This window comes from Aspergillus brunneoviolaceus (genome assembly GCF_003184695.1).
Source record: "Aspergillus brunneoviolaceus CBS 621.78 unplaced genomic scaffold BO95scaffold_28, whole genome shotgun sequence".
Lineage (NCBI taxonomy): Eukaryota > Fungi > Ascomycota > Eurotiomycetes > Eurotiales > Aspergillaceae > Aspergillus > Aspergillus brunneoviolaceus.
Window position 1 is genome coordinate 293,996 of NW_020290758.1, and position 63,756 is coordinate 357,751.

Sequence of the window (63,756 nt, forward strand, 5' to 3'; positions counted from 1 at the left end):
AAATATTAATACCGAAAAATAAATATATAAAAAATTAAATAACTAAAAGTTAATAGAATATAAAAATAATTCTTAATAATATATTTATAGTTTAAAACTAAGTTAACTATAAAATAAATTAATAAATATTTCTTATAAAATATATAAATAGAAAAAAATTAATATTAATAAACAAGTTATAGATCTTAAATAAATTTAACTAAAAAAACAAATAGTTTAAAAATAATTAGTCGGTACTTTTTAAGATTTTAGATTTTAAAATTACTATATAAATAGTTCGGATTTAGGTTTAAAAAGATAATTAGACTTTTAAAAAAGAAATAAATATTTTTATTTAAAACAGATTTGTTAATACTTTAAGAAAATAAATATAGATAACTTTAAACAGATATAAAAATAGAAGTAATGTAAATAATATAATAAATATAAAATAAAATATTTATATTAAATTATTCTTAATTTAGACTTATCAATAATGTAAAGAATTATATAACTTAATATACTAATTCTAAGCTAGATATAGATATTAATATATTAATATTAGATATTATAAATAAATAGTCCGGAACTTTCTAATAATACTTAATAATATTAAGATTATAATAATTAGATATATATTTAAAAGTATCAATATAATAAATAATTAAACAGAAAGATAAAAGTATACTAAAATTAATAGATATAGATATAATATAATCGAAAATAATATAGTTAGTAAATAAATATAAAGTAAAATAATAAAAAAATAATTTTAAGAATAGTAAATATATATAGAGTTCGGTTTAACTAGTTAAATAATTAAAATAGGACTTAACAGACCTAATAATCTATAAATAAAAACAAAATAAATAAATTAAAAAATAAAAAATATAGCAACCGGCAGAACTATAAATATAAAATATAAAAAACAGACTATAAAATACTTAAAAATATAAAAATTAATAAAAATAAAAAATAAATATAAGAATAATAAAAAAGTAGTATATTTTTTTTTTAAAAAAATATACTAAAATATATGTAAATAGCTGCAGGATATGCTATTATATATTATAATCAAAATTTAATATAATTTATTAATATAATTATAATTATTTAAAATAATAAAAAATAGAAAGAATTAATAATCTTGAAGTTTCGCTGCTAAAACAGTAAGAAAAATGGCCATACAAATAAACAGCAGAATATTATTATAGATAAATAAACAAACGGTAACAATATATAACAGTTTAGATTATTTCTATTAATTCTACTGTTGTTTTTTGTTTTTAGTAGTTCTTTTATCTGCTGGTTTCTTATAAGAAATAGTAAACTAACTAATATAATCGACTTTATTATATTTATACTCATCAGCTGCAACTGTCATATAGTTTCTAATATTAAGTAACTTATTTAGTTATGAAATCTATACTTTCTATCATATATATATTGTAGTTAGCTATTACTGAACAGATTATTTCATAAAATATAAATAATATAATTATAAGATTAAAATTATTAGAATAATGTAATAAAATAAAATATTTCTTTGATTTCTGAAACAGCTTTTATTTTTTATAAATAATATAGTCAGCTTGTTTAATAATTACATAACTGATATGTCAAATCTGTTACATAAACTTCTTTCTGTAATAACTGCCAAGATTGAAAGGGCCGGTTGGGTCCATACAACTGGATTAATAGATGTGCAGTCAGAGCTGATCCATACAGTGAATTAGAACTGCAGGTAGTATTAGCTGAACAGCTAATCTTTTTATTAATTTCTATTGTTTCTTTCTTGTACTTCTGAATATCACATTTACTATATTTTCTGCCTTTAGTATTCTTTGGCTTCTCAACATTCTGTCTTGTTTTCCTTTTTATGATAAACTTACTTCATAGGCCTAGTTTGTACTTTGAGATCCAGTTCAAGAATCTTAATAAGAGTGATCAATATAATAAACTCCTATGAAGATAAATTATAAAATCAGAGGAATTAACACAGAAAGTTCTGCTGCTACCATAAATGACGGTCAGACAGGTGGACATCGAATAAACCACAGAATATGAGCATAGCTGAACAAATCTGACACAGACGGCAGAATCCTAATAGATAAACTATCTAAGACAAAGGCGGAGTTTGAAATACTCTGTAATCACTTTCCCCTTGACTGTACTAAACATTTTCCTGGCACACTTATCACCTCCACACGATTTTTTAAAAATTCTATAGCCCAACATACAGATATCCAAGATGCCTTCCCTGGAAGATCAGAATGTCTCCAGTGAATTTACCATGGTAAGTTTGTAAAACCTTCGTCACACTCCCCAGTTCAACATGAAGTCGAGATCCCCCAGGCAACCTCAGCTGCTAATGATACTAAATAGGCCTTTAAAGAAATAGCTAAGTGCGAGCATAGTACACATCACGCAGTTCTGCGGACACACAACTGATCGTTATTCAACCAGAGGCGAGGAAGCAGCGCTGGCCCTGGAGAAGCACCTGAGTGAACTCGAAACCAGAATTGATGAGCTTTTTCGCCAATGCAATAGTGGCAAGGCCGTGTCCTCCAGCGACACTGAACTTGGCCAGATGGAGACGCATCCGCAGCCGGCAGTTGGCAATCAATCCTCAAACAGACCCGCCAAATAAAATTGACCGTCCGCTGTCTTTTCCATGACCCCTTTCTCTGTTATAATTCCATCAATCAGTGTAGCTGGTGTGATATCAAATGCTGGGTTCCAAACGTTGATTCCCTCTGCAGCTATACGCACAGTCTCCAAATTTCCGCCCTTAGACGTATCGCCTTCACAGGGCCCCTTGATTTGAGTAACCTCATCGGCCGGCCGTTCTTCTATCACAATGTCATTTCCAGATTTGGTCGACAAATCGATAGTGGTGAGTGGCGCGGCAACGAGGAACTTCACACCATGATATCTTGCCAGGACAGCAAGTCCATACGTCCCTATTTTGTTGGCAGTATCACCATTGGCTGCGACTCTATCCGCACCGACGACGATCGCATTCACACCAGCCTTGGAATTTGCAAGTAGTGCGGCGGACATAGAGTCTGTTATCAGCGTGGAGGGAATACAATCATGAACTAGTTCGAATGCCGTGAGCCGAGAACCTTGGTTGTAAGGTCTTGTTTCAGTGCAGTACGCATGCCGCAGACTATTCATTGATGCTAAGCTGCGGATGACTCCCAGGGCCGTTCCGTAACCGGATGTCGCTAGAGACCTGGATGAATGTTAGAAATTCAAATCCCGATTCTCCTCGATGGTGGACTCACCCTGTATTGCAATGAGTCAAAACAGTGGCCTCTGACTGCCCCGGAACCACCGCATTCGACATGATCCATTTAGCGCCATTTTCCCCAATCTGCTTGTTGTCTTGAACATCCTTTACCAACATCGCCTCCGAGGCTTTTATAAAGGAGACAGCAACCCCGTGACCTGTCGCCCCAGCCTGGCTAGCACTCTGAGACACCACGAGCTCGAGCTTTCGCGCAGCATCACCTAGGTTGACAGCCGTGGGCCTGCTGCTCACCAGGTATTGCAGCTTCTCTATAATGAAAAGACGAACTTCGTCTGCATCTGAAGATAACCCCTCATTTGAAATCAGTAGGTGAAGCTCAGACGCAAGGGCAAGTGCTGCTACTATGGCGATAGCCGGCGCACCGCGGACTTGCATAGTCTTAATAGCATGCCAAGCTTGTTCACTCGTCTTGACATCAATATACTTTTCCACGTAGGGAAGTTGCAATTGGTCGAGAATTGCGAGGACACCGTCTCGATATTTGATGGCTTGCAAAGTCATGTTTGCGATATCCACCTCAGAAAAGGATCAATGGACCGTCCCGTAATTTCGAAGTGCTAGAAACGCTACCAATGGAGACAAAGAAAAGACAGAGGTGTTGGCTGGACTGTATTGCTCTGATATTTAACCGGTGGGGAAGTCCTTCTCGTTTGTTTGGAGGCGTTGCTAGGTACAGGCGGTCTAATTGGTGGGGAGAATGTGGCAAGTGGAATTTCAAGCCTCTGAGCCGAGCACACTAGGTCGTACTACTCACTACCTACTCAGGTAGGACTATCACCTGTTCCAGGCAGCATAACACCTGGCCCAGGCAGCATAACACCTGGCCCAGGCAGCATAACACCCTTCAAGGTTCAATTTTCTTTCTATGGAAGTTTTTACATGTTATATTCTTGTAGAGAAGAATAAGTAACTTAGCCCCTACCACGTCTCCACCTATTTCTAGTGACCCTTTCTATTTGATGAAGATGTGCACCAGAGACCGTGTCAGTTGATCATGTTTTGTCTCTGGCCTAAGTCTCTGAACTTGATTTGCTAATCTCCATAGGGCACTGTACCAGGGAGAGGTGTGAGATTTACCCAGTCCGCACAGAACTTGCACTGGCCTTCAAGCTCGAACCCAATTCTCCATAATTCAATTCATTACCACGGCAATGCTTTCCTTCATGGTTCCCTCTACCGCAAGGGTCGAGTAAGGCGATGGTCCCTCAGAATTTGTTGAATTGGTAAAGAACTCGCAAATCTCCTTCGGAGGATCGAGGTGATATTAACGGTTTAATTCGTCAATCTGCGGATATGTACAGCACTACTCCATGTGGATCAGGATAAGCATGTATAAGACCACTAGCTCATGGATATGATTCAAACGAACCATTATTGCCGCGGATGAAAGCATCACCATAGCTCCGTGTTAATCGGCCATTGACAAACTCTTCAGATTTCTCCAAAGCTATGTTCATGTAGCCATCTACAGACTGCAGTTCACCTAGGAGATTGTATGTCAGCTTGCAATGGTTCAGAAGTTGAAAATATCGGTAAGTTGTTCCATCTTTGCCACACCCATCCTCGCAAGCTGGGATTCCAGTTGGGATATGAGCAGGTAGTCGAACAAAGTAGCTCGGGAAGGTACCTTTATAAACAACACCGGAGTTCAATTTAATAGTCACTGGAGCACCGATTATTTCGCCAAGGAAAGCCGAGGGATCTTTCCCTTCAGAAGGTGCACCATTCTCCATCTTGACAGAACTGAATTTGGATAAGTTGGTGATCCTAGATTCAGCAACTTTCAGAAGTCTGAGAGTCGGCCCCGCTGGCGAAAGTTGTTCTCGATTTGTCAGGGAACTTCTAGCCCCGGAAGCCAGCACTAGTCTCCAGAGTTAAGGCACGTGTTCTCTAATCAAACGGCGGATTGTAATCCACCACCTACCACAATAGAATGCTGAAAAGTCGCCTTTAGGATATCACCGCTTCTCTTTTAAGACCATCGTGTCTACTTCCATTCCGAGGTCTCTGCCCAGTCACCCAGAATCTGCATTCATTACAAGTCTAGAATTTACGGTTGTCAATTCAGAGCCCTTTCGATGCGATCCTTTTTCAATAAGCCATCTTGGGCAAGCAGGGGAGAGGAAACTCAGGACCTCAAGTTTTATCAACATGCTAGTCAAGTGTACAATGATATAATTTCCACGAATCAACATGCGCGACGTGCCAACCAAATTCAAGAAACTGAAATCAAACGGCGACGTACTCCCATTGAGAATCATGGTGGTGACACATTACCGCTGGGGACCTGCAAAATCTCTGACGAATCTCTCAGTCATCAACTGCCATCCAATGGCAACACTTTCAATCGCAGATCTGTACATGGAAGCGAAGATCAGCTCAGCAGCCAAGCTCCAGATGCTTTATCGCACGGACCAGGAGTGACAGATCCCAGTGGTATTGACCACCTGATACCTGGGTTGGCGTCAAAATCTCGGGATGAGATTGTTACTTCTGGCACATCGGCTGTAAAGAACCCTAGTGGAGGCAAGAGAACTTGCATTGATAACTCTCAACCCTCGATTAGGCTGAGCCCTACTAAACCCCACTTGACACCCAGCAAGAAGCTTACATCGTCCAAAGATACGATAGTCCAGATCCTCATCACCTCGAAAATCAGTAACACCAAGCCGCTCATAGTTCGCCGAAAAATGCATCAGCCACTGAAAGATGTGCGCCTTGCATGGTTAAATCGTCAAGACCTACCGAAGGGGCTCGAGTCTTCTATCTTCCTGACTTGGAAAGGGAAACGCCTTTTCGATGTCACCACATGTCGCAGTCTGGGAATTGGACCCAAGTGTCGCCATGCGCATGGGCCTGTTGCCTGTGATTCATTACGAAGTGACAGCTCTGACCTGCAAATTCACATGGAAGCCGCTACTGATAATCCTCTTGATCCCGACAACAGTCGGTCGTTGTCTTCTGCCAAGCTAGCGCCAGGTGTAAACTTGGACAGCGGCGAGCTATCTCTGAAAAATATCGTTTTAAAGGCCCCGGGGCTAGATGATCTTAGATTGAGGGTGAGTCTTCAAATGCAGGTCTCGCAGCTGATTCGCCTATTCCGTGATGCGAGACAGATTTCGCTGGAGCATGAGGTTTACCTTGTATTTGATGGTGAACGCTTAGACCTTGGATGTGCTCTTGAAGATTATGATCTTGCAAATGATGATCTCCTGGATGTAATAGTCAAGTAACAAATTTCGGTGACCAAAACCTAATACTCTTGTGACGTTTGCACATTCCTTGTACCGGCAATATAGTATAGCACGTGATGAACATAACCAAGTTCAGAGAAATTGGAGAAGAACATAGTCAAATCTAGGTGGAAGGATTCTCTTCTCTGTATTTCATTAAGTCTACTCAGGTAAATTTTAGGGCGAGAGATGGTCCAGCAATTCATGTATACTGTTGAGGAACAAGGTTGAAATCACAAGGGTGAAGCAAATTTCACCCACATGTACGGTATATAGAACACCCTATTACACAGGAAACCGATAACGTAACCTAAAAACAGCCCATTCCGTTTTTGCCGCTCACCCAACCAACAGCTAAGCCACTGCAAGACAATCCCAGCTATACATTCATATCGAGGAGTCGCTCAACCATCCTCAACAGCAATGAAGTTACTTACTGCTAATTTTCTGACATGTGCTGTCAAAGGCTGCAAAGCAGCCGCGTCGTCCTACCCACTGCATTTCAAGGATGCTGAACTCGAACTGCAAGAGGTCGACTTTCAGCCGGAATTCATACACAATATTATCCCACGAATTGATTGGGAAGGTCTACGCGTAATGGCCAATGAGGTAAGTGTGCAGCTACTATCCACAAGAAAAGTTTATTCAGGCCACTCATTCAATTGACTTAGCTGGGTTTCCCTAAGATTCCTGATTCGAAGCCTGAAGGCGATGCACTCAATGATGAGCAAACAATGAGAGATCTTCACAGACTGCTATTAGAGACGCATGTTGTGGAAGGAAGACTATGCTGTGGCAACTGCGGTCATGAGTATATGATCAAGGAAGGAATTGCTAATTTCCTTTTGCCCAGCCATCTCGGTAAGACGAAAAATTCCATCGTGGAAATCCGGGTCTATGCTGACGGCTTTCCGCTATAGTGTAATTCTTCTTTCATGATTCTTCATGCGCTGGTGCTATGATCAGACTGTTGTTTGATACCCCGTCTGTATTTGACTGAGCTCTTTCCTTGCTGCTTCGCCGAAGAAAAACCCGCCCTAGCCCTTTCTTCAATAGATTATGGTTGTTAACATATGCCGTCTGGGATGGCATTTGCTTCACAGCTGGTGGGATTGAACAAGGCATTAACTACATGTCGAGCATAGACGCCATCATGATGGGCACGGCACTACATCCTCGATAAGAGCTCTCGGCCTTGCAATGTACCAGATTGTTTGACCCCCATCATATTAAAGCTACTTTGTTGTCTGTATGAAAACGCCACTATACGGCAGCTTGGATATGGAGTTGACCACAAATTGCAACTGTGAGAATAGCTCGCATACAGGGGTTTAAAGCTTCGATCGATCTTACTCTTAGTTGAGAAAACCTTTGCAACCACTGGAACCGCAAAGACAGGGGATCCTGTCATCGCTGTCCCACTCCCTTTCAAACTTGTAGTCATATGTAAGCTCTTCATCTTTAATCGATGTGTCAGCATGTCAAATAAATCAGGGAATGATGATACAAAGCGTACCTCTTTCAATGTCCCTCAGGGCATATATGACAATCCTTTTACTTCCATCCACTTTGATGATCTTCGCAGTACAATTGGGTGTACAGCTGTGGTTAATAAATCTCGCAATGCCTCCTCGTTTTGTCGCGTCGATGACTGTGTTCTCGTCGATACGGAATAAATAACTGCTGCCGATGCCACTCTTCAAATATCGTCTCTCTCTCATGTCAGCAACTTGCTGGCGGACCTTCTCACCCACGTACTCGATGATCATATCATTAGCCGAAATGTTCTCTTCTGCATATAGTCCCCAATTATGGATTGCAGATCGAGCGAAACGAACAGGTTTCTTTCGCTTTTTCAGCTGATTGAAACGAAGAACATCACCGTCGCCGCTTTGAGTTGGGAGGGCTTGTTTTTGTGCGTTGATATCTGCGATGAGTCGGCGATTATTGACTCTTGTTGATCTGGATGTGGATTTAGACATCGTCTTGGCTGCAGCAATTCTCGCGGCTTCGACAGCAACACTGTGAGGGTCGTTTTTCGCTTTTGCCTCTCGCTCTTCGCGGGCCCGTTGAACCTTGATGCGGTGCGGTAAATATTTGGACTTTTCCGACTCCAGAATCCTCTTCCTCCCCTCGGTTCTTGCAGCTCCCGTGATGTTTGAGACATAGTAGCCTAGGATACTGGTTGCTTCGCGCACAGGTCCTACTTCTCCAGGGCGATTCAGGGCTTTGATTTCTTTTTGTCTCCATGCCCAAGCAGTGAGACTTCCAACGTTCGATACTGGTAGTCCTTCCAGCACATCACGGAGGAAACGCAAGTCCTCCCCATCCTTAATCAGACTCTGCCACCCATCGAGATCTAGCACAATAGCTTCATCATCCTCGACCGTTGGGCGGGGCTCGTCATTGGAAACCTTCCATCCTATTTCAGTCTTTGACACTTCTTTCTGGACTTCGTTGTCATTTAGGGCAATGGGGGTGAAGCCACAACCATGATCATCATCCTGAGTGTCAGCCTCAACAGCCAGTCGAGACCGCAAAAGCTTCGCAGGATCGACTGCCCGCTTCGGGATTTCACTAATGTGCCCACTATCTGAATCTTTGTCACTCGCGAGAGGGGAATTCTCATCTGCAATATGCTTCTCAATGACCTCCAAGTCGATGGATGATTCCATGTGCAATCGTCCCTCACTGAGACCTGCGGCTTGATCGACTTGAAAGAGGCCTCCATCTTCTTTCTTTCTCTTTCGCGCGATGACTTTGTCGTTTTCTCTTTTTCGCTTGCGAGATGCCGGGGAGAGTTTGTGCTGTTCAGGGTACGAAGCATCGTGCGAGGCATCAGTGACCGATTCAACCAAGATATCGACATTTTCTTTTCGAGGTGGACTGTACAGATGTTCGTCATTGCCGACTTTTTGCTCGGCAGATGCACCGTAGGCCTCCGGAGCGAGTTCATCAACATCCTCTGAATCCGAACACTCTGAGCTCAACCGGCTTGGGGCACGACTGTCCGGATCATCGGTGTCTCTTGTGAAAGGCGTCCTCTGCTCGTCATCTGAATCATCCACGTGGTGTAATTGTTGTAGACGGTGATAGAGAGGTCGAACCTCTTTCCTCCGCAAAGGTTGTTTACGCCTCTCGTCCAAGAAAGCAGCGTCTGTGTGGTTGAGGCGGTGAGCTTTCCTTATACGTGGAAGCGCAAGGATACTCAGATTTGAGGGACCGAAAGGGTGGCGGGCTGTGGACAGGTCCGAACGTGAATCTGGTGTCCCAGCTGGGCTATTTATGCCAATTTGAAACAGAGGTCTCTTTGCCCCTGCCGGATCACGAATTCCCAGTTGTCTTCTTTTTGCTGCATGTCGATCTGGGTCGAGGTAGTCATACAAAGTTGGTGCAGCAATCCGAGACTTCACGTCTTCGAGCAATTTGTCTTTCAGGTCCCGAACTATGATGGCTACCACTTCCTTGCAGGGATCCAAATCGTTTGCTCTTTGGCTTTTCTCTTCCTCGATGTCCAATTCAGCTTCTCTCTTGATTCTGTCCAACCTGGCTCGTTCTCGCTGCTCTGCCTGCAATCGTTGTGGACTGGGGCTGCGCTCATAGCCTGGGTTTCCATAAGGTTGACTCTCCATATTCATGATGTAGGTAAACAACGGTTTCATGTGGCACATCTTGTAGCAACGTTCTGTTTCTTCTTCGCCTCGCCTGGAATTCTCGAAAATGATGTAATACCCTGTCTTATCACATCGAATATCTTTCCAATCGAATACTTTCAACCTTTTTTTCAGGTGAGGAACCGTTGTACTAAGGACCGGAACATAGCAATGCGCAATGAAGATATATGGGTCTCGCTTGATCTGACTCAAAATGGGAATTTCCTCGACCAAGGACGGCACAACTGACTTGAAGAAGCTAGCCCTTGGTCCTTCAGGGATCACGGGCATCACCCTTGTCACGGACCTTCCCGATGGGCCTTTTGGCGCTGTCGGGGGGGGCTCATTCTGATTGACGGAGGGGCCAGCCGTTGTATCTTCTGCAACAGAAAGACAGTTCTTATATCCCATCCTCTGGGAGTCAATCGCTCTTGACACTATCTTCTCCGAGACAACCCCGTCCCGGTCCAATTCGACTCGAATTCTCCGGGTTCCGATACGCTGTTCCTTCTTGCACTCGCAGTACGCTCGTCTTGCGGCATTCATTGCGAGTAGTGGGCCACCTCCGCGGAATGAGACACTATCTTTATACTTGACGGAGCAAATCCCGAGAAATCTGCCGGTGATTGGATCAGTACGGTTATTTATCTCCGCGATGTCTCCGAAGCTGGAGAAAAGAGCATTAATTGGCGCGATTGGGGTCAAAGGGTCAAACCCAGTGACCACTATCTGGACCGGGGGCCCAGGCCCGATTGTTGTAGAAGCATCGTACACCCATTGTCGCAAAGTATATGGGGCTGGACGGAATTTTGTTTTCTGCTTGCAGCCGGCACCACGCGCATAATTTACTATGACCAGTCGAGGATCCGGCGGTCTATCATCCTGTCCATGGGACATGATCTCCACATAGCGCGCCTTTTTGCGTTTGTCTTTTGATGTCCGCTTTTCGTTCTCGGGGTCTAAGGCTATTTTCCAGCCTCTAAAGGTTCCGGTCGAGCGCCCCTGTGACTCCGGTGTTGGCGGAGTTTGTAGCAAGGCGATGGCTGGCTTTGGTTCACCGGTCCTAGGATTTCTAGAAAGAACCCCAGCTGTTGCCGTTTCTCTGGCTCGACCAGGGCTGGCCTTCTGGGTGGGTGAGGGCTCTGCATTTGTAAGCGGCGTAAGCGTATCCAGGCGTCCTTCGCTGCCACTTGTTGCGCCGGGAGGTGCTGCGGAAGCGTGAGGCGTGGTAAGACTCTTGCTTGTCGCACTTGAGGATCCATCTGCGGCCGTATCGGAAAATGCAGGTCTCGTTTCCCTAGGTAGATCATTCCCTGAACCTGAGCTTGCCGTGCTCACACCCGAATCAGAGACATTCTGAGCCTCTGTCGAACATGCGAGTCTTTCGTGGTCTGTATCTTCATTCGAACGAACCTTGTTGTGGGTCTTGTCCTTGGTGACTTTGCGTTTCTGCTGTAGAACTGACGGAGCGGTGGGAAAGAAGTCTGCAAAACCTGCTGAAGTGCGCGACATGATGAGAAATGGCTACCAGCCAGAATCAAGATAAATGCGAGTACCAAGCCGCATCCTTGATATTGGTCCCGTGTCTAATGGGCATGTATTGCCAGGAAACTCTCCTGGAACGAAAGGCGGTAACGAGAGCAGTCAAATTCGCAACCCTTGGGAAGAGCGGACGGGCTACGTATAATGAGATGGAAAATGACTTGGACGCTGGAGGTGATAGATGGCCCAAAACAAATCCGTATGAAATGCAATAATAGTAGAGAGAGAAAAAAAAAGCGGGTGGCACGCTGAATGGCCTGAAAAAAGGTAGGTAGGAGGGAGGATATTTTAATCAGTCACAGATAAAATGATGTACTGTACCCATACCGACGCGACGACCTTGGCAACGCGCCGGGTAAAATTGACCACAGAAGCGGCGGGGTGTAAGTAAGTTACTCCGTTTGTTAGGGTGAAAAGTACAGTAACTATAAGTTACATACGAACAAGATAACTTCCATAGTATCAATCGCCGCAAATTTTCTCCCTTTATCGCCTTGCTTTATGATCATCCTGTCATAAGATCGGCGCGCGACTCTTCCCAATATCCTTTTTCTATGACCAGTCCATCTGCCATGTATGAGTATCAATATTCCCAACAAGCGGTCGCACACATCGCTTGCATTTGTAAGGTACTTCATTGTGCAAGAGCTTATACCTACCGCGGGCTTTGACAATTGGTAGGGCACGCTGCACTCGAGCGGAGATTTTCTCCTCGATAAGTAGGGGAGAATAACCTGCTGAGAATCGTAAAAGTTATGCACTAGTGTTGTTTAGAGTATGTTTCTCGCATTATTCTGGAGATTAAATCATATACAGTCGGTATTCTGAGACATCCGACTAGCGGAGTGTTGTGTGTTTATGCCATGATCATTGCAGATAAGCAAGTACTCAGGAGACAATCCCGATGCTTATTTTGTAACAGCAGTGGACTTATCACCAGTTCAAGATAATGCTCTTGCAGGTATGTAGAGTAGTCTCGAGTACTGTGGGCCCAGGTTGAGTAGGGAATGCTGGAGATACCGGATACGTAGCTGGTTTATAATATGCTAATATTGACATGAAATATTTTTGGAATTTATATTTCGGTTTACCGTTGGCACACGTTACCCTCGGCATCCATGCCCATTAAGTTGGCAGTGCATATATAAGAGTATATAGTATGTTATTGGCGTTAGGATGCTATCATAGTCCTTAGTACGGAAGACACGATTTTACCAGCAAAATGAACTGAAGACAAGCGAGTCAAATACAGTATACCAGCTTAAGGGTGGTTAATGTCTCGCCACCCAGCCCGAGTCAGTCTGCGAAATATGACCGCCCCCACCAATCCTTCGAGAATGACATCGTGACCCCGCCATTATGAGAGGGGTCTTCATCCCTGCTTGTAGATGTCTAGTTACTTAGCTAGTTAATTAATAACTAGTTAATAACTTATTGGTGCTTAGTCAAGCGCGTTGGCATGAACCCTAGTTAATATCAATTCGCAAGCCCAAGTTTATGCCGTATATACAGTATCAATGATTAAACATGCCTCCTGTTGTCCTCAGTATTATATACCCACAGTCATAGCCTTCTGCACCGTATCAAGGATGTGATGCTGAGGTGTGTCCGCCCTGCGAAAACCTGGTACCGTATGATGGTCTGAGATGTGATGACAGGACATGGTGTGAACCCGATGTTGATTACCATTGTTGGACGAAGTCGACATGTGATGCTTGCCAGCGCCTTTGTGGCAATCGTTTGGAGCTATCTCATCATCAGAGGTGGAAGAGAAGGAAAGGATTGGCTGATCAGCCTACCGGCCTGGCCAGCTAAAGTACAACTTGTTAGGAAAATTGCTTGGTGATTAAAGGTCAAAATATAGAAATCATAGCTTCAATTACTATATACAAGTATAAAGAGCATGTCTATAAATTGGGTTCCTTAAGCAAAATATGTCATCTAACAATTGTGGTTTGTCCAGCAATTCTTAAGTTATTTCACTAGGTTGTCTGTTGGTTCAGCGCAGTTAAAACTCCACCAGTTCAGTAGATGCTTGTTGTTATGATTTATTTCAAAAATTGACATATACTAAATGTCTTCAGCTGTGTAGTGACCATAATCGGTGGCTCTGAGTTAACTCAGCCCTGAAGCCCCAGTCAAACTTCAGCACCAGTGATTTGGAGAGGCAATATGAGTACCTGTACATAGTTTCCTGATAGAGAATCGGTTATACTCAGTAGACTGCATATGGAGCCTCGTTATTTTTTCAGAGCCTTGTGCCGTCACAGAAACAGAAAGGATCCTCTGATCGACCCACCGGTGCACCGCCTGGTACTGTGCCACCGACAATCCGGTCAAGTTCAAATGACTACTACTCCAGGTGTGTGTCTGCCGGGAGGAAAGGAAAGGGGGACGTGGGGATGGATGTCTTGGCCAACGGAGTTTCAGCCTACCGCGGCTACATCTTGAGTACCGGTACGTAACTTATAGATAAACATACTAACTACTCCGTACTAGCAGTAGGAGAAGATAGAAGAAACTTCGAATGGGAGACCATGCCCTATTGTGCCCCCGGGGGGGCACCCCTTCCCCTTTCTTCATTTGAGCTTGTAAAACTGCCTATAAAACCTTCGTCTGGGTGGTAAAGACCCATATGCTTTTGATACGACACTACTCGAGTACTATATTAGGGGCTGCATTTCTGTAAGCAGAAGGCTTTGCATACAGTTAAAATAGGTATTCCCAAAGAGACTCAGCTTAGCCAAGCAACCATACAATTGTCTACCTCTTGGTGTGGTGATATTGACCTTTATTGGATTGAAAGGGCGAAATAAGTTAAGTTACAAGGTCTTACTTAGTCAGTTGGTAAGCTAACTAGCGACTTACCTACCACGGCGCAAATCGGCACTAAGACGCCTGTGGCCTATTATTAGAAAGCTATGTTTAGAGGACTGTGGCGGCGTGGCCCTCTAAATAGCCCAGTACTTGAAACTATGTGATGAACTTTTAGCTGTACGGTACTACCGATAGACTGCTTCTACTCAGTATACGTGATACTCCGACCATAGCCATGTGTTCGAAACCTTGACCTGCTCAGTTTAGTCGGTCAAAAACTGGGTACTTGATTTTCATCATTTCGAACGGTGGAGTAGAGCAACTAGGAGAGTACCTGTAATACGTAGTAGATACAGTCTGGTTTCATATTGTTCGGCAATCCTCCATGCCTACATATATAGTACCGCGGGGAAGATGCCAACATTACCCAGCGGTTGTCCAGAGCTGAGTCACGGGTGAAACATACCAATAGACCGTGTGAGGCGCAGAGAGTGGGTTTATTGGCTGCCACCTCATTTGATAAATGGTTGTGCCCTGGAGTGCCTGTAGCAGCTTCCCTGGTCTGTGTGCTAATTGTGGGTCAATCTTACCACATAAAACATAGCAGCTCCCCCTCCTTCCGACCTTCGTTGTTTGTTGCTCCCTTCAGTTACTACTAATACCCTTCCACTTCTACCTACTCTGTTTATCCCTTGCCTTTCCGAATCTTCCTTTCTCACTACCCTGATAATAGCCGTCTCTCCCACCAACAAGATCCTGATTCTATCTCAACCAAAAGATACTGGCAGTGTATGTTGGAACCGCTTTGAAACACCTCCCCCGCACGCCCCTATCTGTCGCTTGCGCCTCAAAGAATCACCGCTCGGTCTAACATGCTCTCCCACAGTTGGCATCCATCGACGAAACTTTAAGCAAAGTCTGAGTCGAGTGCATTTCCAATCGAAAGACAATATCGCCTAGATCTTTATCACGTTGTGTTCGGACCCCAACCATGTGGTATGTTCTGCTTTCCTGATAGTGCGGGCCGAGCTGCTCTGACTTGAATGTACTGCTTAGTGGCATTTTCGGATACATTAACTACCTCGTTGAGAGGGACCGCAAATATATCCTTGATACTTTGCTCAATGGTCAGTTTCCCTGTACCTGCTGGATCTAGTATCGTGCCATCCTAACGCTGCGTAGGTCTATCGAGACTTGAATACCGTGGATACGACTCTGCCGGACTTGCAATTGATGGTGACAAGAAGAATGAAGTCTGTGCTTTTAAAGAGGTTGGCAAGGTTGCAAAGTTGAAAGAGCTTATCGAAGAGTCGAAACCCGACCTTACTAAGACCTTTGAATCTCATGCTGGTATCTCTCATACACGCTGGGCCACCCACGGAACACCATCTCGTCAGAACTGCCACCCACATAGGTATGTCAAACGTCTCCGGCTGCCTTCTGGTTCTTTGGCTAAAGCATACGACTGTCCTCCCGAGTGTATAGGTCCGACTTGAACTGGGAGTTCGCTGTCGTTCACAATGGTATCATCACCAACTACAAGGAGCTTAAAGCTCTACTGGAGAGTAAAGGCTTCCGGTTTGAAACAGAGACAGACACTGAGTGTATCGCCAAGCTCACGAAATATCTTTACGACCAACAGCCAGACATCGAGTTTACAGTACTGGCCAAGGCTGTTGTTAAGGAGCTTGAGGGTGCCTTTGGTCTTCTCATCAAATCCGTGCACTACCCTCATGAAGTCATCGCTGCCCGTAAAGGGTCTCCCTTGGTCATCGGTGTCCGCACATCCAAGAAAATGAAGGTTGATTTCGTGGACGTCGAGTTCTCCGAAGACGGTGCCCTTCCGGCTGAGCAGGCTTCTCAAAACGTAGCCATCAAAAAGTCCGCCACCGGGCTCCTCGCTCCCCCTGACAAGTCCCTCCTGCATCGTTCTCAGTCTCGTGCTTTCCTGTCTGACGATGGTGTCCCCCAGCCGGCAGAATTTTTCCTGTCTTCCGACCCATCGGCGATTGTCGAACATACGAAGAAGGTCCTTTACCTTGAGGATGATGATATAGCTCATATCCACGAGGGCCAGCTCAACATTCACCGTCTGACCAAAGATGATGGAACCTCCAATGTCCGCGCCATTCAGACAATCGAACTCGAGTTGCAGGAGATCATGAAAGGAAAATTCGACCATTTCATGCAAAAGGAGATTTTTGAGCAACCAGAATCCGTGGTCAACACCATGAGAGGTCGACTGGATGTTGCGAACAAGCAGGTCACGCTCGGCGGGCTTCGACAGTACATTTCTACCATTCGGCGGTGCAGAAGAATCATCTTCGTTGCTTGCGGAACGAGCTACCATTCGTGTATGGCTGTGCGTGGAGTTTTCGAAGAGCTTACTGAGATTCCTATCTCCGTTGAGCTTGCCTCCGATTTTCTAGACAGACAGGCGCCTATTTTCCGCGATGACACGTGTGTCTTTGTTTCCCAATCTGGAGAGACTGCGGATTCACTTATGGCACTTCGGTATTGTCTCGAAAGAGGTGCCTTGACTGTCGGTATTGTGAATGTTGTGGGTTCCTCTATCTCGCTCTTGACCCATTGCGGTGTTCACATCAATGCGGGTCCTGAGATCGGCGTTGCTTCAACCAAGGCTTATACCTCACAATTCGTGGCCATGGTCATGTTTGCCCTTTCGTTGAGCGAAGACCGCGCTTCCAAGCAAAAGAGACGCGAAGAGATCATGGAGGGACTTTCCAAGATCTCCGACCAGTTCAGAGAGATCCTGAAACTTAACGAGCCTATCAAGCAAATGTGCGAAAAGTTTTTCAAGGACCAGAAGAGTTTGCTTCTGCTTGGTAGAGGTGGCCAATTTCCTACGGCCCTTGAAGGTATGCTTTGTGACTTTGGGGATCGCTATATGGTGCTTACTAATTTCTTTCAGGCGCGTTGAAAATCAAGGAAATCTCCTACCTCCACTGCGAAGCTGTCATGTCGGGTGAATTGAAGCACGGTGTTCTTGCTTTAGTCGACGAGAACCTGCCAATCATCATGATTCTCACCAGAGACAACATCTTCATCAAGTCTTTGAATGCTTACCAGCAAGGTAAGTACAACCGCCTTCCCGCACCTGAAATTCTTTGGCATATGGGCCCTTCAGGATAGACTGACCATATGATAGTTATCGCCCGTGGAGGTCGCCCTATCGTCATCTGCAACCACGATGATCCGGAGTTTTCTTCAGCTCAGACGGAGAAGATTGAAGTCCCTAAGACAGTCGACTGTCTCCAAGGGCTTATCAATGTCATCCCCCTTCAGCTAATCGCTTATTGGCTTGCGGTCACAGAGGGTTTGAATGTTGATTTCCCTCGGAACCTGGCCAAATCGGTGACCGTCGAGTAGTTTGACTATGTGGTCTTACCAGTACACAGCAGATAGGGGGCCGTGTTGTTCTATTTTCTACCATAGCCTTCATACAAATGACTACCATTTTTTTAACGACAAAAGATGCCAGCCCTGGAATGAAGTATTCGTCTATTTTCGAGAATGATCATTTTTGCGTAGCTTGCCTTGAGATACATGCGAGCAATGAGCTCATTGCCACTATAAAAGCCCTCCGGATTAGCCAGGATTGCTTGATACACGTATATATCAAAGCTTGCAAACCTACGTAGTAACACTATGGAGTGGCTTAGCGGGGCCGGTGCGGACCCCACTTCCGGATCCCAACCGCAAACGGCCAACTGCCAGTTCGCTGTAAACTCTACACCTCGTACAAATAGTCTGAAAAATCCAACAGAGTAACCAGATTGCAGATTACAATCCTCAGTTCAACACAAAAATGACTACAGTTAAAGGTCCAGGAGCCGCACAGGTACACAACGGTGAGGACTACCCCACTTCAGCATTTTGCACATGCCTTGTTGCTTGACACTGATCCCTGTAGGCTCGGGGCTCAGAATTGCAATTGTTCACGCGCGGTGGAACATGGAGATAATCGGCCCTCTTGTTGACGGGGCCAAACGAAGCCTCCTCTCAGCCGGAGTTCTGGAGGAGAATATATCATTGCATACCGTCCCAGGCAGCTATGAGTTGCCCTATGCAGCGCAGCGGTAAGCGAGCGCGAAGGAAAGCCAACTGTTTTTTCGGTAGTAGTTCCTCTAATGCTGTACTCCTAGGATATATGCCGCCTCGCAGATTCAAGCTGCCAGAAGCTCGGCGTCTGCTCAGGCCATCAGCGCCACGGACTTGCTTTCTTCTTCGTCTGCAGACCTTGCAAACCAATCTACTCAGCCTCCATCTACTGATACGCCCCAGCCATTCGATGCCATAATTGCGATAGGTGTTTTGATCAAAGGGGAAACCATGCATTTCGAATACATTGCCGATGCTGTGACTCACGGACTGATGCGCGTCCAGCTAGAGACGGGCGTGCCTGTCATATTTGGCGTACTTACTGTACTGAACGAGGAACAAGGCCTGGAAAGAGCCGGATTGGGTAAAAAGGGCATGCATAACCATGGTGAAGATTGGGGCAATGCAGCCGTAGAACTCGGAGCAAAGAGAAGAGACTGGGCTGAAGGCAGAAACATTTAGGGTGGATCAAGCGGCTGACAAGGTATATGGCCCGAATTGGGAAGATACTCTTCTTGTTCTTAATCGAGGGTTACAATCGATGAAAATCTTAGCAGATGAAGCCTTATTTACTAGATCGATGTCAAGGAAGGGCCATCCCATTTATCATGATAGGTTGAGGTATTGAAGAGAAGCCGTATATTCTCGCGGAAATCGCCAGCTCATCTATTGATTAGAACCTGAAAACTTCACTCTTGCATGCGTTCGTTGTCGATGGCGTCGCCCTTCGCCGCATCATCTTCATCGTCATCTCCCTCGAGAGCCGCTTTTGCCGCCCGCTCAGCTTCTTCAAGCAGCTCCTTCGGTACCTCTTCGTGTCTTCCTTGCGTTGGACCATCTAGTGAACTAATCCAAGTCATTTCGAGTTCAAAGTCCTTGTCCTTACTGTCTTCATGAGCGACGTAGACAATGCGAGCTGCCTCTTTCACGCCATCAATGAGACTGAGATTGCCGGCACTCAGGTCCAATTTCTCCAGCTCAGCCTTCGCCGCCTGTCTGCCCTTTCCAGTTGCGGCGCCATAGTAACCCTTTCACATTATCAGCATGTATCATCAACTCAAAGCCGTGCAAGCCGGGTGGTCTTACCCAATACAGACCACTCGGTTCGATCATGTATAAGCCTGGACCTCCGGCTTTTGCACCCTCAACCTTCCCACCAGAACCTGCTTTGGGTCCGCTTCCAACTTGACCGTCAACCGCAAGCTCCGCTTCAGAGTCCCAGCCTCCGATGATAGCGGTCACTCCAAAGGGCCTCACGCTCGAATAGAGCGTGTAAGCCTGTACGTAGCTGCCGAGCCGGTTCGATAGAGCGGAGACCGGTATAGGTCCCTTGTAGACATTTCTCCACGAAGAAGCCTCGTCTCGAGCTCTCGAGACGAAATGCCGACCGTCGGGAACTAATCCTGCCGAGACCTACATCAACACCAGCACACATGTTAGCATAAGCAAGTTTAGCAATGAGCAATACGCCTTTATCTAGGCACGAGGTGAACACCATACAATGCCGACATGGCGATCAACTGTTGCTATCCTCTTGTTCGCACCAGGCTTCAGAAGTTTGCTGCTGATAATCTTCTCCACCGCCAGTACAACACCGTCTTTGCATCTGATGCCAACGGCCGTTCCCCCATTCTCGACGGCTTTGACCGCATATTCTACCTGTAGGAGATAGTTAATGACTTGCCTAGCCCCCTGAATTACTTGCACAGGACTTTACCTGGAAGTTACGGCCATCGGGCGAAAACACCGAGTTTGAAAGATCATAACCAGTACCAATAGATGTCTAGATTATGAAGGTGTCAGTATCGTAGGAGCAGGGTTGTCAGGAGCAAGCAGACAGCCTAAACGAACCATGGCGATTGTGAACAGTCACAGAACTGGTGCGAATCGGGATACAAGGATGTGGAGGAAGTGTCAGGTGTAGGTGGATGGCTACTGGGTATAGAGTGTTATGAGTTCGGGACAATAGATCTGGAAGGTCGTGAAGAAAGGTATGGTGACTTCAAGCAAGTCGGCTGACGCGCGTAGTTCGTTACCTATGCCTAAGGTAGTAGACTGGAAGGAGCAGCCTGGCCTTAGCTCAGGTCGCACGGACCACTCGCTGCTTTAGGAGTCTGCGAGTCACGTGGTAGGGTATCAAGTAAGATGACGTTGTTCCAAGCCTGAATCCATCTGGATAAAACTGTTTCCAAGTGCCGGACAGCCAGTAACCATCCAGGATGGCATGGTAATAGGTACTAGTAAAAATCTTTACTTTCTAGCACCCACTTGTATACTTGCGCTTGTACAGTACCTTCACTATATTCAGCCGTGAACTCTCGGTAAATTACCTGATCCTCTTATTTCATGTGCCCAACGAGAACCATGATCGTTTGGGCACTGGGCAGCATGTGCTCTCACTGCCCGCTTTGCACCCAGTGCCTTAAATATGTATCAATCCACTACTCCTGGTCAATCACTGCGGCTGTCTCTCAGAAGAAGTGACTTTGCTCAAAGGACAATCACGTTCTCTCCTTCCCTCCTATTCATGTATGCATAACTGGGATCCCACTCAAACCAGTTGCTTGATCTTCATTCACCGGGGCATTCTCGCACTTGAATCTTTTTCCCTGGACCAATAACTCTGCCATGGAGTCTATATTTCCTCCTCAGTGTCTCTTCTGCAGCCAGGGGACGAAGGGTTCCGAAACACTCGCCCCATTGATCGAACTTTCATGCTGTAGTCAGGTAGAGAGTCCAACACTGCTTCGAACTCAGCTCCTGACCAAAAGGGCTTGTAGTGCCGACTGTCGGCATCCGCAAGTAACATGCAACTCCAGCAAGAACTCGCTGCGCTTTTCGAGAGGAGTATAACACTCAAAATATCAACACCCATTGCCAGCGACCAATCACTATGCTCTGTTCCTGTTCCCCCCGACCCAGAGTTATATAGTATCAGGAAGAACCCGGCCAGCACTATGAACCTGCACCCCACAGCAAGTGACACACTGAGGTATCACAACATTGATCCATCAACACTTTTGCCAAGACAATGGAAGCTCTACGAAGGAGCAATGCCAGAACAACGGTCACGCCTAATCCAGATGTGGCAATTGTCACCGGAGCACCGATACCACAGCGACCAGGGTAAGACCGAGGCTACCTGCATGTCTGATCCCTGGAGCACATCGCATGAGACTCGCACGGTTGATGATCTCGATATGTATGATTTAGACCAGGGCGTTGACCACAGCGTCAGCCAGTATGCCGAGCCATACATGATCAATGGCTATAGGGCTGTCGCTCAGAATGACAAAGAACTCTCCAACAGAAGAGACGGGAGTGCAGCAAGCGAGCCCACGGCAGGATCAACATACAGGCTTGCAAATGATCCTGTTTATCGCTCCCAGGGCCAGAGATGGTGGGAGTATGAGCATTCGGCATCACCCAAGTACTATGATTGAGAATGTGTACCGACGATTGCTCCCTGGGGGTGTGAATCCATCACAGCTACGGATTATTGCTCACAATGTATCGGAAACCCAACCACTGTCACGTCAATATGCCTGTGCACTCCTCTTTAGGGGCTCCAATATTTTCGAATGCGCAGTTGGGAGGCCATGAAAAAATGACAGCGCAGCATAGATATAGAATACCACATAAATCACAGGCCCATAACACAAACTCACTGGGCATGGTGTCTCTATGGTAATGTCATGTTTATATAACCTGAGCTGTGTATTGTTCATACGAAATTGATGCAGACCAGAAGAAGGAAGTTTTATTTTCTGACTAGTGCCATCCCACTGAACGAGTCGGGAAAATGGAGCAGAGGTCTATGCATATGCTAGAGCAAAATTTATATACTGTTTCTCCATCCTGCTGGATCACCCTGATATCTTGACCCAAGGGTTGCCAAATGTCGTTCAACCCTCCGCCCCTTTCCTACTGGCACACAACTTCCTGGCTGCGAGAGTCATGGATAGGGTCATGATCTGAAGGAAGGGAGGAGGAAAAGAAGGAAAGAACTTGACGCAACTACCACCACACAAGGAATGGACGGCACCGGAGAATCAAGTTAGCGAGTGACTCAGCCAATGCCACGTTCTTAGATCGTAGAGATTGCTGCTGGTTGGTATAACGTAAGCCCCATGGTCGTAGCAGGAATGCCGTCAAGAAATTGCATATGTAGCATAAATCGGACCGAGCTCCAGAGAGAAGCGAAGTAGTAGCAAAAATAGAACCGAGAGAGGAAAGAAACGTGTAGATGCCTTCCAGGCCCTGGAAGGGCAGAAGCCGTGGCCGGGAAAAAGGCCACTTCGACATGCCACGCTCGGGCACACTACTCGTCATCGAGTGCTGCCATGGCCTCCGCAAGAGCATCAGCGGAGCGTTTGACCTCGTCAACAGCCTCGGCGGCTCGCTTGATCTTCTGGCATGGTTGGCCAGGCAAGTAGCACCATTTCTGCAACTTGGCTGGAGAAGCCTCTGCCATGGCCTCGGCCAAGGCATCAGCTGAGCGTTTGACTTCTCCGGTTACATCGGCCGCACGCTTCATCATGGCACAAGGCTGGCCAGGGAGATAGCACCACTTTTGCACACTGACAGCTTGCACAGTAGTGGCAGCAAGAGTGGCAAGCATCAAGGATAGGAGCTTCATGGTGGCGGTTGAAAATAGCAGAGGCAAAGAATGGTATTTTGTTGTATATGTTTTTGAATGGACAAATATGACAGATTTGCTTGTTTTCTGGCACCGTAGAGACCATGAAAATATGGAAAGGGAGGCATCTTATATATGGGTGGCTTAAGCATAAAAGCACAACGAAAGGTGCTGCCATGGTCGTTGAATAGGTGTTTCAATAGAATGGGCTTCTATTGATGAAACTGGTGGACCCGCAGAATATGTTGGCGAAGACAAGAATGATAGCCCTATTGCGAGCAAAAAGGAAAAAGAACAGAAAGGAAGCATCAATCATGGATTATCAAAGAAAAGCCAATGGCATGGGCTAGAATGTATCCTGTCTGCTGTCAAGTAAGCAAGAGGTTGGCAGCCTGATATTTTTTGGCGGAAACATGAATCTGGTACTAGAGAGGATTCGTATGGTAATGGCCAGCAGAGACTGTGAGTATAGTGAAGAACTAAGCGTGGCATCGCATATTGCCTTGTGGTTCTCGATATTCCGTTGCTCCAGTCGCTCGATCGGGGCCTGAATAGAGATGAGGTTCAAAGGTGTGTTGAAGAGAACAAGACAATGATTGGCTAATCTTTTCCCAATTCAGCCCTCAATAAGTTAGATTCGATTCAGCGGGAAGAAAAGTTCACATTCAAAGATGCAGTCATTCAGATCCTAGAGAGATGTTGAAGGGTCAGATGTACAATACCACGAACTGCGTCCATCTAGTATCCGGCGCCGGTATACAAACGCGTTGGTCCAAGAAATGATAGAGCATTTATCAGCGCTGCGGGACGAACGACACCGGCTACTTTGGCTACTTTGGCAGTCAGCTCCGAAGTACTATAAAGTAGGAGACGGTCAAAATTACCTACTTGGCACATTCTCGTTGTATTGAGGAGAGATGCTCAATCTGATTACGTAGCCTGTCAATTAGTTCAGGGTTAGCAGCTCCAGCCAGGCACTAGGCAAGAGATAAGATCGGCCCGTGCTGTTGTCAGGGAAAAAGGAAAGGTCATGGTGGATGCCGAGACGATCCGCCCGTTTTTTCCGGCGTCTCGTGCATCTCTCCTCCCTCGCCTCGCTCTTTTCTTGCCGTCCTCCGTCTCTTTCTCCTTCCCGTCCTTTTTGCCAAAACCAGTGCTTTCAGCGCCTCTCCTCTCCTTGCCCTCCTTTCTGCTCACCTCTGCTCCGCCAAGATGTTCTCTCTCCGGACAGCGCAGCCTGCGCAGGTAAGTCAATGAAGAAAGACCATAAATCCTTGCTTTCTTTCTGCATCAGTTGTTCAATTGATTCCTTCGCACCCTTGCCTATTGGGCCGCACATCATTGCCTGCCGACCCAGCTCTTCAAACAAAGACTTTGGGAATAGAGGCTTCAGCCGGCTTTCTACAGATGGATCTTGTTCTTCTTTGACTCTTCTGTTACGTTCTTACCCGTTAACAAGCTCAATAAATCGTCTCTCCCATTCGCCTTGCTACACTCGCCTATTAACGCCTCTATGACAGTCTCTCCTTCGTCGCGCTGCGGTGCCCACCCTTGCCCGCTCCTCTATTTCCGTTAGATGTGTGTCAACTCCTTCCAAGCCATCGTCACGGTTTGCCAACAATTATCTGTGACTAACCTTCCGCCGCAAGCCTTTGCTAGCGTTCAGTCGGACATTTTCAAGCCGACCAAATATGGCGGCAAGTACACCGTCACACTAATTCCAGGTACTTTGACCCCGATCTTTTCCAAGTCATCGCTTCCTATACCTGGCTCCGGCCATCTTATTGCTTCTCTCGTCACGACCCTGTGTCAAATACTGACCTGCAATCAATTATCATTACAGGCGACGGAATTGGCGCTGAAGTTGCCGAGTCGGTGAAAACAATCTTCAAGGCCGACAATGTTCCCATTGAGTGGGAGCAAGTGGATGTTAGTGGTGTGGACACTGGCAATAAGCACTCGGAGGAGCTCTTCAAGGAGTCCATCGCGTCCCTGCGACGGAACAAGCTGGGTCTCAAGGGTATCTTGTTCACCCCCGTTGAGCGCTCCGGTCACCAGTCATTCAACGTTGCTCTTCGTCAGGAGCTCGATATCTTCGCTTCGGTTGTCCTCATCAAGAATATTCCCGGTTACAAGACCCGCCACGAGAACGTTGATCTGTGCATCATCCGTGAGAATACCGAGGGTGAATACTCTGGCCTTGAACACCAGTCCGTTCAAGGTGTGGTGGAGTCATTGAAGATTATCACTCGTGCCAAGTCTGAGCGCATTGCCAAGTTCGCCTTTGGTTTCGCTCTTGCCAATAACAGGAAGAAGGTCACCTGCATCCACAAGGCTAACATCATGAAACTTGCGGATGGTCTATTCCGTAGCACCTTCCACAAGGTTGCTGAGAACTACCCAACTCTGGAGGTCAACGACATGATTGTTGATAACGCCTCCATGCAGGCTGTCTCGCGCCCCCAGCAGTTTGATGTGATGGTCATGCCTAATCTGTACGGTGGTATTCTCTCTAACATTGGTGCTGCCCTCGTTGGTGGTCCTGGTGTGGTTCCTGGCTGCAACATGGGTCGTGACGTCGCTGTGTTTGAGCCCGGATGTCGCCATGTCGGCCTTGATATTAAGGGCAAAGATCAAGCGAACCCCAGCGCTATGATTCTGTCCGGATCTATGCTTCTTCGCCACCTTGGCCTAGATGACCATGCGAACAGGATCTCGAAGGCGGTGTATGACGTGATTGGTGAAGGGTAAATTCGTTTCTCCCAGGGTCATTGCGGACTTTTGACTAACGCTTCGTCCATCAGGAAAACAAGAACCCGTGACATGGGCGGTCAGGCCACCACCCACGAGTTTACCAGAGCTGTTCTCGACAAGATGGAGGCTGCTCTGTAAAGAACTTTCTCTTTGAACTTGCTACTATTATGATGATGAGAGCTTGTATAGGCCTGTTCACTGTTAATCTATTCCTTATCTGGTAGACTATGCTCACTCCTGGTACTGTCGCTATATGTTCTATCATCCACATGTACACCACCATATTGTCCTGCACAATACAAAGTCCTTCGACAAGATCGTAAAGCAAAGCACAGAGGACGAATGTGACGCAAGTAAACAGCGACCCATGAAAGATGACCAGGTGTCTACTAACCTGCATATTTGAACCCTCGACAGCAATCTTCTAATTTTGAGCTATAATCCACTGGCAGAGGAACAAATGCCCAACAAGTATGCGTAAACTCGAGGTCTCGGTGAATTCAAACCGCGCACTTGAAAGGAGCTGGTGAGAAGACCTGGAGGAAGTCCAACAAAGCAAATTCCACTGCATCACATGCAGTGCAAAAGCCAGGCAGATGTTGTTACGCACCGTTTCCGTGCGCCGAGACGGCTTTGATATGAGCTGCTACTTTGACAGACTCGGTGCAACTAGCCGATGTGGTTGGTTATGCCGTTCTTGATGCCACAATTTGCAGAAAAAATCTGTTTGTAACAATAAAAGATTTGATGTCCTTCGCGGAAACCTCAGGAAGGCCACGGAAAATGAGATCAAAATGCAGGGCGCCGTTTTCTGCCGGTGTATTTCGAATTTGCTTTGACCACCTTGCCCTTCCGGGTCATTTGTTCCTTCTTACGCATAATCCAAGCCTTGTCGCCTTTCCGAGAGGGCAGTGCTCGCCCCTTTTCCGTGGCGCTTCTTCTGGCATCAAGGACGTCGACATCGCTCATGCCATTCACAATCCCGGTAATGTCACCCTGCAGCCCGCCGCCACCAACAGTGAGAACGAGGTACAACTTGCTGTTCTTCGTTCCAGGATCGTCTTCTAAAATACCTGCTCCGAAGCCGGCCTTCATCGCGGCTCCACTGATCATGCTTCGCTGAGCATCATTCTTTGGGTAGAATTGACAGACTGCGCGGCCCCCGCGTCGAAGACTAGCATAGAGGCCCTCGAAAAATCTCCGTAAGCGGCCCTCAGCGCTGACATCGCTCGATTCTGCATTGCACAGCCACTGAATTGCACTGATGCTGATCGCTGCATCTAGTGATCCGGCGCGCAATGGAACGCCTTGTCCGAGGTCTGATAGAAAAAGGTCTACGGCCTCATCGTCTTTCTCTAGACTAAGCTGTAGCATGGATGCCGAGACGTCAAGGCCGATGACTTGATGACCGGCCTGCGAGACGATTTGACTTGATAGACCAGACCCACAGCCAGCGTCTAAAATAAGGGACGGGGTCCGTAAATCGAGCAGCTCAAGTGCTCTATGGCTCATCTCTGCTTGCACCTTTTTTACGCGGCTTGAGGTATTATAACGACCAGCTTCGCGATCCCCATAATATAGATCCGGGGGTCTATAATAGTCACTGATGTTAGTATCAGGTAGAGGGAGACAGTGCTGCAGCACATACAGGATGTCTTCAGGGCGCGACATGACGATCACAAGTATATTCTCTGTGGTAGAGCCGGCTGTGAACTGATAGACTGGGGATTGTATCTTGCTGCCGATGGGGAGAAAAGTAGAATCGCTGGAAAAATATTCCCAAGAAGTAGACAAAAATTGGGGGTTGAAGTCAGTTCTCTGTCCGCGGCACAGAAGAAAAAAATTGGAAACTCCCTGGCCGCCTGCGGGCCCGCACCTGCCGCCCGAATTCATGTAGCAAGTGCATGGAACTCCGCAACGACACGCTTGCAGTATATCTATGCCAACCGCTTTCTTCCTCCTTTTCATCTTCTTGACGGAGGTAGCTGATATTGACTTTCTCTATATGACCGCGAGGGCTTTCAAAGTCATTCTATCATCTTTATCCTCAGTCCAGGAGACCAAGCCGCTTGCTGTTGTGATCTGACCAACTGTTCGAATCCTCTCGAGAGAACAAACAGACTCCACGTCTCAGCCTGCGCCCACTGCGGCGCCACCCAACACAGATCATGTGGATTTTCCCGCTTGTAGGGTACTTGGGGGTGATCGTAGGATTCGCTTTCCTCACCCTAGCAATAGGTACGTGCAAAGTACGACAAATGGGAACGATGCTGATGCTGTTCGCCATAAACCCCTTGGTTCCGGAGAGTCAGAAGTTTGGCTCCAGTACTAACTCACTCTAGCTTCGGGGCTATATTACCTGTCAGAGCTCGTGGAGGAACACACCGTCCTTGCCCGTCGGTTACTATCCCGGCTGATATACAGTATAATCCTCGTTCAGATGCTCCTTGTCGTGTTTGATCGGTTTCCTCTCGGCCTCTCAGCCCTTAGTATCGGCTCCCACCTTGTATATGCCAGCAACCTGCGCCGCTTCCCAGTCGTGAGATTATCCGATCCCCTCTTCATCTTGTCGTGTGTTCTCGTGGGTTTGAATCATTGGCTCTGGTTTCGTCACTTCTCACAGCCATTGCCCTCGACGCGAAGCCCAACAAGCTGGCGACACCCATATCAAGTCACCGTTGAGGATATGCCAACTTTCACTGAAGTGGCATCCTACTTTGGACTATGTGTTTGGTCAGTCCCTTTTGCGCTTTTCGTCAGCCTAAGTGCTGGGGAAAACGTTTTGCCTAGCATGGGTTCCGGGTATGTGACAGGGGAGCACGTTCCTGGCTCTGCATTCACTAGCCGCGCTTTGTCGTCAGATAGCAGGTCTAAGAATAAGGGGATGGCGAAAGCATTGGTGGATGGCTTCCGGGATTGGGTGAGTGAGAATGGGGAATTGATGGGATTTTGGAAAGGTGAACGGTCGAAGAGATTCTAGGTCTCTGATACATGTCTTCATGCCCAACATCCACATGCAATATAAATTGCACCTTGAGATATGGCACAAGCCGTTTCATCTAAGTTCATCAAACGATAGAAGTGATCATACAATCTCTTGAATAGAGGCTATCATCCGCCCATCGGCTTTCAATAGAAAGGAGTATGTCTAGATAAGGCTAAAAAAAGGAACGGGCTTGCAGTCTTCAAAAGTGACACGGGGATATATTCTGCTGCAATGAGAGGACATGTCGGACAAGAGAAGGAGAAGCTGAGGAAGGGAAGCTGCGATGCATTCGAAATGTGTAAGCACGACGGACAGAAACCAAAAGATTTTCAATCGTAAAGCTGCGTGGGGTATATGGTCTCTGAACTTTGCTCTGTCGAATCTGAAGAATTGAGCAGATCGGTAAGATGTGCCATCCAAGTCAGTAGCAACAATCCATGAAGCTCTTTGTTGGCTGGCTTCTAGGAAAAATACAAAAAGCCATTCTCATATTATCATTATTATTAAACGTTTCGTTTCCGTGCCTATCAAGTGGTGTCAGGCTGAACATACGGGGCCATTTTGTATATGTTCGACCCCAAAGCTGGCCTTTAGAACAGAGACATGCTAGATTGATACCATGGAGAGAACCGAAAATCCAATGCCAAGCAACCAGCAAATGACAAAGCGGGAAATTCAAGGAAGAGGACGGAGGAAAGGCGTAAGGAGACGAGCCATGTAGCATCACGCATGAGAAAGGTACCGAAGAGTATATAGACAGTGACCAGTCACGGACTGGGTGAGTGGGGTAGAATAGGCAGTGGAAATGGGCAGCATGCAGAGCCTGTCTCGCCGCGAGGCTGATCCCAACGCTCGGTAATTCCAGGTTTCGATTATCAGAATTAGTCATCTTGCACTGGAGGTGAAAAGGTATGATTGTTGATATCCATAAACAGTAGAGAGCTTTCTCTCCTTTTGGACTTGGTAGACCGCGTGTTGTCAATATTCGGCGACAACATCTTGTTAGCGAGAGGTATGATTGACTGGCTCGATTGGGACAGCTCGGACCTAGCATTACTACTGGATACCTCGTAGCTCTGCTGTGTGAAGCTAGACACACATTCTGATTGCATAGAAGCGTCCTGTGTAAAACCCGTTTGCTCCTGGTTCCCTGTCTTACCATGTTTGTGTATAGCAGTATCTGGCAGCATCTGATGGTAAGGGAAACGGGACTCTTCTGGAATGGTGGCATAGTCATCACGAGACTCCAGTGATTCGTCACCAGAAACTGGTGGCTTATTGAAGATCTCTTCATAGTCAGTGAGAAAAGTGGAGAAGACTGGCGCTGGTATATTGAGGGTGGGCGCGAACACAATGCCGACATTTCTGATCGTCATCTTATTGATGTCGGAATTGTTCACGATGATCATCAGGAACTGGGCCAATGCACGTAGCAAGGCAAGGTTCGGCTTGGGTAGTCGGTGGACAAGGGCGTTGAACGCTGCGATCTTCTGTTTCTTCTCTTGAAGTTCTAGATATATATCATGAGCAACGATCTCGAAGCTATAAGTTCCATAAATACTCACCGAGGACTCGCAGGAAATCCAAGTGTAATTCACGGGTCAGAACGGTCGTGGGAAGCTCCCGGAGGTATTGTTTGAAAAGAGATGCAACAGCATGCACATCATGGTACTCATCATCGGCCAGGAAATCCAAGTCGCCCTCATTATTGAAACGTTCCTTTAGGGCTTTCACAACGACATTGGAACCACTTAGACGGAAGATCCCCTCTTCTGACTCTGCACCCTTTGCTTTCAGATACTCTATGCAGCGATAAACCACAGCTGGTAATTCAACATCAAGGCCCTGAGGCGCGCAAAATTCCACGGCCTCGGCCAGGGCCAGACCGAAAACGGGCCTAACAGAGTCTCTTTTCTCGAATGAATTAAGCATTTGAGATGTTGAGCCATCATAGGCTGCCTGAAGCTGTGAGGCTAGATCCATCGATGATCTCGTGCGAAATCCCCATATGCTCCGTTTCTTCTCTTTGACACTTGTTGCGGTCTTGTTGCCCCAGGCCCCTGCGTCTTGTATCACAGCTCCGTTGGTAGGACCAGATATAATTTTCGCCGAGGATTGACCATAATCCTGACTGGCATCTTGACTGTCGGTCGATGACCCTGAAAAGACTAAAGGGGATTTAAGGGCTTGCTTGTCCATGGAGGGTCCAATAACTGGAGGTTCGGCAGGAACAGCATCATCATAACTAAATCCCTGGACAATATCGAGACCTTCCACATCCGAGTTCTCGAGACTCTTATTTTGCTTTTTGTAGCTTGTATTGGCAAACAGCCTAGACTTTGCAGGCGCGTTCACAGCGGACTTCCCCACAGGCGTTTGGGCTTTTAAGGGCGTGCTATAAGTCCCATCTTTGTCCTCGCTTCGTGCGTCAACATACTCCAGGAGCGCGTCAACCCACGTATCCCTTTCTTCATCGCTCTCGGCGCACAAAACGTGACGAACAAGAGCCGTGGAATCTTTCTTCTTCGGCTCAAGTATGAGGAAGGCATGCCGGTACTGATTATCGGTGTCTTCCTCAACGCGAGAAGGAGAATCCGGCTGGTTACTTGAATTTTGAGACTGCTTGCCAATCTGGGCGTTGTAGATCCTAATGGTTCCCAAATGAGGGCCACCTGGCGACTCGAAGTACTTAAGTTCAGGGCCGTGCAGAACAAAGTATCTAGCTTTCCATCCACCAAAATTCTTTCCCCTCTTTGTCAAATAACCCTCTTTGCGGGGTTTGCCGTCCGGGCCTCGTCGAATCTCAATGCCACCTAGATTGTTCCCTTTGAGCAGGCTGGTCTCGTCGTCTCGAGCTTCTATGGCATCGGAAGTAAGGAATTGACATATAATCAATGCTGCCTTCTCATCCATTGGTGTATCGAGAAGTGTTTCAAAATAGGAGTTGAGCGCGGCACGTCTCGCATCGACTTTGGCAGGTGAGTGTCCGCTAAATATTGACCTATCTGGTAACCTGCCTCCCCAGAAGCCCAGCTGCCTTAAGTGTTGATCAAGAAGAGGAAGAGCTGCGATAACCTTTTCAACGCGCCAGAGCTCTTCATTGCCAGACCTAGAAAACACACCCAAAGTAAAGACTGGCTCCTCTTCCAATGGCTTCGGAGCCAGGTAACTGTTTCGGGAGGGCCGCAGGCGTGAGGAAGAGACTTTCACATGAACCAGGGGCAGTGCGTTAGGAGGTAACAAGAGGTCTGGATAGTTTCCTGAGACAAGGCCTTGGTAAACTCCATTGCCTCTCCAAGGAGACTGAGATGCATCCGTCCTAACAGCTCCATCGATTGAGGGTAATTGTTGGCCGAGAGAGTCGACAAGAGCTGAACCATAGACAGCGCTATCATCTGTTGTATAAGGGCCTGCAGCGGATAGAGTTGGGTGGCTGGCAACGCGAGGAGACAGCGCTAATCCAGAGAGTGTGCTCTCCGAAGACTTGGGCAACGAAACAAGAGACGGGGGGATCTCTCTAGGTAAACGCGGCAAAGGGGATCCAAGAGGGCGATCTTCAGGCCTTGGGCTTAATGGTAGCCCAGGACTCTTTGGGATGGCGATTGTAGGGTGACCTTTAAGTAACCTTGAACATGCCACTGGATGGCTCGAGTGACGGGAATCTGCATGATTGACAGGTTGTAATTTTTGTTGATCTGACGGTGGGCTGTGTGCTGTCTTAACCAAGCTTTTATGAGTCGTATCCTTGTCTGCTGCACAAAGCGCCTCACGATTCTGGTCATCTTCGTCTCTCGTCCGTCTCCTGCCGCGGGTTGCCGGGAACTCCTCCACTGCCAAAATGTCCTCATACTCGGAGCCGGAATCGGAGTCTTCTACATTGTAAGAGGGTATATGATCTGCTTGTCCGAGGTTGAGTGGCGCTGGAGGAGGCTTCCGAGATGGTTGAGAAATTCTTCGTGACCTGTCGCTGCTAGGTCTACGATCATGCCCAACCGAGCCAGTGCTTGCAAGGTAGTCTTGGTTGATTGTGGACAACCCTTGACGGAGGTCAGAGGATGATTGATAGCCGTGAGTTACAATCCTTCGATCCGTATGCTGTTCAGGGGGTGCGACCGGCTCGAAAGTAGTTTGCTTGTCAATCGCAAGAACATCGTGCAAGCGACTGTTGCTATGATGACCATCGAGACCTGCATCATCTACTAGGGCTGCCCGATCCTCCCATTGAGCCTCTTTAGATTTTTCTTGGCCGGACTTGGCGGCTCCATCAATCGCCTGCCGTGATGACATAAAATCGCTGGTCGGATTCGGTAGCGGCGGTGGCAGACTTTGTAATTCCTTGACCTTCTTTCTGTATCGCTCCTTTTCCTTCGTAGCGCGTTCAAGATCTTTATTTAGTCCCAATATGAGCGTGCGCTGCTTGTCCACCAGCCTCCAGAGCTGAGAATTTTGTGATGCTGCATGATGCTTTTCTTTCAGAAGGTGTATGATAACAGCTTCAGCCGATCCCGCAGTAGTTATCAAATTTCCAATATCAGCCTGACTCAAAGAATTCGCGTCAAAAGAAGATTTGTTGGTCTGTGAAGCAGATGACAGGGAGGATATCGCAGAGTCGATCGATGAAGTGCGCGGCATTGTACGTTGACCCGGTCGCCTCTCTGACATCGACTGTAAAGAGGTAACTGGCGACATTGAGGGAGGCGTCATCGGAGTATTTGGCTCGGTTGATCCTTGCATCTTGTGCGACTGGTTTTTGTTCGATTGTCCGTTCATGTCCATATCATACTGTTTTGAGTCATCCCCGACCACTCTCGCCGCTGCTTCGGAAAGGTTGAACGCTCTTGAGCCGCTATCGAAGCGAGAAGCCGGAGATGCTGCATGAGCACGGCAGGCAAGATAAGAGGCACTTTCGGACGGGGCGACGTTTCGGAAGGATCAAGCCAACCTTGAGAGATGACGGGTAATGAGCAGCGAACGGTTCCAGAGCACTCGTCTGAATGCTTGATACCGGTAGGAAATCGCGAAATAAGGATTGGAGCAGCCTCGGAGTGAAAGTTCCGTGGACCGATATCTGAGTTTGGTTCTAGATAGTCGCGGAGACAATTTCGGTCTTTTGATGATGATTGAAAGTAGGGGAAAGGGGATGGAACGGACTGCAATTAGTGGGTGTTGTGACTGTTGTCACAGCCTTGCCGCCGGCATTGGTTCTTGGGTGGGGAAGGAAAGACCAGGAGAGGAAATAGGGGGAGGGACCTGAATAAGCACGAAGGCAGTCAACTTAGGTTTTCAAGGTTACGTTGCTAGTCGAAATTGCCCTTCATCATATAACGGTTCAGACTCGACTAACCATAAGTACCCACATAGTACTACGTACATAGTCTTCGGGCCAAGTACAGTATGTACCTATTTAGTCAGGACCTGTGGATGTTGAGAAAGGAAAATAATCGTGTCCAATGGGCGCTATAAGCATGATTGGACCCGGGCTAGACCTCCCGCTGGGTCAATCCACAGGTACCTAGGCCCGGGTGCCCGTCTACTTGGGCCTTGGCTGCTCTTATCGTAGAACTAGCAAACTAGTCTTGTCTTTTGAATACCTTATGTTCGTACACGGAGCTTATCCTCCGCTTTCGAATCTATCCTGTAGGTCATAAAGGAGCACTCGGTTGATGACTTACTGGGCGCTTTGTGTACTTGTACAAAACCATAGAGTATGGTGGTTGCAGAGGAGAGAAAGAGAGGGGGAGAGGGAGAGAGATTTCTATTCTCGAGAGATTGAGTGAGTTTTTAGTTTGAGATCTGTGTTGGTAATGACCCCTTCCAAGAGGTTCGAACAGAAATTGCAACGTTGAAAGAACGCCCCATGTATGAAACCTTTGATCTAGATTGAACGCCTTTGTAGCAGTATCCCACTGCACCAATGATAACGCCAACTAACCCTTGCAAAATACAGTCTCAGGCTATATTTCCTGCCATGCCCATGAAGATGGCCTGGGCGGCTAGCTGAAGTGACCAGAAGCCTACTTTCTTGAAACGACGCTTCCGAGCTTGTTCATCCACAACATCTCGAGCAAAAGCATCGTAGACCTGATTGATATTAGCATAGTATTTTGATCCGCTGTGATGTGAACTTACTGCCGCCGAAAGGTCGTCCATCAAGCCGCTATCAAACGTCGTCCAACTGCCATCGAAATCACCGACCCGCTTGACAAGGCGACAATTTACAGGAATGAACGTTCGCCTTGAATTGATGTATGCAACAATGGGGCGGATTAGTGCATTGTTGATGTACGACAAATCCCGTGTGAACAGGGGGACCACTGCCCTAACATTGTTCAAGTGGAGACGTAGATCAGTAACCAGGAAACGCTTATCATGCTCAGAGGCGATATCGCTAGGTAAGGACTTGGACAATGCCGGGTCGTGGTGATTGTTCGAAGTGACGGTGGCCTCTAGCCGATCATAGAAGTCGGCCATAACCTTAGCAAGGCTTTCGTCGTTTTCGGCCGGAAACATGATATCGGCAACGATATCGACTGTACCCTCGTGTATCCAGGAGAAAGGTCCCTGGACACCACGGTTTAAATGGTCAATGTTGAGCCCGTCCACACGTATCCTGCTATGCTTTTTCCACGAGCTTGATTTGCCGTCCTCAGTGACACTGTCAAGCTGTGCACCGGCAAAGCCGTGTGTTTGACGAGGATGGATTGTAAAGAGTGAATTGTCAAATGATCCAGACATCATGTTGGCCGACATAAAGTCATATAGGAGCCACTGCTTTCTCAGTTGAGGCAAGTCGCAAGAGAAGATACTAACAGGGAAGGGCCTGAAACCGTCCGGCTGATAGACTGTCACCAACACGTCGCTCATTCTGAATGAGTCAATCTCAAAGTCCCCGGGGTGGTGTTCATGCCGGTACGATTTGGGGTCCAGGTCATCATCCGACCAATGAACATAACGGCGGTCAATGACTCCTCTGATGCCTCTTACCTCAACATCGCGAAGCAGCCCCTTGCCGTTTATCCATTTGGTGAACGATAGGGTAACATTGACGGTTTCGATTGACACGTCGAATTGCGTATAATTCGTATCTTCCTCGTCCGACGGAGTTCGCTGATCGGGAAGCTCATGACTGGGTTCTCCTCCGAGAGCTGCAGCTGCGGCTACGGCCGCAGCGGTCTTCGACGATCCTTTGGTGACATTTCCTGTCCCCTGGCCTGGTCGCCTTGAGACGAAAACGTTCTTGAACGTGATCACGCCATCTCTCCATTTAGGAACAATAGCAGATTCAAACACAACCTTCACCCCAGATGACTTGGTTAGATAGTTACCTATCCACCCTGCTAATGTTTCTGTGCATATTTAGTGATGAAAAGATAACGGCAAAGGTACTGAGTGACAGACCTTGAGCAAAAACCGTGTTGATTGCGATAATAAGCAACGAAAAAAAAGTTGTTGTGCCCAATACAACCCAGACTACATGCCCTAGAAGCACCCAAGAGAAAAGAGCTGTGATCTCATCCAAGTTGAAAGGCCGAACGCTTCGTATTGAAAACCACTTAAACCGCACCTTAAGTCTGGACCAAAAGCCATTTGCCGCAGCCAGCAATTCTTCCTTTGAGGGTCGATGCAAATGAGGCATGTGCGGCAAGCGGTTGATTAAATGGCGATTAGCATATAGCTTTTGGTGTGGATCATTCGAAGGTTGCATGTAGTCGCGGCCTTGCGTGACCTCATGTTTGTCGCCTCTTTCGCCTCTGGGCATAGGTTGATTTATGCGAGTAGCACGACTAGGTTCACAGTCATCTTTCCGGGGCTTCGTCTGATGGCTCTCATCATTGTGTGTATGTAGTCTGCACTTTGACGCATTCTGAAAGGATATCAAAAATGATTTGCGGTCAAGGTGATGTGAGAATCTCTTTGGAGATTTAGTACATGTTGTACGAGTCTCCACTGCAGTTGAGCTTGGCGAAACTCCGAGCACAAGACAACCCCCCCAAGCAAAGCGTCTCGTAGCCCTGTTGGAGATCTGGTAGGGGTGATATGGTTTCTTTGCGGACGGGCATTGAGAGAAAAGCCTCGAAGAGAGACTGCCTGGATTCAGCGGTGTGCGACTGGCTTGCGATCCATGCCCGAGAAGCGGGTTTAGGATGGCGTACAGCCTGCGTGTGAAATAGCCAGACATTATCTACTTCCTCACATAATGGAAAATGAATGTTTTGCTAGAGGCGCAAGCCAGCAATCAGTAAGTGAATTGATAAATCCGAGGCGGAATGAATATGCACCAGTTCGCAAAGGCAGGAATTTGCCCATTGGGTCTTTGATACTGTCTCCGGAGACACTAGTAACATTGAGGAAATACAAGAGTATTGCGGGTCACGTGCATTTGCATATTCTGCTTATGTTATGCCATTTTCCAGCAGTCCGATAGGCGAGATTTTGTAATATGAATAGATGTGCATTAAGTCATACTGATCGATACTGCCAAGACTCGTATGGCTCTGAGTTCCTGTTTCCCCGAATTTTCTTCAGTCACATCACACATCACTAATTTGGTTTATTCGACTCGCTCTCACTTCACCGGGTTAAACCAAATCACAATGCCTGCACCCACAGCTATCAGGCAACCTGCCGCTGCCTCAGCGGCGTCAGTCGCACCTGCGGCAGGTCAGTCATTATCTTGCCGACCAATGTCGCTTTACAATGCTAACAGCTTTTCCAGACCTAGATGAGGAGATCTTGATCGATGCCCAGCCCTCAGCTGATGGGGCCGCACCGGCGTTTAACTTTGCATCTGATCCAGCCCACGACGCTGATGTACATATTGATGAAGAGGGCCGGCCTGTTTTTACCCCGGCGAAAGACGTCCACCGCGTGCACCGAGTCGAAACCCGAAAAGTCCCCGTTCCACCGCATAGAATGACTCCACTGAAAGCTAGCTGGCCACGAGTCTACACTCCGCTTGTTGAACATCTCAAATTGCAAGTGAGGATGAACATTAAGAATCGAGCAGTCGAACTTCGTACATCTCGATTTACGACTGATACAGAGGCCCTGCAAAAAGGTGAAGATTTCGTCAAGGCCTTCACGCTAGGGTTTGATGTCGATGATGCTATTGCACTGTTGAGATTAGACGATTTATACATCCGCTCTTTTGAGATCCGCGATATCAAAACTCTCAATGGAGAGCACCTCAGCCGTGCAATTGGACGCTGCGCTGGCAAAGATGGCCGAACCAAATTTGCAATAGAGAATGCCACCCGTACAAGAATCGTCATTGCAGACCAAAAAATCCACTTGCTAGGCGGCATCAAGAACGTCGAAGCTGCTCAGCAGGCCATTGTCAACCTGATCATGGGTAGCCCACCAGTAAGTACTCACATCCTTTCAGCACACAGCACCTGCTTACTTGTAAACAGGGAAAAGTGTATGGCAACCTTCGTAAAGTGGCTTCACGTATGAAGGAGCGCTTCTGATCACCTATACATGACTCTCCTTTGTTTTTATTCCATCTTGTTCTGTCCTATGACATGGTTTTGGCGTTGTGGAAAAGGTGATATCTGATTCAATAAATTCAATGAGACGATGACACAGCCTTAACTTGAAAATAGCCTTTATTCAGTAATAATTCCAATACTCAGGATGCCGTCCACTTTTGCTATCCTTCGTAAGTCATATTGGAACCAGAAGACACGCTTCTATTTAGTCCTTCTTCAGAGGATAGTAGATCTCCTCTATACCTCCGCTAGTGATGACCATCATCTGTAGACCATCACCAACTTCAATGTGCCTCTCAACGGCACTTGTGAATGCATCCCGTACGAGCTGCTCAACTGTATCTCTTGACAGTGGGTCTGCTTTCTTGGGCTCCAGAGCATGGCCTTCGCCACTGCCAGGGATGTATTGATTTTTGAAATTGACCTGGTTGTCCAAGAATGGCATGATCAAGCTCGCTGCAGACCCAGCTGCTCTGCATTGTTCTCTCTCGTACGACCCTACTGGATCGTAGCTGTACAATGCACCTCTGCCATCCTCATCCAAGCCTGCTAGAATAGCATGCACGTAGTAGGGAAAGAACCGTTTCTGATAAAGTATCGTCGAGAGGCGCTGAGCACAAGCTCCGACAGACATTGACTTCCCATGCTGATACTTGTACATCTTTACCACAGCGTCTAGTCTTTCTTTGAGTGCTTGGCCATCCGCGGCGAAGCCCACGACCGACAGAAGAATGTGAGCACCCTCGCCAGTTTCATCATCACCTCCAATTTTGAAAACTTTCGGAACGTATCGAGAGTTGATGTTGTAGCCTGCAACGGAGCGAGTGTCACCAGCAAGGATAGCGAAGTCGGAGCCAGTGATGCCCAAGGTCGAACCGCCGTTGTCAGTGTACCTAGCTCTGTGTTAATTTTCGGTGATCGTAAGTCTATAGAAGAGGGCCTTACGGGTAGAATGAATGCTCTTTGGTCGGAACACCTGTTGACTGAGTGAAGGAATATCCGATGGCTTCACCGTGAGGTTGACTGAGCAAAGTCGCCATTGCTCGTAAGGAACAAAAAGTTGTTGAGAGGACGGAAGATAAAGGGGAGTTGAAGGTAATGCTATGCAAATTAGAAAGATTATATGTATTCTTGTAGCACTTTCAATTACCGTCACGGCAAGCGGTCGATTCGGAAAGAAGGTTGGATGATGAAGGAATAGCTGAGCTTGGGCTGCTGACGCGATTGAGCTGCCTTGTGCTTATCTAAGAATTGTATCGTCCGTTCACCCTCCGTCATTATCTAATCTCATGATAACGCCCTACACAGGCAGTCCATCTCTACCAGCCTGTATGTTTAATTGTGTTTTTACATGATTGCTCTAGTAGCTCAGAGCTACAGGCCCTTAAAAGAGTGTTACATGCGAAGAGATGTTGGGGCTTGCGGCCTATGGGAGCAGCAGTGAAGATGAAGCTGACCCCAATCCAATTTCCACCAAGACTAAGGTAAAAAGAAAAAGCATCTTCCGTATGCGAATATTCACTGATGTACCTGGCTAGCAAGGAAAAAAGGAATGTCTTGCTCGGACCCCACAGGCAACTCAAAATCCAGGTGATTATGCGAACTTCTCCGTCATTCTAGGACTCTTTATGGTCTAATAAAATATGCTTGAAGCAGTACCTGAGAAAGAAACAATATTAGAGCGTGTTTCCATGCCAGATTCTGACAGACCTATCTTCGGTCCATCGCATGAGAGCCCTTACGATGCACAAAAATTCGCACCGAATCACTATATGACACTGTCGGCATCTCGTACTATAATTCATGATTTAACACTTCCCCCTGTCCCGAATTTAGACATCCCTCCATCACCTCCAAGCTCGCCTGACCGCTCCGCAGATGCAAAGTTTGCCCATTTCTTGTCTTTGAAGAAACAGGGTGTCCACTTTAACGAAAAGCTTTCGGGTTCTGCGTCCTTGAGAAATCCCAGTTTGTTGAAAGCGATGATGAACCATGCAGGAATTGATAATCAGGAACAATATCAGGCTTCACTTCCATTAGCAATATGGAATGCGCCAGGCTTACCAAGTTGGGGGTTCACGGAAGTAATCAGACAGGCACAACGAGACATCCAGGGCACGATGGACGAGAGGAGGTCAGTACGACGACGAGAGGAGATTCCCTTTGTGGCTGCCACATATTCCTTACCATAAGAACATCCACTTTTTCAAAAGTCCTAAGGATGAAGACTCGCAATGTGCATAAAGCTGTAAAGTTGCAGCATTTGGCATAGAAAACAATGGAAAGATGGGATTACACGGGTATTCTAGTGGCCATGCCAAAATTTGACCCCGTAGGTATCTGTGCATTTGAGTTTTCAAAGAGACAGGATCGAGATTTCGAACGATGGCCTACCCGAGGGTCGCAAATCAGTGCCATATGATTCACTGCTAGATGGCGATACTAAGTACTGAGAAGGATTCAACCATGAGGTCAATCAATATAACGATCCCTCAGGTAGGCTATGATACTTCATTGGGATATCTTCTGCGGCATTTCATACGGTTTCTGCAGAAATCATGCTGGCACTTACAGTGGCTGGTAGAGCAGGGCATGTAAAACAAATTCGCGCGCGGGCTGCATCACATCCATCTGCTCCAAGATAAAGCCGCGGTCTCCGGCGTGGGCGAGGCTGCGCAGGAGCGACAACCGGTAGATACTGTACAGCAAGCGGCTGAGATCGATCCAGTCCGAGATACTTTGGGCATAGGATGAAGCGCCTTACAAAATGAACAAGACAGCGAGGTCCGCCCAAGCATCATAAAGTAGCTAGGCTAAAACCTGGAGCCCAGTATAAATTAGCAAGACCATGAGCCAGGTGCCGGCGCTCATCAGTAGTACAACCTATAATACCCGTATGCTGTTGACCCTGGATTACGTAGCTAGGTACTGTACGGAGTACTTCATAGGTACAGCCTGCCGTAATCCGGATCAAGAAGGCGGTGTGGTAGTAGATTGGGATTACGCCAAGGTAGCAACGCAACGACGCGGCCAAACCTACACTGGCCTATCTTATCCTCTGTTCAACTGCCTCAATTCTACCTCCAACACCCTTCACCAGCAGCATCAATTTTCATCCGACTACTTTCACCTTCAATCCTTTATTCTTCTATAACTCATTGTACTCATCATGAATCATTTCCCCGAAGCTTGGGGCAGGGTAAGAGCACTTTCAGTTTCCGCTGCCTCTATCAAGCTAACCATATCCAGCCCCGGGACGACGTGTATGGCCCTTACAACCCTTCATACCTGCAGACTACCGGCCCCAAAACCCACACCCAGTCACCAGCAGTCACTGGGTCTTCAATACTGGGAATCAAATTCAACGGAGGATGTGTTCTCGCTAGTGATAACCTAGGTATAGTTTCAAACACCGCTGAAAGTGATAGAGTTGCTTGCCTAACATATTCTTCTTTGAATATAGCTTCATACGGATCTCTCGCTCGATTTACCGACGTCAAACGACTCCGCAAATTTGGTGACACTGCTGTCGTTGGCTTTAGTGGGGATATTTCCGACATGCAGTACCTTGATCGTCTATTGGATTCCATTGACATCAGAGAAAACTATTCGGCCCACGGCAACACACTCAACGCCAAAAACCTCCACACCTACTTGTCTAAGGTCCTTTACAAGCGGCGATCTGAGTTCAATCCCCTTTGGAATCACATTTTAGTTGCCGGCTTCGATGATGACAAGAAGCCGTTCCTCAGCTCTGCAGATCTGTTGGGAACCACATTCTCCGCACCACATCTGGCAACTGGCTTTGGCGCCCACCTGGCTCTCCCAATCCTTCGCCGGCTATTTCCTGAGGAGAGACCTATCGAGGAGATCACTAAGGATGAGGCAGTCGCGGCGCTCCGTGAGTGCCTTAAGGTTCTCTGGTACCGCGACGCACGAAGCCTTGACAAGTACACCATAGCAGTCATCACACCTCAGGGGATTGAGTTTCAGGAGGATCAGAAGGTCGAGGCTCAGAGCTGGGCATTCGCTGAAACCATCAAAGGTTACGGTGCTCAGGTCAATTAGCTCACTTGTTGATTTATGATGCATGAACTCACTTCCAGAGCTTACTGCATTTGCTCTCACCTGTGTAACAGGACCTTAGGAGCCTGAGATAGATCAAGTAATGTGAGAAGAAAGTGCCTCGTTGCGATTCTCTATAACATGCCGTTAAACGCCTCAGGCATTGTGGGCGGCCTTTATGACACTACTTTTACCTTGGTCCAGCAGGTGCTGACCTCAGGTGCGAGAGAGACCTTCATCAAATCGCCATCCTTTGGCCTTAATGCTCTCATGCCAACACCTGAGGCCCTATGTGTGGCATGTAGTCTTAGAGGAGGCTGGAATGGAATATTGTCACCCGGAATGGCGAAAGATGTAACAAATTTATAGATGAGGACTGGAAATTTGAGTAATGGCGAATCCAATCAACTCGCGTGTTTCTCATAGTTAAGGCCCAGGCAGCGAGCAGTACCGATTCCCTCCAGCGCCTAGAAGCACTCCCACTTCAGCAATCTGGTTCGTAACATAAGCCTGCTGGTATGTCACCCTGAGTGACACGTTCTTATGTGGCCTTTGCAACATCGTTAAAGCCGGCGGCATGAGATCATTGCCTTATCACGTGCTCCCTCAAATCTTTAAGGAAGAAATGAAGGGGCTGTTTAGCTAAGGATAGTAGCGCTCGGACTCTACCAAGATCTTGCCTGGTACTCAGTATGATACGAGACTAAGTACTCTAGGACTTACAGAGAATGTAGCCATCGGCATAAGATTGTTTATTAGGTAAACACAGAAGTCTAGCAAGTATGGAGATTGCTTCCCTATCCGCATGTATAGGTATCCGTGTATATGAGAATATATATGCAAATCATAGTGCGGGGAAGGTTGCGGAGGGTAACTAAGCGTTCTCGGTTGAGAAAAGGGCGGAGGACAGTCAGAATACGATAAGGTAAGCTAACCCCAGCTTCCTGATCATGGATCCGTGTCTGCATTACCAAGATAGATCCTTCACCTTTAACATTGCTCCGCACTGTGTGACTTTCCCACTCACACAATTCTGCGCAGAAGATCGCTGCACAGACTCAATGGCACGATTGTCAGGTCTTCAGCGGGAGGTTCTATCTCTTTATCGGAAATGTTTGAGAGAAATCCGAAAGAAGCCTGTTGTAAGTCAAAATAGACTTTGAAGCAACAACGGTAATGGAAGAAGTGTCTGATATGGTCGATGCCCTCTCGGTACTAGGAAACCCGACAGAATTTCAAAATATACGCCAGGTGCATTGAGATCAAACCGCTCACTATACACTACTGATTATTCAATAGAACCGAGTTTCAGAAGCACATGAAAATCAGCAAAAAAGACTTCAATGCGATTGAATATCTGCTACGCAAAGGGCACCGACAGGTCGAGATGTATTCTTCACCGGGCATACGCAACATCCGCTAATCCATGCGGTGATGCTTCAATTCGGTGCAAGCGAAACGCTTATCTTGACCAACTTGTCAGCTCAAAGGCGCTTTACAGGGCAGTTGGCCAGCAAGTGGGTGACTCAATTACGTCATCCAGGCTGATTAACTACCTAAAGTCAAGTTGCCGCCAGCCGCCTCCCGAAGCTTATGGAATCGTCCAGAGGAACCGAGTAGGAACGGATATGAGCTTTATCAACACTCTAGATAGTGCCAGAATACTCGTGCCAGTTCTCGGTTTGGCACTTAGCTGCTGGATAACACGATGGTAGATGAAGTATATAGCTAGCACAATGGCAAGGAGTCTTTCTGATAACCATTCAATCTTTACAGAATCCGCAACAACAGTGAAGTCTTCTAGCTTCACTCATCCGTCATTTTTTTTGAAGTCAAATAGTCAATAATTCTGCGAAGAATTGGCTCTACCACCCATACTCAAATGCACCATGGCTTACTTTCCTCATTTTACCAATGATATCTCTCCTCTATTCCGGCTTCTAGATGACTACGACTGTCATCGCTCTAGCCGCGCGAAGATAACACCGACAAAGAAACCCATAACGCTAAAATCCGATGTCTTCGAAACACACGATGCTTTTCATCTATCTGCAGAAGTACCTGGCGTTGAATCCAACGATATTCAAGTCGAGTTCTTGGACTCAAATACACTAGTGATAAAAGGTCATGTCAGGAGGCATAACGGGCAGACATTCGAGGAAGGACAAGATCAGACCCCCGTTGCCAAGTCTTATCACCAGCCAACCGTGGAGGATGAGAGTGAAGCGGATGACGCTACGACGTCCCAATCCTTGAAGAACTCATCGAAGCAACAACTACTGACGCCAAAAAAGACCGAGTCTACCTGCAAATATTGGGTATCTGAGCGGTTGACCGGCGAATTCCACCGCGTCTTTACATTTCCAGCGAGGGTGCAACAAGATTTGGTCAAAGCCAATCTCAGAAATGGTATCTTGTCACTTTCAATACCGAAAGAACCTGCTCCGAAGGTGAAGAAAATCCGCATCGAATAGACCATCGAGCTTGGACGTTCCAATTCTGGACCATGGTGTCTTCCAGGGGTCGATATGCGCGGAAATCCTTCGGGCACCTCGCGCGGATGTGTGAGCCTTGACATGATTGCATAGTAGGGAGTCTGGTTCTGTACTTCTTTGGGCATGTTTATGTCGGATCTGCTTGAGGGTTTTTGTTGTTTTCTATAAGCTATAGGGTACTTGTACAATGAGCAATAATCAAGCTTCTTGCAACTTATGATTTGATCTTTTTTTCCCTTCTCTCGTACGCGTAGGACATCAGTGCAGAAAAAGCCCAAAGGGCCGTTGAGTCACACAATCAGGTAATTGTCCTCATAGGATGAGGACGAGCGCCATGATGATGTATGGAAAGTGGTAACCTGATTTTCCGCACCAAGGACCATCAAGTAAACTTATACATTTGACAAGAATGCATAGAATGAAAACGTGTAAACGATATGAGAAAAAAGAATGGCCGATCAGAAGAATGTAGAACTGTTCCCTGACTATTTTGACAGTCTTCCAGATCTGACAGTCATTGAAACAGATAAGCTGTACATGTGTGCAAGAAAGACACGTGGTATAGGGTTGCTAGCATAGCCAAAGCAAAGCTCAACTCAGTTGAAGGATGATGGTATCATAGCAAAGACGGGTAACACAAAAATCAAGACAAAATGTGATGTTTGGTAGCATAACAAAGAGAAGGCGGAGCAGGAATTATAAAATAAGAGGTATAGAGATCGAAGAGAAATGTCCATTCAAGAAACATGGATGACATTGGGTTGATCAGGGACTGCAGTATCAAGGAATGGTGAGTGGAAATCAACAACCTAAAAGGCCGTGGACGTTATAAATGCCTCGTCAGCCGGCGCCCCTGATGCTCAATGGTTCGACTTCGGGTCCGACCCCGCGGAAAGTCCGGGATCATAGCCCTCATGCTCTCTCCACATGGCTTCAACGTCTCTTGAGAAATTGGCAGATGATATGTGCTAGTGGTCGCTTTGGAAAGCCAAGAATCGCTAAGTGTGCTGCTTCTGCTACTGCTGCTGGCGCCACTCAGAGTCCCACAATCACTCGTTGCGCCAACTTGAGAAGTTGATGTCGAGCTGCCTTCAGACAAGGATGGGCATGGCCCACTATTGTAATGTAAATTGCTGCCCGCGATTCCAGCAGGCAGGCGCAACGCGAAGTAAGAGTCAATGCTCGGATGAGACATGGTCCCCTTCCGATTGAGTGGAAGAGAGTCACGAATGTTGTCATTGCTCATCCCAGGATCAAGAAAAAAGTTCCTGTGCCCAGTCCGCTGAGGTATATTATCAGATGACCGTGGTATATTCGTCTTCAATCGCTGCGCTGAGTAAGTACTATCGAAGTTAGAAGAGACGCCTTCATAGCTCCGCAGCTGGCCACAGTATTGTGGATATGACACTAAACGATCAGGATCACACGAGACTGCAAGTGATGTGCTCCTGGCACGCCTATAATGACGTCGTTGTTGTAAGTCGTGACACATAGAAGACACAAAAGCTGGCTGGTCAGAAACCTCAAGTTCGCGGCGACTGCTAGAAGCTTGGAGACTCAATTGTCGATGTATTCGAAGCTGCTTTTCTGTAGCTGGCAGATCTGTAGATCGTAAAGATTGAACGTTTCTCGCCCTATTACTAGACGTAGGACTGAACGATGGAGTAGCAGGCGCCACAAGCACTTGAGAAGGCGACGACCTTGAAGCTTGATTATTCAGACAGAAATGGAAATGTCCGCTATCAGCCATATGATGCGAATAGAGAGACCCTCTGCGCTTACTCAACCTTGAGTAACCCTGCTTTGACAAAGCATCTTTTCTATCACTTGGGGGCGCAGAGCCGCCTTGAGCGTTCGTTACTGAGATACACGGTCTCAATAAGTCTGGAACAGTGGGCGATTTCTCAATAGAAAATGGACTTGTCGGAACATCCTCGTTCTCTGCATAATCGGCACTATTGGGGATCTGTAAGGAGCACGTAGCTGAACTACGCCTGGCAAGTCTCTGCAGATGGGCCTGGGCGGTCGCCAACTCACCCCCAGCAACCTGTAAACAGGGTTCGAAAACAGTCATATTGTTCGGACTGATGTCGGTTCGATGAGGCAACAAGTCAGGTTGCTCATTATTATTCGAAGAAACCTGAGTCTTAATGCGTCGCAAGTCTGGGCGCCCAAGCTTGATGGACTCCTCTTCAGATGCACATCCTGGGTGCAGGCTCGGTGACGGACCTTCGGGGTATTTAACCCTAGTTCGGTCACTGGGGCATGGGGATGTGGAGCCATTCACGACGCGTAATGAGCCTAGTTTCAGTGCTCCTAGATGTGTGTACTCGAGTTCATTCGGTGTAGGAGGGCGTAATTGCCCCGATGGAATACCAGGTCTGGTCGTGCTCTCTTCATTGTGAGTTGCGAATTGTTCGTGCGCCTGACATGACACATTTGAGTTGTTGGTTAGATGGCCATTCCCCTGGTCAAGCATTAGAGGCTGTCTTCGAGCCGGGTCTCTGGTCGATCGTCGTGTCGCAACCCCAGGCCGCGTCAATAGAGACCGTCGGCGGATCAGAGAGAAGCCTTGACTGTCGACCATGAAGTGCGTGTTGGAAGACTTCGCTTCTTCGATAGTACTGCGGCTAATAGCACTGTGCGTTCTTTGAGGTGGCGAAGTGGTCGAATAGGATCGTTTGGGGTGCCGGTCAATTGGTGATTGCGGAGAGGCTCGAAAGTCGGCGGACCGAACGCTACCTTGTCCGGAGGGCTGGAGAGATGCTCGTCTATCCACAGCAGAGGGCTCCACAGTAGCGACAGTGGGCGAGCGCAAATCCATGCCCTGTGGCTCTCTGGCTATAGCCTGGCATTTTCGGGGTGCATTGACGGAAGGCCACGGCGTTCTGGGATGAGAAGTCACAGAAGGAAGAGAATGTGATCTTCGTCCGCTCGAAGCCGGATTATGCGTGTTGATGGGTATGGATGCCCCTGTCCAGGGATTTTGCCATGCAGCTGCGGGATGCAAGCACGCAGACGAACTACCAACAGAAGACTGATGTTGATGAGATACGGAGGTGACCGATTCCACGCTTGCTTGTTTCGGAGGTGGTTTTGACAAGCGTCTCGAGCGGCGGGAGCGCTTGTCCTTACTCTGGTGGTGGACTGACACTGACAAAAAGCTTCCCATTTCCAGACAAGTAGGAAGCTCGTTACTTGACGGCCGACAGGCTCAGGCACCCTTCTAGATCAGTGATAAAAGCACAGGCACGGCATGAGCGGGCGCGCAGAATCGGCAATAGAGTGATATGAGCACAGACGTCGCCAGCCAGGCTTGAAGCGCTAGGCTCCTTGTCACGAAAACACCCGCGTGGGAACCCAGACTTAATCCTCCACTTCAGCTGCGAAATCACGAGAAGAGCTATCGAAGGCGTGGCAATTAGATAGTGAAGGCCGAAACTGGGCCGTGTGTGCTTGTCGTTTCACAATGTGGGCAGCCGACGCTAGATTCAACAATGGAGTCGATAAATGGCCCCAGGCATACATAGACAATACGGACAAGAGAGGTACGAGATGTCGCCGCAATCGCAACCGCGGTGATATGCTCGAGCTATGCCCCGGCCTCCCGTTTTCTTCTGTATTAGTTATAGAATGTAAAGCGCCACCACCAAGTGATCGGTACTGTCGAGTTGAGAATGAGGTTAAATAATTGGTTGTCTGTCGTGAGCGATGTGTGATATAGGTAAGGATGGTTGATTGCCCTGTTGCTCTTGGCCTGTCGGAATCCCAGGTGGACGGCCAGGGCCACCAAACAGTTCTGGAATTGAAAGGTTAAATAACCAATAATAAAAAAGACCCAGAAAATTTTCAACAAGTGAACAAGTGGTGATGAACTTGCAAATTAGGATTGAAAAATTTATTAACTAGAGCCCCCGGAACCCTAAGTAAATTGACACAGATTCAAATTGACCTGGGGAGAAGAAGGGAGGGGGGGGCAAGAAGTGGGTAAGAGAAACGGAGGAAGGAGATAAATCAGATCCAGCCCAACGGACAGCCAAATAGATTAAGGATTAGAATCCGAGGTAGATAAGCAAGGGAAATGAAAGACATAAAAGAGGTGGAGCTCCACTGGTTCTGCCATGGTTGAGGGGGATGCACACAACAAGACACACTCTGGTAATGACGATAGAAGACGGATGCGTATGGAGACGAACGGATCGACAGCTTGCAGACGGTCTGACGGTCGGAACACAAACCAGCTAGACTAGATGACACGACCGCTATTCTTCATTCTTCAATTAGCCACTCAATTGCGTTTATCTACTAAACTCCATAAATTTACAAGAGTCTACCGGTATGATTGTCAACCTCTCTCTATTACGAGGGCTCTTGGCCCTGGACTACTATAAAAATCAGCATACGAGCGCTGGGAATCAAACACCCAAAGGAAGTGGTAAATGTTGTTCTGTAAAGAGGAAAGTTGCATGAAAGGCCGAAGGGCAACCCCGACGAATGCGGACAAAGAAAGTGGCACATTGAGGGGCAACGTATCCTGTCAGGAAGAGAAGAAAGCTCCCGTTTGTGTAGTTAAACTAGTAGGGTAAGTACTACCTGGTAGCGTATAATACTGTACAATTAAGTACTGTATACTGTATCTGGTGACTTCTACAGTACGTACTGTGCTGTATCCGTACCTATCACTTTATTAGTGAAGGAGTGCCCAGTGCAGTAATTAGTCTGGTCTACGTATCTTGAAGGACTGTACAAAGCAGTACATATCATGTCTTGTACGTACATAGAGATTTGGCAAATAGATCGTCAGGACCAGGGGGCACTTCAAGGTTACCTAGTAGTTGGACTTAGGACCTGCTGTGGATCATCTCAGGGGGGAAAGCTTGTCGGTTGACAGAGATGGCGCCCTATGATTGGCACACTCTTTGCTCACTCCTGGCCGCATTCAGTGGTGCCAGGCGGGAACCTTGAAGGACCTGGACAACTTAATCCGTTTGTCGAGTGCTGACTTGTCTCATTCCCAAGTCCCGGTTTGCGCCAAGTTGATGTGCATTGTGAGCGAATTCAGTGGTTGCGAAGAGGAACCATGAATGGTTTCAATTGTCATTCTGTCATATGTACGGAGTACTCTGTACAAACCGGTACAGTAGCGAGTACTCCGTATTGAAGTTACCATGTGAAAGTAGTTATACACAACCCTTTGCTAGTCAATCCTTGACTGACCTTTGCCCCTAAAGACCTACTTATATACTCAGTACTCCGTAATTACAGCACACCATCCATCAACCGTAACTGCAGTGCCTAGTCGTCTCTCCCCTTTCAGTAAGACACTAAATCAGTCAAATAATTGAAGGCGTACTCGAGCTCACCCTGACGTGTATAACAAATTTCAGGTGTAATACTATAGCCTAGAAGATCAAACTAGTGTGTACGGTATGGAGTAGTTACCGGCAGTTTGTGGATGAATGAGGTCTTGACTCTTGCAACTGCTGGCAGTGGGACCTCAGGCTCTCAGCTCTCTCTCTCCCTTACCGCTTTAGAAGCTTGGGGGGCCCGCTCCTTCAATCCTTCGAATGAAAACGGCGTTTATAAGCCCAACTTCTTGCGCATCCCCGAAATCTTCTGCGATCCTGTCGGTCAGTAGTCGGATTACACCGCGTCTTTACTTGTCGCATGGAGCTTTCAACCTCCAGCCAACATCCGGCCTTGGTGATCTTTCCTTTGCTCACGGACAAAGAGTTCGATTCTGCCTGTAACCAATTCCTCGATCGGGTTCACGTGGCAAATGAGTCTTTGATGGGGCGGCTGACTTTTCAATATGCTCAACGGGTTAGTTTCTGGTGGCTCTCACTCTTCCCTCCACGTATCTTGCGACACATCTCGCTGCCAGTCTCTCTATGAATTATCATATACCTAAAAAGGTCTACATTCAAATTATGCATCATGGAAGGATACCTTTCCCATTAGCGCCACAAGTGGAGAGCCATAGATGTGGGATGTGCACTTCAACTTAGGGCTCTGCAACTATTGAATCCATGCTCCTGTACTCTGTGATTGCCATGTAACACAGTGAGCTAATTTACTAGGCAATTGGTCCGATTTTGAGAATAACACGGCGGATCTCTCACGTCAGTATCCCCGCATACAATAGTCAATCCTCGGCAGACGACCCGATCCGAGAACGGTATACAGAGGCTTACGAAGATGACCCTGTCTGTGAAACATCCAATGTCATTGTGATTGATTTGAAACAAAGCGACATCTAACACGCTATGAACAGGAAGCTCTCATCCGTACACCCGAGCCCAGCGTCAGCTTACACGTAGTTTATGACGTCCTTCTTTCGCCCACCTACCAAGTCCCCGTCCTGTATTTCAACTTACGGCCGACTGATCATCCCGGACCGTTGGGGATCGACGCAGTTTACCAATATTTGGTACCGAGCCAATACAGAGAGGAACTCCAAAGCGTGGGTGTCATGGGTGGGATTAGTCTGGGTGTATGTGCAAGTATTCAGAACCCTAGCTCAAGCTAGAGCTTATAATTTGTAGTATCATCCAGAATCCGGAACTCCAGCATTCTTCGTCCACCCGTGCAACACTGCGGATGTTATGAGGCAAATCGCAGGACACCGGCGTGTCACCCCCGAGACGTATCTCATCATTTGGCTGGGATTAGTCGGAAATCGGTTGGGTCTTCAGCTGCCAAGGGATTTCTTCGCGACAGATGAGATGCGAGGGAATTCGAGGTCTTGAAATCTCGCAGATCCAGCTTTCAGAGCACTTCTAGACTGACATGTCCCCGGAACTCGGTCGACCAACAGAGACCAGGAGCGCATATGCCTTGGGGCACTATTTGGGGACTTAGTCTTCGTCGGAGGATGCTTCCATAGGAACATCACTATCTTCATCCATGGGAGCATCCTCTTCGTCACTTTCTTCCTCACGCGGCCTTTTTAACCCGTGAGCTGTCGGCTCCTCTCCGTTGACCTCCCCGATATGTTTCGGGGGCAGTGTTGCTGACCCAGGAGGTCCGCTAAAGATTGACTTTTGCAGCTCAGTAGACGCCGCCACAGCTTGCCCACCGGAGGTAGTGACCGACAGGTTATAGGTTCCACGAAGTCTAGCGATAACATCTGAGGCGCCTTTGGCATACATAATTTTCTGCATTGGCCCTTACGTTAGCAAACGAAGAATAACAGTCATAGGCGTAAGTTTTACCATTTGTTTGCCAAAGAACTCGAACCCCTGAAGAGCGCGCATAGCTTGCGTACTAGCTTGGACATCCTTGAACACAATATGAGCCTGGCCACGCATTTTCTCGGTTTTCATCGCGACAACATCTAGAACAGTGCCGTAGGTGGAGAAAAGCATGTAGAGGGACAGTCGCAAATCATGTTTCCGAAGTTTGTCCGGTAGATTTGTACAATATAAACTATGAAGGATCAGCTCTGTGGTCTCGTATATGAGTGGCAGGTAATCTCACGTTTGATTAGGGAGGCCACCCAAAGGCGGTTTACTTTGAGCGCCGCCGCGTGCAGGTATGATTTTCGTACTCATTATCGACAGGTGGTGATTGAAGTGGAGAAGGAGAGGTGGGAAGCGTTAAAATGGAAGGAACGCAGTATGCAATTGAGCTCAAGAAGGACATTAAAAACCAAGGAGAATAAAGTCTGCGCAGCCAGAAACACCTGAACAACTGAGCGATCTAGGGTCATGTGATGTATTATCTAATCGGACCAGTCCTCCGCGTCATCGTTAGGCATATTCGTAAAGTACACATGCCCGTTCATCCCTCTCCCCCACTTTCTCTCACTTCCACGTACACACTCCTCTCCTGAGCTATCACCAGCTACCAAATCGCTTCGACAGTAGAGAGCTCCTCCTGTCATTATCGTTACAATGGCTGCTCCTGAAATTCATCATCTCTTCCATAATCCGATCGCCGACCATTCTTTCTCTCCCGACAAATCAACACTTGCGGTTGCGCGAGATAGCAATGTGGAGCTCTACCAGAAATCAGGTGCCAAGTTTTCACTGACTGATGAGCTCAAAGGCCACGAGAAGACTGTGACCGGCGTGGACATTGCTCCTAATAGTGGCCGTATTGTTACTTGCTCACAGGGTATCTCGTCTCCCCTTTCTTGTGTTCTACTTCGGCACTAGTCTAACACCGTGATATAACACAGATCGAAATGCATACGTATGGGAGCGCACTCCATCGGGCTGGAAGCCAACTCTCGTATTACTCCGCATAAACCGAGCAGCAACTTTCGTTAGATGGTCGCCATCGGAGCAGAAGTTCGCCGTTGGCTCAGGTGCCCGTGTAATCGCTGTATGTTATTTCGAAGAGGAGAACGACTGGTGGATCTCAAAGCACTTGAAGAAACCGATTCGGAGCACTATTACAACTCTCGCATGGCATCCGAACTCGGTGCTCTTGGCTGCAGGCTCCACCGACTCTCATGCCAGAGTCTTCTCTAGCTTCATCAAAGGCGTCGATACACGTCCGGAGCCGAGTGCCTGGGGTGAGCGTCTGCCTTTTAACACCATTTGCGGCGAATTTTTGAATGACTCCGCTGGCTGGATCCATGGAGTCTCATTTTCTCCTAGTGGAAACGCCCTCGCATTTACTGGCCATGATAGCAGCGTCACTGTCGTTTACCCGAGTGCCCCAGAACAGCCCCCTCGAGCGATGCTGAGCGTCACTACTCGTTTACTGCCATTTACAAGTCTCATTTGGAATGGAGAGAACGAAATTATCGCTGCCGGTCACGTAAGACATTGTGACATCTCGCGGGACTTGCATGACTTCAAAGCTAACTCGCCGATTTAGGATTGTGAACCTTACCGTCTTCGCGGCGGCGAGAGTGGATGGCAGCTTACAGGGACCATAGAGAACAAGACAGGGCCAGGTGCCGGTACCGCGCGGGAAGAATCCGCCCTGCACATGTTCCGTCAGATGGATCTCAAGGGGCAGACTCAAGCTGATATTCAACTCAAGTCAACCCACCAGAATACCATCAGTACCGTGAGGGTGTATGAGGAGACCGATGGTGTTCTGCGCAAATTCAGCAGTGAGATTCTACCACTTGATTTGACCCTCGTCTGTAGGAGCTTAACTAACTTGATGGATTGCAGCGAGTGGGGTTGATGGCCGTGTCGTTGTCTGGACCATATAGACGGTTCCACTTTGTCAACACATTTGATGATGCATTGTTCGTGAAGGGCCAGGTGCCTTGGCTTAGTACTCTGTTGCCCCGTCTTCGGAACCTATTTAAATCGTGTGACAAGGGGCGCTTGTCGCTTTAGAAACACCTTGAAGTACATAGAATCTGGTTGGTTGTGTCGGACGTAGATTGTGCAAATTAATAAAAGCTTGTACTGTACTGGGTATTGGGCCATGGAACGTAACTTAGTACAGCATAGCATGTAAGTTACTGTAAACCCTTGAAACTATGGATCCACCCTGGTCGTAATTTTCCCCGGATTCTTCGACGTCACGCCTCGCCGCTCGTCACGAGCCATTGTTTCAAACAAGTACGACCACGACGGCCTCCCAGACCGCTGCATCATGAATGATAGATGACAATGATTTTGAGATCTAGGACCGAAAGTCTATCATGGCCGTAAGTTCAAGTCGTCGGGACATCTTCTACATTCTTCTCGCTTTAGCCTCTGTATCACTTGTCTTGCTTGTCCGCCGCACAGTCTCTTCCGCCGAACTTGATCGGATCTCGCTCAATGAAGCTCAGCGGTCGATTCCCAACAGCCTTTTCCTTGAACTGGACCAGCTCGCACGCGTGGTTGATGTCTCTTACTGTGTCGGCAACACCGGGCTCCGAAAACCATTCGAGTGTCTCAGTCACTGCGCCGACCTGGAAGGATTCGAGTTGATATCAGTAGGTGCCTCGTCTCTGATGCGGCGAAGAAGTTGGCCTATTTCTAAATCCGCGCACCCTGATAGGTATGGAATACAGGACCTTTACTGTCGGACTCCTGCGGTTATATCGCCCTTTCTCATCCGCCGTCACCAAAGAGGATCATCGTCGCTTTTCGTGGCACCTATTCGATCGCAAACACCATAATCGATCTCTCCGCTTATCCGCAAAGCTACGTCCCTTACGACCCGGGAAACGACACTGGTAATGAATTTGGGACGCTCCATTGTGAAGAGTGCACCGTCCATGCGGGGTTCATGTCATCCTGGCAGAACGCACGCTCGGTCGTCCTGGGCTATGTCTCTGCCGCAAGGCTACAATATCCTGACTACGACCTGTCTCTAGTTGGCCACTCCCTAGGCGGAGCTGTCGCTGCCCTAGCTGGGGTGGAGATGCAGCTACGGGGCTGGAAACCAACGGTGACAACGTTCGGAGAACCGAAGGTTGGAAACCAGGGTTTCGCCGAGTATCTTGCCAGGTTGTTTGAACTACCAAGGGGAGCGGCATCTGTTCCCGTCGAACGTTACAGATTCCACCGTGTTACCCATATCAACGACCCTGTTCCGCTCTTGCCACTTGCGGAATGGGGCTACGAAATGCATGCGGGAGAGCTCTTTATCGCGAAAGAAGACCTTCCACCATCAGTGTCTGATGTCAGGGTCTGCGAGGGTAACAAGGACGAACGATGCATATCCGGTGCGGACCACATTTTGAGGCTCGCACTTCGCGAAACGCCCACCCTTCTCGTACGACCACAGAGTGTCGATGCGCCTCCTGATTCGAAGGAACAACGGGCGCCGATGCATGTGTCTTCGCTTGAAGGTTATATCCTAAAATCGCAGGATAAGGGACAGTTTCGCCATGAAACATGGCGAAGATTCCACTGGCATTTGAACCCACCGCGTTTGCATTTATGGGAGTTATTCTTCTCTCATCGAGACTACTTCTGGCGACTGGGGCTTTGTATCCCGGGGGGTGACCCAACTGGCAAGGGGTGATAACCGATCGGTATCGCTTGGGAGAAAAGCCATTGCGTATGTGATTCTTTAAAGGCGCATGCTCTATTTGTCAGGGAACAAACCTAGGATGGTCGTGAGAATTGACTACATTGAGCGATCTTATTGTACTCTTAAATCGTGTCTCGTGCAGCAGGTTAGTCTTAGTTGAACCTTGAGACTATAGTACATCATCATACTTCAGAGTGGAAGAAAGAATAATAAACTCTGCACGTTCATTGAGTATTGATTGGCCAATGCAAGGATGGCCAAGCGGAAGGCCGCGCCCGTACGCTTCTGCAACCTTCCTGCCTGTTATGAGTAAAATGACCAAATTTATTTAGCTGCGACCTTTGTGAGACTCTTCTGTGTCTTCTACAGCAGGGAGACCTTTTTTGTTGTAAATAGCCCAATGACGCCACCATTCTCGAACCGGGAATATGCAACGTGGTCTACTGCATCACTATTCATCATAGCTTTAAGCCATCGATGTCGAGAATAAGGAGGGACGCGGGGGGGTGGGGGGAAGGGCTGTCGATTCTAGCTCTCTCTAGCCCATGCGTAGCCAGAGCTATGAGCTTCCTGCTTTCTCACTTGCTTGGTCCCATCGTGTTATCGTCTTGAAGATCCTTCTCCCCTTTATGATATCACCACAGCATGGTTGATACCTCATTTGAAGGCGTGAGATAGTGAGTGTCCAATTAATGTATGTGGTTTCACTGAATCAACATCCCTTGTGAAACACCATATTCTTAGTTCTTTGGTATCGATTCTACCCAGTGGCCTACCGGACTGTCCTACATAGGATGCCTGGCTAAATTATTTCTATTCTACTTTGACCAGTGGTCAATTATCTGAACGGTAGGAGATAAGACGGCATTTCCAAGGCAGGAATGTGCCGGTGTCCCGTTAAGACAATACCTACTATCGCCGGCCTCATGGTCCAGCTCTCTTGATGACACTGCGGTTTAGCAGCAGTGCAGGGATAATGTGTATGACGTGACATTACTACACAAGATAAAGGGCTAATGGCAGAACAAAATACATGCTGAAGCATCCTCCGAGCAGATACTAGGTACTACTAATCTGAACTATGCCACGCAAATAGAAACATCATAGCCAGACCTGATCTTCCATCAAAGGTCTCAGTATGGAGTTAGGACTTGAGAGATATATAGCTCCACCAGTTCACTTTCCAGGGTCCAGGCTAGGGACAATTACCGGTCCATATTTCACAACCTTCCCAAAAGTTCCATCTCCCTGAACCATGAAATCCGCAGCAAGATTTAACCTGCCACTTCCAGGGTTCGAAATAGCTTGCCCATACATCGTGTTCACAGCATCTGGATCATAAGCAACGATAGCCACATAATTTCGACGGCCCATCAGCTTGCGGTGCTCACGACTTTGTCCTGTCACGTCGGATTGGAAGATCTCCATCATATCTTCTTTAGTGTCAGTTGGCTGTGATGGCGTCGAGCGATGGCCGTTGGCGGGGATATAGAGGGGCTTGTTGTTGCTGTGAAGCATTTTCATGACATATGAGGGCGGGGGACTGTTCACAACCGCCGAGGAGATTAGTTGGTACATTGTCTTATGATTTGAGGGATGAGCTGGATCATGCACTAGTCCAGCACCGCAAGCATTCACAGCACCAGAGAGGAAGGTCATGCGCAAGGACTTCTGATGAGAGATACCCTGAAGGGTGCGAATCAAATAGGTTCTCTCGAGATCCTGTATGCCTCCGTTAATGATCGGTCTTGAACGGTCGGGGAGGAGCTCACCTACCTTGGATTCGTGTGTCCATTGGTCTCGAAGCTCATCTAATAGGTCTAGCTCCCCGAATGGGCTAAGAATTCCGCCCATGAGACCAGACTTTCCCACAGCACGCTTGACAGAATTAAACCCGGAGCCTACAACGTCCTTGGCTCCGACCACACCGGCTACGGAGCTGGTAACTTTCCCAAGAACATTGTATGCCCCGGTCACGGCCCTCTTTCCCGTTGCAACCGTATGTGCTATATGTTCTGCTGTCTCTAGCCGTGGATAAATAATGGGTACCGAGAGCATCCACAGGCAGTGTTGCACATTAGCAGGGAGCATTGCCACTTTGGGAAAGATGCCTTGATATGTTGGTCCAGCTATGACCTGGTGTGGGTTGCGCTCTGATCGACAATCTAGCCCAACGACGACTACAGCGGGTCCCAGGTATTTCACAAAATGCCAGCCAGTACCGGTTATCGTGAATAAATCGGTGTCGGTCCTGGTGCTGCGGAGTAGATCCAGAGTGGTATGATGCTGGAAGAGCAGATACATCTCCGTTCCAATTCGGCCTATGTTCTTGAACATGTTCGAGAATTGCATGTGCTCCGGGTATGAGCCATATCCGTCAAAGCTGGAATCATTAGTCGCAGCTATTTGTTCGTGGTGTGAATGCACTTACATGTCATGGTCGTCGATCTGGCAGACATATGGGACCTGTGCGAATGACTCGCGCAGATAGGGTTGATCAAAATGGCTCGTGTAATAATGGAAGTACGCATGGGAAACGTCTTCTTCGTGAGCTGTGGTCCACGGCGCGTTTTTTCGCGTCTCCTTTCCGCTCATTGCAAGCCACTGCTTCAGACACGAAATCTCCTTCCACATACGATCAGCATAGATCTGACCTCCAAGGCAGAGTTGCACATGAAATCCCCCGATTTCGTTATGTTTCTGCATAATATCTTTCCACATGAACCCTACACCCCCAAGCCGGGAACGTTCATTCGCATTCACATTCAAGGAGAAATCGTTGCCAGACGTAGTAATAAAGCGCCAGCTTGTTTCGTATTGCCCTGCGATCAGGAACTCATACCGTGTGCAGCCCAAGTGGGACGTGATGGCGTAGGTCCACTTAGCAGGCCCTGTTTCATCCATCTGTAGATCAATCTCATACTTGTAGAAGGTCCAACGCTGGTGCACAGCGATAGGTATCGCCTTTAATTGACGTGGATTCGGTGAGAGATCGATACTTTGATGGATATGTATTGTAGGAGGTTGCGCCGCATCGGTGACTAGAAGGATGGAGCCCATCCAAATGCCTCGCTCAACATCCATATTGGTGTAGCGGAGATACGGGCCAAAGTATACACCGTTGGTCGGTGCAACTTTATACAAGTCTATCCCATTACTTGGAGGAGGCCCACTGAACCCTGCTACAACAGGGGATTGCAGGCTTTCGTATCCTGGGGTCAAAGGAAGACCAGGAGAGGTCAGCGGCTTACCAAATGCTGAGAATACCGGCGAAGCCAGAGGGTGACTGCTGTACACGCTGCCTACCGGGGACAATGGAGTGTCATTGAGATTCAAGGGCGTTGGCCCTTTGGGAAATTCCCACTGAGTTGATTGAGTGGGCAGATGAATGTAATAATATTGGCCGGAGTTGGAGTCCAGGTGAGCAATCCACCCTTCGGGTAGCGGTGGCGGAGAAGCCGGTGGAAGTCCAGACGACGCGGACGACAACGTATTCGCCTGAGCTGGTTGGAGAACGGGGTGATGACCGTTCTGCGACGACAATGCCTGCCCGCCAACCTCGGGCGACACCGCCAGTGACCCCTGACGTCGCAAATCATTTGCAAAGGCTGGGTGAGCGGATGCAACGGGTGCAGTGGCATGAGAGGCACTATCTGTGGGGCTCGTAGCGTTAGGGTGAGCGTCTGTGACAGGTTGCTGTCCCGCCAATGCTACAGGCTGCTGCTTCTCAGTGGAATAGGCTTGTGAGGTTGCGGGCCCTGATACACTTGAATAGGCGGGCGGGGGGGATGAGCTAATCCGCATGCGCTCAAGGTCATTTTCAAGAGCATTTGGGGGGATCCTCGTCGGTTGCTGAGCCGGCGCAGCCTGGTACGAGGCCTCTTCTGGTTCTCTGCTTGGTGCTGGACGATCCTCATCCGATACAACCCCTGCCCCCTGATATACAGTAGGTGGCCCATGAGGTTGCGTGCCAGGTTGTTCGGTCGGAGTCCACGGCCGCGGAATCTCAGGCACTGGTTGTCGACTTCGAGGCTGTTGTCCGGCATATTGTTCTGCTCTCCTCTGGGCGGCAGCGCTTCGTGCTTGCAAGCCTGCCAGTGTCGAAGTCCCAGCTATCCCAGAAGCTGCGTATCGAGCCTCGATATCTGACGCTGGATGTTGTCCAGGTTCTATCACCGGAGTCTCCGGTGGCGGTGGCGAGCCACGTTGAGCACGAGTCGTCGAATTCGAGGCTGTAGAGCTGATTCGATTGATTGTGCTATTCGGCTGCAAATCATTCTGCGAGGCTGTTGGTCTCGGGGACGCTTGCGGAGGCGGGTAGTAAAGCGTGTGTTGGTGCTCGGGAATGCTGTTTTGGGGGTATGCGCCGTCGTTTGACACTGCAGGAGCCGGAAAGCGGGGGTGAATTCTAGCGAATAATCCTTCTCTATCTGGAGAATCGCCGCTGGGAGATTCAGGGAGCGGCTTCGGGACGTTCCCTCGCCGCTCAGCTAGAGTTGCTTGCTTGGGTTCGCGTCCTTCACGGGGCCGCAAAGCTGTAGGAAACCCTGAAGGCCGCGAGGAGATATGATTGGGGACAGTGGGAGAATCGCAAGATACCGCTGCTGGACTGATAGGACTAGAACCACTGGAACCCGCGGGCCGAACCTGTTGGGGCCTCTGCCGGTCATCCGGATAGGGCAGAACAATGCCGTTCGATGAGGCTGGGGAAGGGGATTCTCGTTTGTTGATGCGCAGTGGTTCAATAACCGGCGACTCCGTTTGCGATGGCTGTGGTGTGGTGGTAGTCAGGAACAGCTCCTCCTGAGACCGGCCGCCCTGATGACGACTGGCACCGGCGCTCATGACGAGAGACGGGAAAGACGATGGATTTTGACTGCGCTCGGGTATTTTGAAGCTCTATTGGATATCAGCCGATCGAACGGCAAGTACTATGCGACCGCAGACCTCGCCACGAGGACCCACGACGCGGAGCTGACTGTAGAAAGAAGAAAGGATGAACTGCTGACGGAGAATGTGCTGATGGTAATTAAGGCCAGGTCCTATGATAGTGAAAGGATTGAGACAAACCAGAACTACGAAAGGGAGGGGGAGGGGGGGGGGGAAGAAAATTAGGGAAATAGGGAAAAGGAGTTGAAGCGGGGAAGGCAAAGGCAGCAGCGTCGCAATCTACTTCAACTTATAACTTAGTTAGTACGGGGATTACTTCAAGACGCATAAGTTGCATGCGAGAAGGACTGAGATAGCCGCCGAGGTGGTGCCCAGCGGTCGAATCATTGGCTCCAGCAGACTCGGCGCCGGCCATGGAGGGGCAACTGAGCAGCGAATCGATGCTATCTAATCTAGCCCAACCTAGGTGGAACACCAGTGAGAAAATTAAAATTTATTCAAAACTAAAACTGTATAAATACTGTCATATCATACACATAGTTGTACTCACATGTATATACATCTGGATGTAAAATCAATTGGTTCGTGGACATCATGATTAATTGGAGCAGCTATGGACACCTTTGGGTATCTATATATACACGTATGCATATTGTTGTCAAAAACACAGATATGGCAAGGACAAGAAGAAAAGAGAAGGCTCTGTCGGGTGCAGTCGTCATTTGTAACTGACCAGTTGCAGCCCATGCTCTACTAACACTTCGACCCAACTAAACCCCAGTGTATGCTCACCACAGCTCGAATGCTGGATTTGACGTTCGTAAATGACTTGCAGGATATGGCACGCCGTTGCTGCATTGGATCTTATGTCTGTCTCCTCGAGTCCAGAAAGCAGTTCCAGAGCCATCATTTTGAGACTGCTCGATGCAGCAACTGCTCCTGACAAGAACAGAGGAAAGACCATGAACGGCCTGTCGCCCCGACTATCCCGGCTCAGAAGCATTGAGGACATCTGGATAATCATCGTGGCGTGATGGTGAACGCTTTCCTCCGACACGGCACTGGGTCCAAGTCGTTGCCCAGGATATACACTCGTAAAGGAGAAGAGGAGGCAAGTGTGAAAAAGGATAGAAATCTGATGAAAGTGACAAGCTGTCAGTATCTGGCCCGTGTAATTTGAATGGCAAGAGTTGCCTGAATGAGTTGACTAACCTGCTGAAGCATATCGTGCGATCGCTTGGGAAGGCCGGCCTGATTGTGGATCATATACTGAATCTCAGGATGATCCCAGAGTCCAGTCAAGGCTTCACGTATAGGCCCAAGTTCTTGTTGACGTGAGTTTAACCTTGGGTCAAAGAACTGCGCCTTTGCCTTTCTTAGCTCAACAGAAATAACCCCCAGGCGTATAGCTAGTATGAAGGTATCATAGTATAGGCGCGAAAGTGTAGATATATCATCATAGTCGGCATAGAGTAGGCTCGAGTCCTCCGGCCCGATGGGATGGAAGAGGGACTTTAGATCAAGGAGCAACTGGTGGTTGAGTACGGCTCTTACATACTCCCCTGTACCTGCACCGCTGAGGAGGGCGTAAAGATCCACGTTGCAGACCCACCAGACGACAAAGGGGAAGGGTTCTGCACCGGGAGCCGACTGTCGAAGTAAGGAGATATGAAGTAATTGGGACACGTGATGAGACCAGAGGCTCGAATTGGCGACGTTGCAAGCCATGACCTGCAGGAATCAGATCAGTATTCGTCGAATTGTGCGAGCCTAAAAGCATGTACCGACCTCATATACGAGTAGCAAGAAGTGTGAGAGGAAGCTCCCATCTGATAAGAGATCTTCGTTGCTCTGGATTCTACTTTGTAAAGTGTATATCGTTTGGTGGTAGTAATGAGAAGGATCTAGGCTGTGATGGTTGCCTTGGCGGGCAAGGCTGAGTGCGGATATGGCTGTCAATGCATGGTAGAGCTGAATATCTAGGCATTAGACAATGTGTGTCGTGGACGTCGCAACTGCAGAAAACTCACCGGGGGAAAGCTGGCAGCCTCTTGCTCGAGAAGCTCAGCAGTCAAGCCATGACCATTATCTATACCGACACCGCATAATAATTGTGCACAGACAACACGACGGAAATGATTCAAGAGGATGAAGTCGTAATGCCCGAGGTCGAGATCATCTGAAACATGCTGCCAACCAGGTCCTGTATAATTGGAGATTGGTTCAGGTCCTGATGCAACAGACAAGATTGAGCTGCCTGGCTCGGATTCTGGGGACTGCGAAGGACTTCTTCGGTGGAAGTACTGGGGCCTTCTTGTGTCACGGAATTTTTGTAAAATCACTACATCTGGTCCGCAGGCCCGCGTGTCGTTCTCAACCTGGTCACTTTCAGAAATGACCGTCGAGCCCGGGGAGACCGTGGATTGATCTGCATCTGCAGCCCCACCCATGTACTCTGGCAGCTGGGAGAAACTCTCTGGAATAGCAACAACATGATACGTCCCCGGGACAGCTGACTGAGCTTTTCGTTCCCGCTCTTCATCCGAACCAAGCATGACGAAGGGAGGAAGCATATCGCAGGTGAGTGGGACGGTCGGGGCGCGTGTCCTGGCTGCTCACAGGTTAGCAATCCCTCAATCTCAGCTGTACCGAGTTTCTATAGCCCACGGAAGCCAACTGGGATGCCTTACAATCCCACACTACACTGGTCTTCAATTTGACATCAGGCATTCGCTCCATCACTCGGCGGGTATCATCCCGGAAACACAGACGGGGTTGATAATCACAGATGTGACCTAGACGAGCACATTGCTAGGAGATCAAACGTCAGTCT

The 63,756-nt window shown here is 47.9% G+C and overlaps 27 protein-coding genes across 27 annotated transcripts in view; 14 read left to right on the forward strand and 13 right to left on the reverse strand.

The window, feature by feature from the left end:
• Window positions 1–2,185: 2,185 nt before the first annotated feature.
• BO95DRAFT_442138 (S-methyl-5-thioribose-1-phosphate isomerase) lies at window positions 2,186–3,991 on the reverse strand. Its single transcript, XM_025586355.1, has 2 exons — window positions 3,270–3,991; window positions 2,186–3,217 (listed from the first exon to the last, which is right to left on the reverse strand). Exons 1-2 carry the CDS (start codon window positions 3,794–3,796, stop codon window positions 2,602–2,604), a joined length of 1,143 nt encoding a protein of 380 aa, XP_025442946.1. The 5' UTR covers window positions 3,797–3,991; the 3' UTR covers window positions 2,186–2,601.
• A 98-nt stretch (window positions 3,992–4,089) lies between these two features.
• BO95DRAFT_473031 (U4/U6-U5 snRNP complex subunit LSM6) lies at window positions 4,090–5,028 on the reverse strand (the record flags this gene model as incomplete). Its single annotated transcript, XM_025589697.1, has 3 exons — window positions 4,090–4,598; window positions 4,665–4,778; window positions 4,923–5,028. 3 exons carry the CDS (start codon window positions 5,026–5,028, stop codon window positions 4,576–4,578), a joined length of 243 nt encoding a protein of 80 aa, XP_025442947.1. The 3' UTR covers window positions 4,090–4,575.
• A 180-nt stretch (window positions 5,029–5,208) lies between these two features.
• On the forward strand, window positions 5,209–6,528 carry BO95DRAFT_513877 (small ubiquitin-related modifier domain-containing protein; the record flags this gene model as incomplete). The annotated part of the gene is made up of 2 exons (XM_025591635.1): window positions 5,209–5,715; window positions 5,862–6,528. Exons 1-2 carry the CDS (start codon window positions 5,489–5,491, stop codon window positions 6,526–6,528), a joined length of 894 nt encoding a protein of 297 aa, XP_025442948.1. The 5' UTR covers window positions 5,209–5,488.
• A 423-nt stretch (window positions 6,529–6,951) lies between these two features.
• Window positions 6,952–7,448, forward strand: BO95DRAFT_361422 (RNA methylation protein TRM112; the record flags this gene model as incomplete). Its single annotated transcript, XM_025582522.1, has 2 exons — window positions 6,952–7,137; window positions 7,200–7,448. 2 exons carry the CDS (start codon window positions 6,952–6,954, stop codon window positions 7,446–7,448), a joined length of 435 nt encoding a protein of 144 aa, XP_025442949.1.
• Window positions 7,449–7,934: 486 nt separating this feature from the next.
• On the reverse strand, window positions 7,935–11,693 carry set1 (histone methyltransferase SET1; the record flags this gene model as incomplete). The annotated part of the gene is made up of 1 exon (XM_025590215.1): window positions 7,935–11,693. One exon carries the CDS (start codon window positions 11,691–11,693, stop codon window positions 8,019–8,021), a length of 3,675 nt encoding a protein of 1,224 aa, XP_025442950.1. The 3' UTR covers window positions 7,935–8,018.
• A 3,838-nt stretch (window positions 11,694–15,531) lies between these two features.
• gfa1 (glutamine--fructose-6-phosphate transaminase (isomerizing) GFA1) lies at window positions 15,532–19,124 on the forward strand (the record flags this gene model as incomplete). The annotated part of the gene is made up of 8 exons (XM_025588158.1): window positions 15,532–15,536; window positions 15,597–15,667; window positions 15,723–15,954; window positions 16,026–17,419; window positions 17,473–17,634; window positions 17,710–17,926; window positions 18,434–18,640; window positions 18,707–19,124. The coding sequence occupies 8 exons, from the start codon at window positions 15,532–15,534 to the stop codon at window positions 19,122–19,124; spliced, it is 2,706 nt and encodes a 901-aa protein (XP_025442951.1).
• A 227-nt stretch (window positions 19,125–19,351) lies between these two features.
• On the reverse strand, window positions 19,352–21,292 carry BO95DRAFT_452614 (proteasome core particle subunit alpha 7; the record flags this gene model as incomplete). The annotated part of the gene is made up of 5 exons (XM_025588159.1): window positions 19,352–19,690; window positions 19,749–20,075; window positions 20,163–20,321; window positions 20,380–20,445; window positions 21,290–21,292. The coding sequence occupies 5 exons, from the start codon at window positions 21,290–21,292 to the stop codon at window positions 19,352–19,354; spliced, it is 894 nt and encodes a 297-aa protein (XP_025442952.1).
• A 150-nt stretch (window positions 21,293–21,442) lies between these two features.
• Window positions 21,443–22,105, forward strand: BO95DRAFT_361382 (uncharacterized protein; the record flags this gene model as incomplete). The annotated part of the gene is made up of 1 exon (XM_025582517.1): window positions 21,443–22,105. A coding segment is annotated over one exon (663 nt), but the record flags the coding sequence as incomplete, so codon positions are not given.
• An 878-nt stretch (window positions 22,106–22,983) lies between these two features.
• Window positions 22,984–23,301, reverse strand: BO95DRAFT_463021 (mating alpha-pheromone PpgA; the record flags this gene model as incomplete). The annotated part of the gene is made up of 1 exon (XM_025588955.1): window positions 22,984–23,301. The coding sequence occupies one exon, from the start codon at window positions 23,299–23,301 to the stop codon at window positions 22,984–22,986; it is 318 nt and encodes a 105-aa protein (XP_025442954.1).
• A 1,212-nt stretch (window positions 23,302–24,513) lies between these two features.
• BO95DRAFT_452616 (isocitrate dehydrogenase (NAD(+)) IDH1) lies at window positions 24,514–26,193 on the forward strand (the record flags this gene model as incomplete). The annotated part of the gene is made up of 5 exons (XM_025588160.1): window positions 24,514–24,546; window positions 24,822–24,879; window positions 24,951–25,025; window positions 25,145–26,048; window positions 26,106–26,193. The coding sequence occupies 5 exons, from the start codon at window positions 24,514–24,516 to the stop codon at window positions 26,191–26,193; spliced, it is 1,158 nt and encodes a 385-aa protein (XP_025442955.1).
• Window positions 26,194–26,844: 651 nt separating this feature from the next.
• Window positions 26,845–27,726, reverse strand: BO95DRAFT_361365 (18S rRNA methyltransferase BUD23; the record flags this gene model as incomplete). The annotated part of the gene is made up of 2 exons (XM_025582515.1): window positions 26,845–27,646; window positions 27,704–27,726. 2 exons carry the CDS (start codon window positions 27,724–27,726, stop codon window positions 26,845–26,847), a joined length of 825 nt encoding a protein of 274 aa, XP_025442956.1.
• A 250-nt stretch (window positions 27,727–27,976) lies between these two features.
• On the forward strand, window positions 27,977–29,141 carry BO95DRAFT_412172 (uncharacterized protein). Its single transcript, XM_025584234.1, has 2 exons — window positions 27,977–28,293; window positions 28,398–29,141. Exons 1-2 carry the CDS (start codon window positions 28,224–28,226, stop codon window positions 29,033–29,035), a joined length of 708 nt encoding a protein of 235 aa, XP_025442957.1. The 5' UTR covers window positions 27,977–28,223; the 3' UTR covers window positions 29,036–29,141.
• Window positions 29,142–29,922: 781 nt separating this feature from the next.
• Window positions 29,923–33,730, reverse strand: BO95DRAFT_361289 (GTPase-activating protein BEM3; the record flags this gene model as incomplete). Its single annotated transcript, XM_025582512.1, has 2 exons — window positions 29,923–30,551; window positions 30,607–33,730. The coding sequence occupies 2 exons, from the start codon at window positions 33,728–33,730 to the stop codon at window positions 29,923–29,925; spliced, it is 3,753 nt and encodes a 1,250-aa protein (XP_025442958.1).
• Window positions 33,731–34,990: 1,260 nt separating this feature from the next.
• On the reverse strand, window positions 34,991–36,746 carry BO95DRAFT_361386 (mitochondrial distribution and morphology protein; the record flags this gene model as incomplete). The annotated part of the gene is made up of 3 exons (XM_025582518.1): window positions 34,991–35,122; window positions 35,171–36,387; window positions 36,440–36,746. 3 exons carry the CDS (start codon window positions 36,744–36,746, stop codon window positions 34,991–34,993), a joined length of 1,656 nt encoding a protein of 551 aa, XP_025442959.1.
• An 835-nt stretch (window positions 36,747–37,581) lies between these two features.
• Window positions 37,582–38,676, forward strand: BO95DRAFT_442146 (pre-rRNA-processing protein PNO1). Its single transcript, XM_025586356.1, has 3 exons — window positions 37,582–37,702; window positions 37,758–38,404; window positions 38,455–38,676. The coding sequence occupies exons 1-3, from the start codon at window positions 37,636–37,638 to the stop codon at window positions 38,509–38,511; spliced, it is 771 nt and encodes a 256-aa protein (XP_025442960.1). The 5' UTR covers window positions 37,582–37,635; the 3' UTR covers window positions 38,512–38,676.
• prs3 (proteasome core particle subunit beta 6) lies at window positions 38,327–39,572 on the reverse strand (the record flags this gene model as incomplete). Its single annotated transcript, XM_025583537.1, has 2 exons — window positions 38,327–39,425; window positions 39,478–39,572. 2 exons carry the CDS (start codon window positions 39,570–39,572, stop codon window positions 38,738–38,740), a joined length of 783 nt encoding a protein of 260 aa, XP_025442961.1. The 3' UTR covers window positions 38,327–38,737.
• A 356-nt stretch (window positions 39,573–39,928) lies between these two features.
• Window positions 39,929–40,846, forward strand: BO95DRAFT_412189 (HCNGP domain-containing protein). The gene is made up of 3 exons (XM_025584235.1): window positions 39,929–40,016; window positions 40,071–40,122; window positions 40,189–40,846. The coding sequence occupies exons 1-3, from the start codon at window positions 39,942–39,944 to the stop codon at window positions 40,722–40,724; spliced, it is 663 nt and encodes a 220-aa protein (XP_025442962.1). The 5' UTR covers window positions 39,929–39,941; the 3' UTR covers window positions 40,725–40,846.
• An 855-nt stretch (window positions 40,847–41,701) lies between these two features.
• Window positions 41,702–43,050, forward strand: pre4 (proteasome core particle subunit beta 7; the record flags this gene model as incomplete). Its single annotated transcript, XM_025583538.1, has 3 exons — window positions 41,702–41,731; window positions 41,782–41,929; window positions 41,996–43,050. The coding sequence occupies 3 exons, from the start codon at window positions 41,702–41,704 to the stop codon at window positions 42,598–42,600; spliced, it is 783 nt and encodes a 260-aa protein (XP_025442963.1). The 3' UTR covers window positions 42,601–43,050.
• A 608-nt stretch (window positions 43,051–43,658) lies between these two features.
• On the forward strand, window positions 43,659–44,020 carry BO95DRAFT_361420 (succinate dehydrogenase assembly factor 1; the record flags this gene model as incomplete). Its single annotated transcript, XM_025582521.1, has 3 exons — window positions 43,659–43,739; window positions 43,817–43,848; window positions 43,897–44,020. The coding sequence occupies 3 exons, from the start codon at window positions 43,659–43,661 to the stop codon at window positions 44,018–44,020; spliced, it is 237 nt and encodes a 78-aa protein (XP_025442964.1).
• Window positions 44,021–44,221: 201 nt separating this feature from the next.
• On the forward strand, window positions 44,222–45,530 carry BO95DRAFT_107848 (Hsp20/alpha crystallin family protein). The gene is made up of 3 exons (XM_025580352.1): window positions 44,222–44,308; window positions 44,374–45,135; window positions 45,206–45,530. The coding sequence occupies exon 2, from the start codon at window positions 44,487–44,489 to the stop codon at window positions 45,069–45,071; it is 585 nt and encodes a 194-aa protein (XP_025442965.1). The 5' UTR covers window positions 44,222–44,308; window positions 44,374–44,486; the 3' UTR covers window positions 45,072–45,135; window positions 45,206–45,530.
• A 388-nt stretch (window positions 45,531–45,918) lies between these two features.
• On the reverse strand, window positions 45,919–48,264 carry BO95DRAFT_431251 (uncharacterized protein; the record flags this gene model as incomplete). Its single annotated transcript, XM_025584999.1, has 1 exon — window positions 45,919–48,264. One exon carries the CDS (start codon window positions 48,262–48,264, stop codon window positions 45,919–45,921), a length of 2,346 nt encoding a protein of 781 aa, XP_025442966.1.
• A 2,495-nt stretch (window positions 48,265–50,759) lies between these two features.
• Window positions 50,760–51,841, forward strand: BO95DRAFT_361355 (ATG3/ATG10 family protein; the record flags this gene model as incomplete). Its single annotated transcript, XM_025582513.1, has 4 exons — window positions 50,760–50,915; window positions 51,173–51,298; window positions 51,367–51,585; window positions 51,638–51,841. The coding sequence occupies 4 exons, from the start codon at window positions 50,760–50,762 to the stop codon at window positions 51,839–51,841; spliced, it is 705 nt and encodes a 234-aa protein (XP_025442967.1).
• BO95DRAFT_107885 (U2 snRNP complex subunit MSL1) lies at window positions 51,794–52,702 on the reverse strand. The gene is made up of 3 exons (XM_025580353.1): window positions 52,572–52,702; window positions 52,307–52,520; window positions 51,794–52,249 (listed from the first exon to the last, which is right to left on the reverse strand). Exons 1-3 carry the CDS (start codon window positions 52,643–52,645, stop codon window positions 51,950–51,952), a joined length of 588 nt encoding a protein of 195 aa, XP_025442968.1. The 5' UTR covers window positions 52,646–52,702; the 3' UTR covers window positions 51,794–51,949.
• Window positions 52,703–52,877: 175 nt separating this feature from the next.
• BO95DRAFT_473051 (WD40 repeat domain-containing protein) lies at window positions 52,878–54,267 on the forward strand (the record flags this gene model as incomplete). Its single annotated transcript, XM_025589698.1, has 4 exons — window positions 52,878–53,210; window positions 53,275–53,861; window positions 53,922–54,162; window positions 54,227–54,267. Exons 1-4 carry the CDS (start codon window positions 52,988–52,990, stop codon window positions 54,265–54,267), a joined length of 1,092 nt encoding a protein of 363 aa, XP_025442969.1. The 5' UTR covers window positions 52,878–52,987.
• A 358-nt stretch (window positions 54,268–54,625) lies between these two features.
• BO95DRAFT_442152 (lipase family protein) lies at window positions 54,626–56,224 on the forward strand. The gene is made up of 2 exons (XM_025586357.1): window positions 54,626–54,987; window positions 55,053–56,224. The coding sequence occupies exons 1-2, from the start codon at window positions 54,709–54,711 to the stop codon at window positions 56,022–56,024; spliced, it is 1,251 nt and encodes a 416-aa protein (XP_025442970.1). The 5' UTR covers window positions 54,626–54,708; the 3' UTR covers window positions 56,025–56,224.
• A 795-nt stretch (window positions 56,225–57,019) lies between these two features.
• Window positions 57,020–61,119, reverse strand: BO95DRAFT_387806 (WW domain protein). Its single transcript, XM_025583539.1, has 3 exons — window positions 58,465–61,119; window positions 57,810–58,416; window positions 57,020–57,755 (listed from the first exon to the last, which is right to left on the reverse strand). Exons 1-3 carry the CDS (start codon window positions 60,876–60,878, stop codon window positions 57,210–57,212), a joined length of 3,567 nt encoding a protein of 1,188 aa, XP_025442971.1. The 5' UTR covers window positions 60,879–61,119; the 3' UTR covers window positions 57,020–57,209.
• A 522-nt stretch (window positions 61,120–61,641) lies between these two features.
• Window positions 61,642–63,756, reverse strand: part of BO95DRAFT_452630 (Zn(II)2Cys6 transcription factor) — a gene marked incomplete at both ends in the record, with an annotated part of 2,700 nt that continues 585 nt past the window's right edge. The window contains 5 exons of the mRNA XM_025588161.1: window positions 61,642–62,058; window positions 62,136–62,654; window positions 62,712–62,894; window positions 62,954–63,534; window positions 63,614–63,734. Of these exons, the coding sequence (XP_025442972.1) occupies window positions 61,642–62,058; window positions 62,136–62,654; window positions 62,712–62,894; window positions 62,954–63,534; window positions 63,614–63,734 (1,821 nt within the window). The remainder of the gene's footprint in view (window positions 62,059–62,135; window positions 62,655–62,711; window positions 62,895–62,953; window positions 63,535–63,613; window positions 63,735–63,756) is intronic.

Bases quoted from the DNA above. Each gene is read 5' to 3' on its own strand.
- BO95DRAFT_442138 (XM_025586355.1), bottom strand. From the start codon at position 3,796: ATGACTTTGCAAGCCATCAAATATCGAGACGGTGTCCTCGCAATTCTC. The intron at 3,218-3,269 runs GTGAGTCCACCA...ACATTCATCCAG, and splicing joins TTGACTCATTGCAATACAGG to GTCTCTAGCGACATCCGGTT.
- BO95DRAFT_412172 (XM_025584234.1), top strand. From the start codon at position 28,224: ATGTGGATTTTCCCGCTTGTAGGGTACTTGGGGGTGATCGTAGGATTC. The intron at 28,294-28,397 runs GTACGTGCAAAG...AACTCACTCTAG, and splicing joins TTTCCTCACCCTAGCAATAG to CTTCGGGGCTATATTACCTG.
- BO95DRAFT_442146 (XM_025586356.1), top strand. From the start codon at position 37,636: ATGCCTGCACCCACAGCTATCAGGCAACCTGCCGCTGCCTCAGCGGCG. The intron at 37,703-37,757 runs GTCAGTCATTAT...CAGCTTTTCCAG, and splicing joins GTCAGTCGCACCTGCGGCAG to ACCTAGATGAGGAGATCTTG. The intron at 38,405-38,454 runs GTAAGTACTCAC...ACTTGTAAACAG, and splicing joins TGATCATGGGTAGCCCACCA to GGAAAAGTGTATGGCAACCT.
- BO95DRAFT_412189 (XM_025584235.1), top strand. From the start codon at position 39,942: ATGTTGGGGCTTGCGGCCTATGGGAGCAGCAGTGAAGATGAAGCTGAC. The intron at 40,017-40,070 runs GTAAAAAGAAAA...GTACCTGGCTAG, and splicing joins CAATTTCCACCAAGACTAAG to CAAGGAAAAAAGGAATGTCT. The intron at 40,123-40,188 runs GTGATTATGCGA...TGCTTGAAGCAG, and splicing joins ACAGGCAACTCAAAATCCAG to TACCTGAGAAAGAAACAATA.
- BO95DRAFT_107848 (XM_025580352.1), top strand. From the start codon at position 44,487: ATGGCTTACTTTCCTCATTTTACCAATGATATCTCTCCTCTATTCCGG.
- BO95DRAFT_107885 (XM_025580353.1), bottom strand. From the start codon at position 52,645: ATGAGTACGAAAATCATACCTGCACGCGGCGGCGCTCAAAGTAAACCG. The intron at 52,521-52,571 runs GTGAGATTACCT...GATCCTTCATAG, and splicing joins GGTGGCCTCCCTAATCAAAC to TTTATATTGTACAAATCTAC. The intron at 52,250-52,306 runs GTAAAACTTACG...GGGCCAATGCAG, and splicing joins AGTTCTTTGGCAAACAAATG to AAAATTATGTATGCCAAAGG.
- BO95DRAFT_442152 (XM_025586357.1), top strand. From the start codon at position 54,709: ATGGCCGTAAGTTCAAGTCGTCGGGACATCTTCTACATTCTTCTCGCT. The intron at 54,988-55,052 runs GTAGGTGCCTCG...GCACCCTGATAG, and splicing joins AAGGATTCGAGTTGATATCA to GTATGGAATACAGGACCTTT.
- BO95DRAFT_387806 (XM_025583539.1), bottom strand. From the start codon at position 60,878: ATGAGCGCCGGTGCCAGTCGTCATCAGGGCGGCCGGTCTCAGGAGGAG. The intron at 58,417-58,464 runs GTAAGTGCATTC...TAATGATTCCAG, and splicing joins CAGATCGACGACCATGACAT to CTTTGACGGATATGGCTCAT. The intron at 57,756-57,809 runs GTAGGTGAGCTC...GGAGGCATACAG, and splicing joins AATGGACACACGAATCCAAG to GATCTCGAGAGAACCTATTT.